Source organism: Glycine soja, chromosome 10 (assembly GCF_004193775.1).
Source record: "Glycine soja cultivar W05 chromosome 10, ASM419377v2, whole genome shotgun sequence".
Lineage (NCBI taxonomy): Eukaryota > Viridiplantae > Streptophyta > Magnoliopsida > Fabales > Fabaceae > Glycine > Glycine soja.
In genome coordinates, this window is record NC_041011.1 from 26,453,146 (window position 1) to 26,525,234 (window position 72,089).

The 72,089-nt window shown below is 33.5% G+C and overlaps 2 protein-coding genes across 5 annotated transcripts; one reads left to right on the forward strand and one right to left on the reverse strand.

The window, feature by feature from the left end:
* Nucleotides 1-2,546: 2,546 nt before the first annotated feature.
* On the reverse strand, nt 2,547-30,302 carry LOC114369875 (amino acid transporter AVT1C-like). 4 transcript variants are annotated; one of them, XM_028327145.1, is made up of 13 exons: nt 30,209-30,302; nt 29,508-29,730; nt 27,865-28,157; nt 17,265-17,479; nt 17,113-17,136; nt 16,296-16,476; nt 11,742-11,967; nt 10,228-10,363; nt 9,570-9,589; nt 8,754-8,899; nt 6,939-6,982; nt 6,598-6,660; nt 2,547-3,015 (listed from the first exon to the last, which is right to left on the reverse strand). In XM_028327145.1, exons 2-13 carry the CDS (start codon nt 29,684-29,686, stop codon nt 2,914-2,916), a joined length of 1,629 nt encoding a protein of 542 aa, XP_028182946.1. In that variant the 5' UTR covers nt 29,687-29,730; nt 30,209-30,302; the 3' UTR covers nt 2,547-2,913. The 4 variants fall into 4 exon arrangements, with proteins under 4 accessions (XP_028182946.1, XP_028182947.1, XP_028182945.1 ...); XM_028327146.1 differs by lacking the exon at nt 30,209-30,302 and adding an exon at nt 30,018-30,146; XM_028327144.1 differs by lacking the exon at nt 30,209-30,302 and adding an exon at nt 29,915-30,030.
* Nucleotides 30,303-63,175: 32,873 nt separating this feature from the next.
* Nucleotides 63,176-63,935, forward strand: LOC114371571 (heat shock protein 90-2-like). The gene is made up of 2 exons (XM_028328971.1): nt 63,176-63,196; nt 63,282-63,935. Exons 1-2 carry the CDS (start codon nt 63,176-63,178, stop codon nt 63,933-63,935), a joined length of 675 nt encoding a protein of 224 aa, XP_028184772.1.
* The last annotated feature ends 8,154 nt before the right edge of the window (nt 63,936-72,089 follow it).

Here is a 72,089-nt window from a genome sequence, read left to right on the forward strand (position 1 = left end):
TAGCCTCTTTGTCAAAAGATTCAACAAATTTATTAGAATGAGAGGAAATCAAAGAAGACAAAACTTCAAACTTAAAAGAAGAACTGAAGAGTCATCTCAAATCCCAAAATGCTTTGAGTGCAATCAACCCGAACATCTGAGGGCTGATTGTCCAATCTTTAAGAAAAAGATAGAAAAGTCTGAAAAGAAGACTATTGGTGATAAGAAGGCAAAGAAGGCCTATATCACATGGGATGACAACGACTTAGAATCGTTTGATGATTCTGAAAAAGAAATGGTTAATCTATTTCTAATGGGCAAAAATTATGAAAGCGACAAAGAGGTAACATCTTCTAACAAATCTATTTCTTTTGATGAGTTACAAGATGCATTTGCTGAATTACATAGTGAATCAATTAAACTAGCAAAACTTGTCTCTTCATCTAAGAAAACAATTTCATATTTAGAAAAAGAAATTTCAAAATTAAACAAAGAAATAGATATTCTTAAAACTGAAGTTTCAATCTCTAAATCTAGTGATAAAGTTCATGTTTCTACTATGACTAATGAAAAAGTAAATTCATATAAATGTTGTAGCAAATATGTAGAAGAAATTAAAAATTTGAATAACTCACTTGCAAAAATTTCTATTGGCAAGAATAACCTAGATGTTATATTAGGAAATCAAAGATGTATTTTTGATAAAGCAGGAATTGGATACAAACCAGAAAAACAACAAAAGTTTTACAAAAGTTTCTTTTCTTTCTCACAAAAATACAATTCTCCTTTCATTACATGTTTTTATTGTGGAAGAAAAGGGCATGACACATCCACATGTTATTTTAAGAAAAATTGCAACAATATCAAAATGATATGGGTCCCAAAAGGATCTTTAGTCAATACTAACACACAAGGACCCAATAAAGTTTGGGTACCTAAGTCACAAACTTGATTATGTAGGTATCTTTGAAGAAGAAATGGTACATAGATAGCGGTTGTTCAAAGCATATGATGAGAGATTCATCAAAATTCACACATATCTCTCCCAAGAAAAGTGGGCATGTTACTTATGGTGATAACAACAAAGGTAGAATTCTTGGAGTTGGAAAATAGGTACATATTCTTCAAACTCCATTGAAAATGTTCTACTTGTTGAAGGCCTTAAGCACAACTTGCTTAGTGTTAGTCAATTATGTGATAAGGGCTATCTAGTATCATTTGATTCTCAAAAATACCTTATTGAACATAAACATGATACAAATATAAAGCATATAGGGTATAGAGTTAACAATGTTTATATGATAGATTTAAGCCAAAAACTAGATAATAATTAATGTTTTCAAATGGTTTTTACATGGCCATCAAAGGTCTCTTTATATGTGACTTGGAACACGAATTTGCTCAGAGTTTTTCAGAACAAAAAGTCTTATCCTCTCAAAAAGAAAAATCATTTTATCCTCTTAAGAAATTCCTTGGCCAATACACTTGCAATCCAATAAGGAATTATTTGAGTGCTCAATTGTTCAATCTATCTCTTTCAAGAGAGATTTCTTCTTCTCTTCATTCTATTTCTCAAAAGGGATTAAGAGATCGAGGGTCTATTGTTGTAAAGAAATCTGAACACAAAGGAAGGGTTGTCCTTGTGTGGTTCAGAACTTGTAAAGGGATTTTGCAAGATAGTGGAACTCTCAAGCGGGTTGCTTGGGGACTGGACGTAGGCACAAGGGTGTGGCCGAACCAGTATAAATCTGAGTTTGCATTTTCTCTTCCCTTAAACTCCTTTATTGTTTATTGCTTATTGTTTCTATTTAGTAAGATTAATTTGCATGATTATTTAGGAGTTCATTTTTAAAAGGAATCTTGGGTTGTTGGGATAGAATCAAAATAGTTTTTTTTTTAAGAAAAGATTGTGATATCTTAATTCAACCCCCCTTCTTAAGATATCCGAGGCCACTTGTCCAACAATCTCCAAGAAACCCCAACAATTGATCATGTGTGAAGAATGCGGAGGAGGCCATCAAACATGAAAATGCACCAAGGTACTAACCGAGGATTATCACATAAACCATAGACCATTTGATTAAGAAACACAAGTCATTATCACTTATGTCAACCTCGTTGGTCTGGTGGATTTTCTTTTGGTGCTCCGGGTGTTGGTCAACAATTGATCATTTCATACTTTGTTTTGTAATTTGTTGATTGCATGAATGTTTTTGAACATATCTTGTGCCAAATATGCTTTCTTAATAGCTTTGTTCTAAATATGTTTTGGAAAAATTGATCATTTTAAAAATTCATTTTGGAACATATCTTGTGCATTGCTTTAAAAGTGATGTGAAAATGAAAAAATAAATAAATTTTCTTTCATTTCATTCCATTCCATTCTCTCCAAGTTGGAAAAAATTAAAAATATTAGCAATAAAAAATAAAATAAAATATATTTCATTAAATAGTTTTTTATTATATTGTTTTTGAAATAATTCATGCAATTTTAAATAATTCCATTCCCTTCCATTTATGCTAACTATAGAAATCCTGCTTAAATTTTATTATAAATTTAAATTCAATGACATGAATTCTTTTCCATGCATATCTACATTTTAGCTCTCCCATACATGCTATTTCCTGTCATTAAAGTGATGTTATTTCCATCTTGAAATAGCCATGTCTATATGTTCTACATAAAGGAAGAAAGAACAATGAAACAAAGCAAAACCATGGAAATAGACATGTGCTACACCCAACAAGGGTAGAAGCATTGGCTTCCAGCTAAGATCATGCATATTGTTCTTCAAGATGAGGGAGGAGATAACATAGTTTAAGCTACAATGGGAAATAAACTATCAAGAAAAAATTACTCAACATTTTGAATGAGAAATAAAAATTTGTAGAATAATAGGTTCACTAGACTTTGGTTGCTACATGTCTCAATGTCTAGGATTTAAACAATTCTTGAATGATCTCGGAGAGGGCTGAGTATGATCCCAAACAACTTGAAACAATGCCTACTACAATAATTGTAACACAAATTGATACCTGCAAAAATAAGAGGGGAGGGGGGGGGGGGGTTAAGTCACATTGGAGGTAAACATAAAATCATAATAGAGAACAAGCAAATAAAACTTGAAATTATTTGGTTCGGTAACAAAAACATTTTATAGTCTAACATTGCTACATAATCGAAGTGCATCATGTTTTTAAAGTTGTATTGATATTAGCACATGTTAAAATTCAAATTTTCATTTTTCGTTATTTATTTTCCCATTAAGTTTCATTGAATCAACTTTGTAAGTTTAAAAAACCTCAAGTAGCTTACTTAAATTTGATGAGACAATATTATGTTTCTATATTCAATAATATTATATGGTGGAGATGTTTTGACATTCATCTTCTTGGGTATCAAAGTAACAAAATATCACTCGCTGCTAAAATAAGAGATGAGAAAAATAGGAATTGACACATAATATTTTAAGGTGAAAAACCTTCAACAAATAAGGAAAAAACCACGGGAAAGACCAGAGAAATATTTTCACTAAATGGAAGAAAATTACAACCTCTCTCTAAATATAAGGAGAGAACAAATTGACACTCTGGATCTCTTATAATAAGAGAACACACACCTCACTAGTATTGCTAACTCTCTCAAATGGAATTACTACAATTGTAGTGGGATACAAAATGATGGAAGGGAGATACTATTTATAGCGAAGAATGAAACGTGGTCATTAAATGCATTGTCAAAAGTTTCTACTCCCCAACCAATTTACAGGCCTATGCACGTAGGGGTTAAAATTTGCATACTCACTTTGTTGACTTATGCCACAAAAGGTGGCTTTACTATTTGGTGCCTTCCCAATCTCCCACTTAAAGTTACTTTTGTGTGCTTTCAAAAAATGATCTCTCTATCTTGTCATTTCCTTGTTGCTTATGTTTCTAATAGGCCAAATGAGAATCAACACCATACAAACTTGTTTGCATTAATCGGCTTCATCATAGCATCTAGTAAGTTATCTTCGGTGTGGATATTTTGCATATCCATGCTTCATTCCTCTACTACTCCTCTGACAAAGTGATAACACATACGTGCTTTGTCCTGGAATGAAAGGCCGAAATTCTTGCAATGTGTAAGGTACTCTATTGTCACACATTAATCTTCTATTGCTTGTGCTCGAGTTCCTCCATTAACTTTGAATCCAAATAGCTTCCTTGCAAGCTTCGGTAATTGCCATGTACTTAGCTTCTATTGTAGACAAAGCTATAACAGTCTATAATTTGGACCACCAGCTCACTACCCCTTCTGCAAGTGTAAACACATAGCCAGTAGTAGATTTTCTCTAATCAAGATCACCTACAAAATCTGAATTGACATAGCCCATGACAATAAATTTGGATCCTTCAAAACATAATGCAACACCTGAGGTTCCATTGATGTATCTAAGGATCCTCTTCACAACACTCCAATGCTCTTTACCAAGATCTACCATGAACCTACTAATCGCTCTCATGGCTTGTGCAATGTTTGGTTTAGTACAAATCATGACGTACATAAAGCTTCCCATCAAGATCTCACCTTCAATATGGATTTTGCACTCGAGGTCATCCAATTTCCCAACGAACAATTGATTCTTCTTCAAACCCTTTACATGGAGTACCCCTTGAATTGTGCGTACGATACCATCATACATTTTTAATTTGATAGTTCCGACCCCAACAATTTCCAAGGCATGATCATTCCCCATGAACACAAATCCTTCCAAGATAGTTTCATAAGTGCAAAATCATTCTCAACATGGAGTCATGTGCCAAGTTGCACATGAAAATCCAATATCCAATAATCATGAGTTGTCTTCCGCCTCTAGAACCAATTGTTGTTTCACTACACAGGACTTTTGCATTATCTGATGTACTAGCAACACAATCTTAAGAGATTTATGCTTCAAAGTTCTTGCATTCACTCTTCTTATGCCGACAATCCTTCGTTAAGTGTCCTTTCATGCCACAATTATAGCATTTGAGATTTTTCCTTCTTCAAGACTTTGACCTACCATGATTTTGACTCCCAGTGGAGCCACGTTTTGTTGATCTACCTCTCGTCATTGTTAAAGCTTCTACTTGCTTGGAATTTTCCAGTCTATCTTTCTTATTTTTTCGCCTACATTCTTCTTCAAGAATAGCTTAAGCAACATCATTAAAGGTTAGACAAGTGACATTATTATTATTTGTTATGTTGATAATGAGTTTATCATATAAATCTGGTAGACTCTAAAGTAGAAGCTCTACCCGTTTGTTTTCTTCTATGTTAAAATTTGATGAGGGAAATTGGGAAAATAAAGTATTCAGGTTTTCATGTGGTATGTCACCCAAGTGGACTCACTCGTTCGAAGAGTGCAGAGTTTCCTCTTCAAGAATATTCTAGTCTGAAGTGACTTGATCTCATACAATTTGTGGAAAGTATCCCAAATATCCTTCACGTTTTCCATTGTTAAGTGCAAATTGGCGATTGCATTTTCATCCATCTCCTTCGACCTTTCATCAATGATATGCGTTGGTATGCCTTCAATTGCATCTGAGCAATTGTCCTTCCTTTTTATCTTCAATTTTCACTAGGAGAATTTACCCTCATTGAACTTCTCTATCTCATATGTTGCTGCCATAATTTCAAACAACTTTTGTCATGTACAGTATTACTGCCTACTAGAACAGTGATTATAGACCGTGAACTAGTACACCAGGTAAGTTCCCAAGAAAGAGAGGTGTGCTAGCAATGAACTTGCTTAAATACCGAGTTTTTCCTTAGCCAAAACTTTCCTAGACATGTACTTTCACACTACCACTCTATATATCTAGTAACCAGAATAATTCTTTTCTAATGTGGTAGATTAGACTAACCCTAACCGTAGAGCATACTAAGAATTTTCTTCGACACTATACAAGCATACCAGCGTGTATTGCAACGGAATAATATCAGCAACCTATTAGCTCTGATATCACTGTTGGGTACCAAAGTAACAAAATAATCACTCACAACTAAAATAAGAAATGAGAAAAATAAGAATTGACACACAATATTTTAACATGGAAAATCCTCAATAGATAAGGGGAAAACCACGGGTAAGACCCAATAAATATTTTCACTAAGTGAAAGAAAATTACAATCTCTCTCTAAATATAAAGAGAGAACAATTTCACTCTCTCTTATAATAGGAGAACAGACACCTCATTAGTACTCCTAACTCTCTCAAATGGAATTACTACAATTGTAGTGGGATACAAAATAATGGAAGGGGGAGGTGCTATGTATAATAAAGGATGAATCTTGGTCAATAATGCATAGTAGAAAATTTCTACATCCCAACCATTTCACAGATCTATGCACGTAGGGGTTAAAATTTTCATCCTCACTTTGTTAACTTATGGCACAAAAGGTGGCTTTACTATTCGGTGCCTTCACACATCTGGACAAACTAAATGTCTATCTTGTAACATTACATGTAGGATGTTTTGTTCTGTATTCTAGCCATTTGGCTGCTGAAAGCTAGTTTCATGAAATGAAAAAAAAAATCTTAAATTTCTATGAAGCTTGTATTTGATATTATTGTGAAGAGGTAATAATCATACCTGAAAGCGCGTGATTCTGCCACCCCTTATGCTTAAGAAACAAGCAGCGGGAAGAATCAAGGACTGCATCCAAGGTTGAACACATTCAAATGAAAACTTTGGCTACTAAGTCTTGGATAAAATGAAAAGGTTTAATATTTATGTACTCACATATTGTAAAATAGTTTTATCATGTCATTTAATTATAAATTATAATTTGAATTATTTTAAAATAATTATTTTAAAAATTAATAAATTTATCATATATGATCGAATTATGATTAAATGATGTAAACTTTTTATACAGTTAGTATATAATTTTTTTCTAAAAAAGAAAAAAAAATGAACTAAACAGCACTTACCACAAACATTGTGAGCAAAGATCCAGTTAATGACATCACCAAACCTACAACAAAAGTATGAGACTCATAATCCAACTATGCAATAGTAAAATGATTTGGCAAAGCTAATAGGTTAATGAAATTTGTAACTGGGGACTAGCAGGCCATAAAGAAAGGCGAGAGGATCCAGTGACGGATCAGAAATTTTTTTAGTGAAGGAAAAAAATAATTTATAATATATTCACAGACAAAAAAGTATTATTAGCTTTTATAAAATATATAATTTCATGAAAAAATTAAAATATTTTAGTTTATACAGATTTAATTAAAAGAATAAAGTGGATTAAATTGGTATCAATTTATTTTTTTCTTTTATATTTTTTTATTTTTTTAAAAAAATATTTTGTGGAGACAACATTTATTTTTTATGAAGAAAATACTAATTATTTAATATACTTAAGTAAAAAAAATAATGGCGGCAATTTCCCCCATGAATGACAACGTAGATATGTCTCTTGAGAGGATATAAGAATGAGAAGATGGAAGGAAATCTTGGTTTTTTTTTAAGTAAATACACGTTCTCTCTGGTGATTTTTTTTAATCTACATTACTTTCTAAGTTAATTTTCAATATATACTACCTGGGACTTTCTTTCTTTTTTTTTTTTAATTTAAAATATTATAAAATATAAATATTATATTAATAATTTTTTAATTGGTTTTAAAATTACTTATTTATTAAATTAAATTTTATAATTTTGTTTTTTTATTTTTTTAAAGAAAAAATATACAGATAAAAAAATAAAAAAAAATTGAATAAAATTAAAGTACAATTTTTTAGTTACTTTGTATGTAGTTTTGTAGTTAAATTTATATGCTGTTGATATTTTTTTGTTATGTTCGTTAATTAAGAAAAATAAGAAAATTAGTTAGTAGTATTAAAATAAACTAAAAAATACAGTAAAAAAATAATTGATACATCTATCTATATAAAATTTCAAAGAGTAGTAACTCCTATATTGAAAATAAAAGGGTCGGTAAGAATATGAACGAGATAAGTGGGGTCCTAATCCAAGGAGAAAGAAGACTGCAAAGTGTCGTCCCGTTTCAACTCGCATTCCTACTAGTAAGTAGGGAAAGTAGAAAAAAATGTAAAATTTACCGACAACATAATCATAACAGAAACAATTGTTCTAACATATATCCATTAAGTTTTTCTTTAACCAAGTGTTGTTCAAGTATTTTATTGATAATAGAATATAATGTTCTTTTATAAATAAATTAATAAAAAAAAGTATTCTCATTTTTAATTAAATCTAATGACATAAACAAACTAATTATATTTAGTAATATAATTATATTAAAAATAATTATATTATAAAAATTATATTTTAAATAAAAATATTCACCTAAAAAATATGTTAAGTAAATTAAATAATAAAACAAAATAATTATATTTAATAATATTATTTTCTTTAAGAAAATTTTAAAAAAATATAAAATTTAATTTAATAAATAAGCAATTTTAAAACCAGTTAAAAAATTATATAATATAATATTTTAAATTAAAAAAAAAGGAAAGAGAAAGTCTCAAATAGTGTATATTGAAAATTAAATTACATAATGTAGATTGAAAAAAAAAACAGGAGAAAAAATGTGTATTTACTAGAAAAAAAAAAACAGGAAACCTTGGTTCAATAAATTTATTTCAAATTAGTTCTTAGCATATTTCCTTCTTATATGCACTACTTCTTGAGTCAGTTGACAAATATTGTTAAGACACTTCTCTAAGCACTAAAAATTATAAAAATGAAATATCAGGAAGAAGAAAACTTACCGAAAAAGGGAACTGAGAGACCAACAAGCAGTGTAGAAACTACTAGAGCTGTTCTGATGAGCTTGGAATATATGAAAAAGTTGGGACTGTTGGCTGGTATCAACTCCTCTAGACACATTGCTACTGGAGATAGACTCAATGCATATGTGGGTGCTAGTTAAGAAAAACATCTATCTTTATCTTCACAATGTAGGTACAAAAAATAAAAACGGAAATAATTTAATTCTGTCTTAACTCATTTTCAAAATTAAAAGGGTATTGTTAGGATGTCCACATGATTTGAATGCTCTATTTGCATGATTGCCGTAACAGAGGAAACAAACAGAATCAGGTAAAATGTTAATTAAAATTACAATGAAATTTCAAGAAGTGCTCCAGTTCAAGCTAATTAATGCTCCTTTGTTTTTTAAAACATGTAAGTGTTTACTTTGTGGTTCTCTCATTGACTCTAATCACCCTATTAATGTAGAATCACTCAACGAATAAATGCCACAAATTTATTTCTTCAATTATTTTTAAATGAAAAGGAACACTATGCAAAATATCTTGGGCTTTTATATGGTCGTGATTTTTTGAACAATCAAAGTCTGAAATAATGTTAATGAAAAACATTCTTAATTTTGTACCTTTCCTTACTTACGTGGTGCAAAATGGAAGGATTTGGCTAGTGCCAACCAAACAAGTTTGTTGGCTCTTATATATATTTTCATTTATGACACAAATTATATTATTCTTGTGTCGCTTATTATTCTTGAGCGCATTATTTAGGTTAGCAATCAGAAATGCTTTAATTTCTACGACGCATATGAAGGATATTTGGTAAATGGATTAACCACCTGCAAAATCAAACCACATGATAATAAAATTAGCAATTTATATGACTGATTAAAAAATATCAATAATATGGTGATATATATAGATTAGGTTAACAACTCAAACTAGTTAAAAGAATAGTAATCAAGTTAGAAAAAGAATAAGACTAGTCTGGTTTTTTTTTGCTGTACAATACATTTCCTCTTCACTAGCTTTAAGGTAACATATGAAAATTAAAAGTAGCAATTTGGTAAGACACTGGGTAAACCCATTAAGGGCTGTTTGTTACAGTTAGTTTTTTTTTTTTTTTTTTTTTAAAGAACAGACCTTTTTAATACTTCTTGTAGTTTCTTACTAGCTTCTCATAAAATATCTGTTTCTTTTTAAAAAAATGATTTATACGATTGTAAACAAATGTGTGTGTGTATATATATATATATATCTAAAAAACAATTACTAGATTGTTTTATACCAGAATCACTTTTTTTAATATTAAACAAAAAGGCTTTCTTAAATATTTTGAATGAATAATTTATTTAAAATCCTAACCCAATTGTACCAATGGTGATCAATTATTCATAAATAAAGCATGTGGAAGAAGGTCACTATCTTAGTTCATTACAAAAAATGTGTACAATAGAATCTAGAATCAGCTTATTACCGTAGTCCACACAGCTATCTTGGTGGCCACCAAGTGTTGGGGCATGTTAAGAGTATACTGAGAGAGTGTTGCTTTTCCAAACGCTGTGTAACCCATAATAGCCACTGCACAATACATACTTGTACAAATAGCAAAACTACATGGAAAAGGAATTGCACATGGAATTAGATAAATATTAAATGCTGAAAAACATATTCTACAGAAATTAAATTATTAAAATTAATTTTTTTTTCAGGGGGTCGATGGGTTGTGTTAAAGTTTAGGGAGAGTTTAAGGTTGCTCCATTCCAAAGTCCTAACATACACCCTTCTTCAACGAGGACTTACAAATTATACATTCAAACTGACCTATTAGTGTTAGGATGGGCCTAAAAAAACTCAAATATGATTTTAAAGTTAAATGATTAAAAGACTATATAAGATGAAATTAGATATTTGTATTATAATTTTTATTTTAAATAATGAAATGTTGACCCATGAATAGATAATATTCATTGGTTTGCATCAATTAGGACTATATAAATATATTTTTCTATGAAGAAATTAATGAATGAAAAAAAATAAAAGATATGGCATTATTTCTCTTTTTATCTTCTTTATTGTCTAGTCTAGGTAAATTAGAATAACCCTAGTTTCAGCAATCTAACAATTAGTGTTCAAGAGTGGTTCTGTCTCACTAATCCAGGTTGGCATGAAAATTAGTTTTAATGAATTTAGATTTAAAAAACTACACCTATCATGTTCTAAAAATGAGATATAATCTTTTATTACACCAATTCAATATATATTTCTTTTGAAATTCATATTTTTTAATAACTATGTGATAATAATAAGATTTCTTATATGAAGGTAGGTGAAATATATCCCGGTTATATAATTTTATATGGATAGTCTTAGTAGTGTAAATCCAACATTTTTTACATGCTGGTATTTTTGTGATTTATGTGAACATTTTTACATAATTATACTTTTAATTGATATAAGAAATCATTTTACGTCGATTAAACGTTTAACAGATGTAAAATACTTTTTTTAGACCGATTTAAAAGTTTAACCAATGTGGAAAAAAAAGCTTTTAAAATCCCTCCATTCTATTATAACCCTGATATGATAGGCAATTCCCTATATAGAATATTTGATGAAAGCATAAGTGAATCTTCTCCTAATTCTGAAAAGTATTACGATGTAGAAAAATACCTATTACATCAGTTTTTTTAGAATCGATTTAAAATTTTTTGACATTTTACATTTTAAGTATTTACCTACAACCGATGTAAAGGTTCGTTTTAATTGATATAAAAGAAGATTTTTGTTATACTAGTGTCAAGATTTAATATTATTTAACTATTAAATCAGTTGTACGATTTTTTTAAAAAACCCATGACCTGTATATTATAATCTTTTAACTGTTTATGATAAGTTCTAATAATTAATATTTATTTTTCTCTACATTGAAAAAAAGACCCCCTTGCTACGATTGTCAATGGTTAATCTAGAAGATTTTGATATGTTTACCATACTAAGAGCACTCCAGGGAATTGATTCCGATTTGCCATGGCAGTATAGATGTTTGGAAACACAGCATGCCCTGCATAGCAGTAACCATAGAGACCTATTGCAACAGGAAAAGTTGCCAAATTGAATGTTTTTGTTGTTCCTTGGGTATGAATATCAGCATTGTCTAACAAACCAACCCAGAACAAGCAGAGAACCACTAGAATCGTTGCAATAACTCCGCAAGCTACAACAACAACAATGTTGAAAATGGTTATAATGGTCTTTCCAAACGAATGGTAACAAAGTAAAATAATCTGATTGCTGAGTCCCTATAAAACACAAGCAAATGTATGAATAATAAACCAAAAGTTGTTGGTACAAATAATTTCACACTTGGGTTCTTTAACCAAAGTCCAAGATTCCATCCGGGCTTGACATAATAAAGTGGCAGCTAGAAATATCACCATATTTCAAAATGAATCAATCCAATATGAGATGATTAGATGGATATTGAATAAGAAATCATATAAATATATGGATAATAGTACATTATAGAAAGAAGATAATAAACTATATATACAAATATAGGTATACAAATTAACATACCAATTTTGCATATAGTGTCTCAATTCCATCAAACCATTTGCAACGAGAGTTGTTACACCAAAAAAAAAAAAACTGCTAATTTTTAAGGACCAAACTGCTAAGATAGGAGTATGGTGAATAACGATTTGATTTTATGCCAAGTTTTGGCTCTTAATTAATTAGATAATAGGACTTGAAAGGACTGGAATCAATTGTGGGATCTAGGCATAAAGGATCCTATGATCTGGAAGGAAATTATTATTCTCACCAATTCTTTTCTATCCTCACATCCTATATCTTTTTTTAATTAAAATTCCTATTTTACCCCCTTTTCCCACACCCCTTTTACTCCTTCCATACACTTCTTCTTTCTCTTCTCAACCCCTATTTCAGATTCTTCCCCTCCAGATTCAGGAAAAAAGTTAATTAGTTACTATTGATTTTTATTGTAAATATATTTTGTATTTTTTCTTTAATCTAATTTTTTTATTACCATGTTATTTGTGTGAAGTATCCACCAACTTTGTCAATGACTAATCTCCATTGAGGATTTGATTGATCACCTTTAGTAGAGCTTTCCTCTCTCAATCATGTTTTTTTCGTTCACAAAATTCTAACCTAAAATCCTACTTAAGAGGACCGAGTCGAGTATTACTCGGACTGATGACTTATAATTAGTTAATCTAATTAAATATCAGCATGCTTAATCGCTAGTTTTCCCTTAGACTGCAAATTGGTAATTGTATCTCAATTCAAGGTACTGATACTCCCAAATTAGCTTATGGATTATGCAATTTTTAATTAGGTGAAATTATTTTATTGTTAATGTATCAATTAATATATTAGAGCATACTGTGAACTTATACAGCGTACCTGCTAACTATGTATAGTGTATAGCCCTCATTTACAAATACTTTGTAAGGCCACATACCGTGTACCAGTACCACCAAAGAGTATTGTGAACCTAGTAAATATGGGTTAAACTAGCTGACTTAATGAGAACTTTAAAGACATTACACTCCAATATATTGGTTTTTATGTTCCTTTACTCGTGGAAAATAATTAAATTAAGGTTTTTTTTTTTTGGTTTTGCATGGAGTTCCATACACTATCTATTGGAAAAATGATTTTTCAAAGTATCCAACTTTGCATTTTCGACATTATTTTTTCTCTGTGGCAGAGAGGTATAGTTATCTATTATCTTCTTGGCTGTCATGCTTTGCATATATGAACAATTCCTAGTTGTGCTTCTGTTTTTGAAGGGTAGCAATAAATGACAGTCACCACACTTCTTACAGACTAACTTTGGCTTCTACCAATGAAGCAATTTGACAATAAAATGTTTAGGAATGTCAGTATTTTGGTCTATTTAATTTTCAATGTGGCAAGTTCCAACAATTGGACAGGGTTTTCTTATTTTTATTTATTTATTATTATTTACTTAGGTATTGGTTAGAACATACTTGTATAATCACTATAACATGCACGTATCTTACAATATTATGTTTCTAATTGTTGATATTATGCATTTGTAGTACATCCAACTATACATGGGATGCTTTTCAGCTTGCTCTGGCATCTTTTAGACTATATTGTATACAAAACAATGTCTTACCTTCTATCAACCATAAGGGTGCTAGAAAGCTGGGGCCACAAATTATTGGTGTTCCCCCGAACATTGATGTTAGTCCATGTGTAGCAGACATGAAGGAAGAGGAAGGTTCATCAGAGACTATTTCTACTATAAAGATATATGATGATCATGTGAACATGAGATTTCTTATTTGTGGAGTTCCCTGCACATTGGTAGGCCTGGATAACATAGTTACTTAATTTTCATTAAGTTTGTTATTGCTAATAGTTTTTACAATGAGACCTACTTGTTATAAACTGATTCCATTTCTTTTAGTCTCTTTTCTTCAAAAGGATGCCTGTTTGTTAGGGTCATCAGAGGAAGGACTGAATGTTCTCCTATTTGCAAAAGTAAGTTTGTTGCATGTGCTTACTTTGATTTCTTGATTTATCTGCTATTGCTTTCTAGGTGCTAGATCATTCCTTTTTATTTTTTCCCAACAAAATTTCAATATGTGGCCCTTTAAACAATTTATAGTAATTACTATAGGCTAAGTTGTGATGAAATTCTACATGCTTTCCCTTTAGAAGTGTTGTATTGAATATAGTTTTATTTTCGTGTAAGTGATACTATCGTATTGAAGAAAATAGTTAAGTTGTATGACAATTTTTCATCTTGTTTAGACAAAGTAAACCTAAACCAAAACCAAGATTACCAAGTCTACATGCCAAAAGATACAATGGTATTTCCTAAATTCATTACTTTAGTCCCTTAGCTTGCAAAGCATCATTCCTTTTTGGTGCAAATGACAGTGGAAAAAGACTAAAATGAATGAATTTTTTCCAAGTTAGGAATTAAAATGAGGATATGTGAAGTGAAGGACTAAAATGATAGACATTTACAATCTAAGGGACTAGAATGGGGTTTATTACAGTTTAGTGACTGTAAGTGTTTTAAAGATTTTTTTATTACTCATGTATATTTCTCTTTTTCCATTCTTGATTTTTTTTGCAGATACACGGATGCAAACTTCACAACCGGACAAGGTATTTTGATGGTTCCGACTTTTGAGAGTTGGTGCTTGTGTTCTTCTGTTATCTTTTAGCATTTGGTGGAAAATATGCTAGTTTGACTGGGGGTTTATTATTAACTGTCAAACACATCCACATATATAATTATTTTAGGAGAATTAATGGTTTAGTTTGGAACAATTATGCGGTTTATTTCATTTTATTATTTTTATATGTTTTTTCTACCGAGACTCATTTCTTTGCATTTGGTGCTAGGATTCGGTAAATTCTAGAAACATGAATATCAATAAAATGTACTGTTTTTCTTAGCAAAAGAATAAGTTTTATGGTCATCTATCTCTTATTTTTTTTTAATTTGTATTTATTAATCTATTTCTATATTAAACCAGGCAACTTGAAGATTATTATTATTATTACTATTAAATTTGTTGAAAAAAATATCAATTAGTCTAAAGTCGATGTAGGAAGTGTCTTTACAACATCAATCTTAACCAAAATTAATGTTATAAAGGCGTGCTCAACATCGATTTTGGTCAAAACCGATGTGGTAAGCACATTCAACATCGATTTCACAAAAAATCAATGTTATATAACTTTCAACATCAATTTTTTAGAACTAATATAGAAAGCACTTTAGAATATACCGTTTTGATTACATTTCTACATCAATTTCAATCACAACCGTTATAGATAATAATTTTCAATATTAGATTTAGAATCGATGTTAAAACTTCTCTAAAACTAATGTGAAAGTCCTTTAATGTAATCATGTAATAATATTTCAAAGATAATATGATCTGTTAGAGCTTAAAATAAAATATAATTTAATTCAAATTTACACACAATAACATACTCATAATATGCTAACTTTTTGGAAAGGATATGGGTAAATATGCCTTTTAATTTTTGTATAATTCTATATGGAGACATAGGCATAGTAGATGGTGATTGGTTACTAAATATTGTCATTTATAACATGACAAATATGATGTAACCTTTTGAGCCAATCTGGAACTACTTTTTTTGTGATGTTTGGTTGGGTATTTCATATGCCCGTGTTTATAATATATAATTTATTTGTTGAAAAAAAAATACTCGTAAGGATAATAATTTAAATTTTGAAAAAAAAATAAATAAAATTTTAAAATATCAATTTCATTCTCAAAAAGTTTTGTGTGGAGAACGATATATATATATATAATTAAGACAATGGAAATTTAATAGTATTTAAACTTATCATATAAAAATAGATAGTCAAAGTAAAATTTGATTGTACGTAACATACATTAAGAAAAATATTCAAGGCTCTTAATAGATTCATGTATAGAAAATTGCTATATAACATTTACTTGCAAAAGAAAAGAAAAAGAAAAAAACTTGTACCTGAGATGTAACTGAGAATGCGTAGGTCACGTAGCCAAACAGTAGGGAGAAGAGCCACTGCGGTCAATATTGCAAACAAAATGTGTGCATTGAGTTCAACTCCACCCAAACTAATGTGCGCATTTGGAAATAATGTAGATAAGTTGTCGCTCTCCACAATTATGTACTCAATGCAGCAAGCCTGCATAAAAATATTTAGTAGGTGAAGTGATTCCCATAAAAATATTTAAATGGACAAGTGAAAAAAATGAAGTTGCTTGGTTGTGCGAAAATAGGCGGGGAGCAAAATAAAAAATATACCCAGAAATGTAGCTGAAAAGATGCAACCACACATTGTGAGTCAGTTTATTTATTTGTGGTTAAAAATCATCAGAAATTATAAATATATCGACAATTTTTTATGTTTAGCCACAGTTGTTTTTCCCTCTCTATTGGTTCTAATTTTTAGAAATAATGCATTAGTGACATTTTTTTTTTTGCATTTACCGTCCGATTTAAAACTACCACAAACCTATATTAATTGATATTCACACATTGCAATCGATTGTTGCAACAATCAATGAACAATGATTTTTCATTTTCATTTTTTCTTATTTTATTTCTCTTTTCTATTTCTTCCTTATTTATTTAAAATCAAATGCCTATATTTCCACTCTATTCTCATCTATTTCCAATTTCCCATTCACTTTATTTTTGTCTTCTCCATTTGCATATATCTTATTTCTCACCTATATTTTTCTTTCCTACTAATTACTAAACACATCATAAGTGAGACTTCAAAGGAATACTCAAAGAGTGAAGGCAAATATGTACTTACATATAATTCCATGTATAAGATTATCTGCATCCACAAAAAGAGAAAATTGAAAAACAATACCAGTTAGAGACTAATGCTTTGAAATTAACCGTTGAAGAAAGAAAAATTAAAGCATATTCAAACAAAATTAAGGATATTTGAGCAAGAATTACCGAGATGATGACACGTCCAGTAGTACCAAAAGCTGCTTGGCCAATGTCAGGGTATGTCTCAAGACCCGGTGCACTATCCAAGCAGTAACGCAAGAGCAACCCGGTATAAAAGGAAAAAACTGCATACAATAACAATATAGAAAGACCAATCCATCCACCTTCTTTAGCTGCATAAGGGGTTGAAAGGATTCCAATGCCACAAAGGGCATTTATGCCTACAAAAAGCCAAAACAATAATTAATAAATCATATATACACTCTAGCCAAAATATCGAGGTTGCAATTGTTATTGCAGTTACAATATCAAGGTTTTCGCAAGAACAATTGCAACAACACCTAGTACCTATCTTTAATTCCTAAGATAAAAAAAATATTTATTCACAATTTGTTATGATATCAAGGGTTTCTGAAACTTCAATTAACTATGTAACTCAAATTTAAGCCAATAGTGACAAGAAGCAATAGGAAATCTTCAATTGCCCAAAGAAAGTTGAACAAAATCTATACTAGTCATCAACATTCAGATACACATTGACTCCAAGGTTTAAAAAAATATTCACAACACAATTTTGATCACAACATTGAGGTTTTTGGGGTCTTTGCGACCACAACACAACTGCAGTTGCAGTAGCATTGGCTGCTTTTGTGAGTAATATTAAGAATTGAGACAAAACTGTGATTGCGACTGCCAACCGGAGTTCAAAACCTTCTGACTCATAATTGGACTTGTGTCCTCTTAGTGGGAACCGGATTAGCTCACTTCAAAATAATCACTTCATTGTCACATATATATTTGATTGGTTCTTGAGAATAAGATAAATGGCTACAGTAACTTAGAAAATATAAATATGATATGTTAAGTAGTACAGTATGATTTCTGTCTCTCTGATTTGTTGCATTTTCTAATAATGCACTCACAAACATAAACGTGTAGTTAAAATAGAACAAATAGAGGCTCAAGGTTACCTAAGTGTTTGTATGTGTAATGATGTTCAACTAATGAGGGAATGAATTCATGTACAATTTCTCTACAGGCATTGTTGAAAGTTGTAAATTCTATAAATGTTATTGTATTCTGGGGCTGATAAACTTGCATAATTTAAACCATTGGATAACTAAGATGGTCCCTTCAGTCAAAGGGAAGAATTATATTTGAGGTTTTGAGAGATGGACTAGCATCACAAGATGCAGGATACAGAAATGTTCCATGATTATATTCATATAACCATTGTTGATTGGAATATTAAACAGTGGTGTGTATTATTATTTCAAGTTACTAGGGACAATCAAATAATTTTTTTTCAATTGAATAATTTTTTTTTTCACGATACATGGAAATAAGATAACAAGCATGAATCAATTTTCTATAATGCTTTATTACCACATTTTACTTGAAGCTCGCAACATTCCCTCAAGCCTATATTCTGCTAATAAGTTCCTTACAAAAAGAGGGGACCACTAATAGTTAAGAATTATACCTTCCAAATACAAAATCTATTCACATGTCGATATTTTTTTTATTCTATGAGAATAAAATAAGAAGGAAAAAATGAAATAAATATTTTCATAAGATCAAACTAACTTATACAGAGACTAATTTATAGAAGTTTCTTTCATCTTTTAGAGAAGTTATATGAGAGACTAATTTGTATATTTGATAGGTAAAGCTTTGTTCCTAAATTAGAGGTCAGGAACTTCCTCCAGAACGAAAGGTGAGAAGATAGAAGTTCTGAAATTTCTCATTGCCTTCCCTTTATTCATTTCATATATTTATAGTGAGTGAATACGAAAATGATAATGATTAATCCTAACGGTCTTGCCAGCACACAGGGGACAAGCCATAACAGAATGGATCATGGGGGACAAGCACTAGCAAGGATAGGCACTAACGATACTCAGGGAAATCAAGCACTACACGGTAAATTCCTATACTGTCCTTTGCTGGTAATTGCTTAGTGAATGAACTCCTCCATCCTGAGGGCCTTTTCGTGATTCTTCTTGGCCTTGGATTGTTGCTATCATTCCCTACTCCATCGAGGAAAACCTTGTCCTCAAGGTGATAGATGTCTTGGAGTTCAGACCAGTTCTCCCAAGTCGAATCTTTTGGTTGCAAGCCAGACCATTGGACCAGGACGGATAGGCGAGGTGGCGTGTGGCTGTCCCACTTATGGTCGAGTATGGTCAAAGGTTCAACCACGGGGTTATTGTCCCATAAAGTTGGAGGGAGGGAATGTTCGGACGCTAATGGGCCTTGATGAAGCTTGAACTTGGAGCAGTGAAACACAAGGTGGATCTTGGCCATTGGTGGTAGGGCCAGTCGATAGGCTACTTTTTTTACTAAGTTCGTGATTTGGTAAGGGCCATAGTAGGGCTTGCCTAGCTTTTGAAACTTGTCAGCGATGGAAGTCTGGTGGTATGGTCGCAACTTGACATAGACCCAATCACCAATTTTGAAAGAGACTTCCCAACGATTAGAGTCGGCGTAGCTCTTCATTTGTGTCTGAGTGCGCTCAAGTTTCCGGTGGAGGGCTTCGAACATGTCCTATCGAGAGGAGAGAAGGAAGTCCACTGCTTCCACTATGGACGAACCCGGAAGGTAATCTGGAATTCCCGAAAGAGGCTTGTTGTAAGTAACCTCGTATGGGGACAAATTGGTGGAGGAATGGCACATGGTACTGTTCCACGATGCAGTTGAGCACCTCCGTCTAGCCGTCGCTCTAGGGTGATAGGCGGTGCTCATTCGCAACTTGGTCCCACTTAATCGGAAGAGCTCGCACCAGAACCTGCTTATGAAGATGGGATCCCGATTGGATATTAAACTCCGAGGAAAGCCGTGAAGCTTACAGACAAGGTTGATGAAAAGTTGCACCACCATGTGAGCCATGAAATGGGTAGAGAGTGTACCAAAGTGGGGGCCTTTAGAAAAGCGATCAACGATGGTCATAATCACCGTGGCTCCCTTGAAGTTTGGTAGACTTGTGATGAAGTCCAGGGCCAAATCTTCCCATGATTGTGACGGCGGTGGAACTGGTTGGAGGAGACCCGCCGGTTTTTGGTGAACGTATTTGGTCTGTAAGCAATCAGTGCATTGCCTGATGAATTGTTGGGTGTCATGTCGCATTCCTTCCCAGAAAAAGTTTTGTTTGATGCGACTGAGAGTTTTGGCCAAGACCATGTGACTGCCCAACGGGGATTTGTGATATTCTTCCAGGAGTAGAGGGATAAAAGAATTGTTGCAGTTAATCCAAATGTGTCCTTTGTGAAAGAGGAGGATGTCCCTGATATCAAACTCCGGGTGTTGCTGAGGCTCGTCACGAACGCAGGTCATGGTGGACTGAAATTCTTCCGAGGCAGATAATTCAGTCTTTAAATCTTTGAGAAATTTAAAGTGTGGCACTCAGAATGAAAAAAGCTTCCGCCATTGGGGTAGTCTCATGTAAGCACAAAAGAGTGTTGGCGACCATGTTATTATGGCCCGCCTTGTACTGAATTGTCTAATTATATCCGAGGAGCTTAGCAAGGTACACGTGCTGCTCTGGTGTTTGTACTAGTTGTGTCATGAGCTCGTGCAAACTTTTATGGTCAATGAGGATGACGAAGGCATGACCCAGAAGGTATTGACACCATCTTTTCACGGCGGTGGTGATGGCATGCAGCTCATGAATGTACGTTGAAGAACGGAGAAATTTGGAGCAAAATTGCTTACTGAAGAAAGCAATTGGGTGGCCCTGTTGCATCAACACAGCTCCCATTCCCGTCCCCGACGTGTCGGTCTTGACGATAAATGGAACGCTAAAATCTGGCAGGGATAGCACCGGTGTGGTGGTCATGGCCTGTTTCAAAGCATCAAATGCCATTTGAGCCTCGGGAGACCATTTGAATTGGTCCTTACGCAGTAAATGGGTCAACGGGTTTGCAATCTCTGCATAGTTCTTGACGAAGCACCGGTAAAACCCTGTCAGGTCCAAAAAACTGTGTAGAGATTTGGGGGAAGACGATACTGGCATTGCAACATGGCTTGAATTTTAGAGGGGTCAGGTTCGATGCCCTATAGAGAGACAAAATGGTCAAGATATTCGATGTGACGTTGGCCAAAAATGCATTTGGACGATTTCAGGTGAAAGCCCCCCTATTGCAGAGTTCATATGACACAATCGAGATGGCCGAGGTGACTGTAGATCGCGACTGTAGACCAAGATATCATCGAAGAAAATCAATACGAATTTACGTATGGATGGTCAGAACAGGGCGTTTGATGAGAATCCTGAAACTGGCCAAATACATGCTAAAGGCCCAAGTGGAGAAGGACGAAGGCCCAAGTGGAGAAGGACAAAGCCCCCGAGTGGAGAAGGATGAAGGCCCAAGTGGAGAAGGATGAAGGCCCAGAGGCAGAGACACTATCAAGACTATTAATTGTTGTTGAAGGCCTAGATTAATTTGAAGGCCTATAATTAATATGTTCTAATTTTTTATTTATAATTTTTTTTGGTCCAAACTGTTTTAAAGACCCATGTCTATTTTTATCTTTTTGTTCAGATACGCTATAAGTATTGGTTTTTGTTTTCAATAAAAAAGAACTTTTGGCATTTTCATAAAATTTGGTGAGAGCTTCTCTCTAGGTTCCTTGTTGAACCAATCTCAGACTTATCATGGTAATCCTTGTGGCGTCTACCCTAACTTATCTTCCTTCACTAGAAGTGGCGTCATCCAAAATCTCCGTAGCCTATCAAGCGATCCGCCACTAGTTAGGATCACATCATCTGGTATCAGAGCTTCGGCTCTTGATACAAGTTCTATCCTATCCAATTCTTTTTTTCTTTCTTTGTAATTTGTCCAGGTTCGTGTTTTGTCCTTGTTCTATTATTTGTTTTCTTGTTTGCGTCTTGTTGCGTTCTTGTTTGTGTCTTTGTTTCGTTCTTGTTCTTGTTCTTGTCACGTTTTTGTTCTTGTTCTTGTTCTTGTTTCTTGTTTCTTTCAGACTTTGTGTAAAAAAAAATCCGTTTGAGTTTTGTTTCAAGTTAAAAAAAAAGTTGCAGAAATTTTGAAAAAAAAAGAGAAGAAAAGAAAAAAAAAAGTGGGTGTTTGATCTTTGAACACGAAATTGAGGCAGTTAGAGGCATTTTTTTTTTGGCAAGTCTGTTATTCAAATCTTTTTTATTCTATTTGTTATCTTATCTATTATCTTATTTGTTATCTTCCTTGTTTATTCTATTTGTTATCCAAATCTGATCTGTTATCCAAATCAAATCAAATCAAAATTTGTTATCCAAATCAAATCTGTTATGCAAATCAAATCTAATCTGTTATCCAAATCAAATCCAATCTGTTATCCAAATCAAGTCTAATCTGTTATCCAAATCAAATCCAATCTGTTATCCAAATCAAGTCTAATTTGTTATCCAAATCAAATCTAAATCCAAATCAAATCTAATCTGTTAACCAAAATCAAATCTAATTTGTTATCCAAATTAAATCTACTACACAGTCTGTGATAATTAAACTATTTTTCCTGTTATATACCTTGTGTGTCTAATTTGATTCATCCAGGAACTTAAGAGGGAGTGAGTGGTAAAAGGCAAGAGTGAAAACATCACACAAAAGCCTATATTGAGAGCATCAAACATGAGTGAACTACCATCAAAGAGAGAAACACGTGAGTAGAGTGTGGTGAGGTCCTAGATTTTTTTTTTAAATTACTACAAAATTCTTTGTTCCTTAATCATGGCAGGAGCTGATGACAATGGTGGTGTATATCATCAACTGGACGGATCTCAGCGCTTATTACTGGACGCGATGACTACACAAATGCAACGTTTGTTGAACCGTAACAATGAAGAGCTCTACAGGCGAATAGAAGGACTAGAGCACCAAATGAATCCAAATGTTGGGAGACCTTATGGTGGCAACAGAAGGGTCAATGATGGATCGAACCGAATAGAGAGGCAAGACAGAATTGAGGGAGTAAAACTCAATGTATCCTCTTTTAAAGGTAGGAGTGACCCAGACGCCTACCTTGATTGGGAGATGAAGATTCAGCATGCATTCTCCTACAATGATTATCCTGAAGAGCAGAAGGTGAAGTTAGCAGCAGCTATATTCTCAGACTATGCCCTTGTTTGGTGGAAGAAAAATCAAAGAGAGATGAAGAGAGAAGAAGGGCGGGAGATAGATACATGGAATGAGATGAGAAGGGTTATGTGAAATAGGTATGTTCCAACTAGCTACAGTAGAACCATGCGACAGAAACTCCAAAGGTTATCCCAGGGAAGTTTGATTGTTGAGGACAAGGAGATGGAGATGACACTAGGGAGGGCCAACATTGAAGAGGACACCAAAGCAGTGCATAATGGCTTCACCAACAAGATTTCTTTCTAGCACCATGACCAGAAAATTATTCTTAAACCTCTATCCCTCAGAGAAGTGTGTGATGACCAAATCATAAGGAGAGAAAGAGAGAACAAGAGAGAGACAATAGTGAGGCACCACAGAGGAATAAAAAAAGGAAGAGTGATACACTTGAGAGATGGAGTGATACACAAGAGAGAGAGAGTGATAATTCTAATCAGTTAACTATTTATGTTTCTCCTAGTGTTCAACCCTTATTGCAGGAATTTAAAGATGTCTTTCCCAAGGAGATTCCTCATGGACTGCCACCTTCAAGAAGCATAGAACATCAAGTTGATCTCCTTCCAGAAGCTTCATTGCCTAACAGGCCAACTTACAACAGCAAGCCCCAAGAGACTCAGCATAAGGATGCACAAGCCAAAGTTGAGTATGTGAAAAGATTGTATGACCAAGTGAAGGTGCAAATTGCAAAGAAGAATGAAAGCTATGCCAAGCAAGCCAACAAGAAAAGGAAGGAAGTGGTACTTGAACCCGGTGATGATCCTGGACATTTGAGGGCAAATGTTTTCCAAGAAGGAGGGATTGATGAGAATCCTGAAATTGGCCAAATACAGGCTAAAGGCCCAAGTGGAAAAGGACGAAGGCTCAAGTGGAGAAGGACAAAGCTCCCGAGTGGAGAAAGATGAAGGCCCAAGTGGAAAAGGATGAAGGGCAAGTGGCAGAGACACTATCAAGACTATTAATTGTTACTGAAGGCCCATATTAATTTGAAGGCCCATAATAAATATGTTCTAATTTTTTTTGGCCCAAATTGTTTTAAAGGCCCATGTCTATTTTTATCTATTTGTTCATATACGCTATAAGTATTGGTTTTTGTTTTCAATAAAAAAGAACTTTTGGCATTTTCATAAAATTTGGTGAGAGCTTCTCTCTGGGTTCCTTGTTGAACCAATCTCAGACTTATCAAGGTAATCCTCGTGGCGTCTATCCTGACTTATCTTCCTTCACTGGAAGTGGCGTCATCCAAAATCTTCGTAGCCTGTATCAAGCGATCCGCTCCTAGTCAGTATCACATCAGCGTCCATTGTAGCTTGGAATGTGGAGGGTGCATTGCAGAGGCCGAAGGGCATAACAACGTACTCGTAGTGACCTTGATAAGTACGAAAAGTTGTCTTAAGGATATCATGCTCAGCCATGCGTTTGGTGGAAACCTTGTGCCAATTCCATCTTCGAAAACCAGGAGGAATGGCCGAGATTGTCCAGAAGTTCATCAATGGTTGGTAGAGGAAAGCGATCTATAATGGTTATGGTATTCAGAGCACGGTAATCTACGCAAAACCTCCATGTGCCATCCTTCTTCTTCACTAACAGTACCAGAGAAGAATAGGGATTGTGACTCGAGCGGATTAGCTGGCGCCGAAGCATATCGTCCACTTGCCGTTCAATTTCCTACTTCTGGTAATAAGGATAATGGTAGGGGCGGACATTGACGAGTTTCGAATTTGGTTCATGGTGAATGGTATGGTCTGTAGGACAAGATAAAGGTAGATGGGTTGGTGTCTAAAATAGGTGGGAGTATTTGGCAAGGAGGCAACATAGTGGTGGTGGAAAAATGGGGTTGCTGGAAGTAACTAGGTCGCTTACCTGAAGTTGGAGGTGGAATAGGGTCGCAACTTGCTGTGTGGACACGAGGCGCTTAACCTATCCATGAGTGATTCAGATGGGCCTGGTGTGATGCTGCCTTGGATAGTGATGGCATGTCTGTGGTATACAAAAATCATAGTGAGGTGTGAATAGTCTGTAGTGATTGGGCCAAAGAGTTTAAGCTAGGCCACACCCAGAACTAAATCTGCACCACCTAACGCTATGACGTATAAGTCTAGGTTAAATTCGTGGCCCTGAATCAAAATGGCAACGTCACGACACACCATGTCATAAGCTATCTCGGTGTCGTTGCCAACCATGACGGCCAATCAGGGAATAAGTTGGGTAGCAAGGTGAAGGAAGTGGGCTAGGAGGTTGTGCACAAAGTTGTGTGTACTCCCGCCGTCGACGAGGATGACAACCTCATGACCCCAGATGTTGCCCTTGACGCGCAATGTTGCTGATACAGGGTGGCCGGACAAGGCATGAAGGCTTAATTGAGCTGGTGGGTGGTCTATTGGGGTAGGAGAGGGCTGGGTTTCCTTCAGAGAAGCAAGAGGGTCTGAGTTCAAGGGCTCATCATCCTCGGAAGCAACGAGGAGGAAGAACATGGCACGACAATTGTGGTTTGGATCGTAACGCTCATCATAGTTGTAGCATAGGCCGCGCTCGCGGCGAGAGGCCATCTCCGCTTGGGTAAGGCGTTTGTAAGTGGTTCTTGGTGGGGCCGACAAAAGGGGAGGAAGGGCTGGTGAAGGAAGGGGGTTAACGGACAAGGACGAGAAAAGCGATGGCCATCGTTAATTTTATCCTTCTGAAGCTGGGCTAGAGCTACCGCCTGGACTAGGGACAAAGGTTGCAAGGCAAGCACCTCACAACATATGTTCGGTGAGAGGCCCGATATGAAACAGCTAAGGAGGAAAGGGGTAGAGAGACCCACGATGCGATTTGCCAGAGCTTCAAATTCTGCAAGGTATAAATTTACTGACCCGTGTTGTGATAAGTTGAACAAGGCTCCTCGAGGATCATCGTGCAGGGATGGAGTGAAACACAATTCCAAAGCTTGGAGGAAGGCAACTGATCATTGCGATACATCCACTGAAACCAACTTAGTGCAGCAAAAAGAAGCAACCCAAAGGCGCTCGTCCTCTGGAGTATGGTGATATTCAAAAAAATTGATTGATCTTGAATATCGAGGCAGGAGCATTGGTGTTGTCGAATCGAGGAACATCAAGATTCATGCGAGGAGGAGGTGGTCTGGGTGAATGGGTGGGAGAGGCGGTTTCCAGTGCTTGAAGGCGAGATACAATCTCATCGAGCCTAGAGTGTAGGGAAGTCTGGGTGGTTGTAAGAGTATTTTGGTTTTGGATAAGGAGGGTAACGACTTCTTCTAAGCGGGATAAGGTTTGGGAGTGGGTGTTGTTGGCCATGGGAGGGATCAACGAGAGCACCAATTGATAGATAAAGCTTTGTTCCTGAATTAGATGCCAGGAACTTCCTCTAGAACGAAAGGTGAGAAGATAGAAGTTCTAAAATTTCTTATTGCCTTCCCTTTATTCATTTCATATATTTATAGTGAGTGTATATGAAAATGATAATGATTAATCCTAAAGGTCTTGCCAGCACACAGGGGACAAGCCATAACAGATTGGATCATGGGGGACAAGCACTAGCAGGGATAGGCACTAATGATACTCAGGGAAATCAAGCACTACACGATAAATTCCTATATTGTCCTTTGATGTTAATTGCTTAGTGAATGAACTTCTCCCATCCTGAGGGCCTTTTCGTGATTCTTCTTGGCCTTGGATTGTTGCTATCAATATTACTCCCTGTCTTTTCATTATGATATGAAAAATAATATGAACACATTTTCTTCGCCACACTTTCCAGGTGAGCTGCATAAATTTACCTCATAAACTCATAAAAGTTTACTTCATATAAAAATAATAACAAAAATACCTATAAATTACATTCCAAATAAACATTTCAACAATATAAATTTCACAATAGTTAAATAATCAAGTCTAGTAATGCATCAATACTAGATAATAACTTGTGGAGGTGATATTAGTGGTAGAGCATTTTCATCAATGATTTCATGTTGTTAGAGAATAAGAGTTTCATGTTTTTAGAGGTGAGTGTTATTTGATTTAGAAACATCATGCAAAAAAGAGATATGTTGAATCCTAAACGTACAAGAAAAAACAAAATAGCATGATTTTGGTTTAATGTTTTTAACTTGTTGACTCGTTGACTTGGTCATAAACTATAGAGTCAATCAAATTTAAAAAAAAAAGTTTATACACAAGTCAACTCATAGAAGATAAGTAAACTCGTAAACTCGTAAGAGTTAACAAGTTAACTCGAGAGATTGATAATCATATTCTACTATGAGACAAAATTCATGTGGGTATCATTTCCTATGTAGTGAGTCTTACTCTCAATAAGTGGAATTCACATGAAATTCAACCAATAAAAAATAATGTATATGAAAGACTATTAAAGAATATGTTATTAGCATTTCTAGTTTAATATAGTTTCACTATTACTTTCTTTCATTTGTTTTTGTTTTATATTTTTTTATCCAAGAACCACAAATCAGTACTTACCATTAAGCACAGCTTGTCCAAAAGTGCATTGGCCAGGAATGTGAGGTTCATGAGAAACCTTGGAAATCTTAATGGAAGACTTCCTAGATATTTGGGGAGGAAGCAAGGTATGTCGCGGTTGCTCCTCTTCTGTGGGTTGCAAGAGTGGTTTTTTCTCTGGTTGTAATACTTCAAGAGTGTGCCTTCTTGTCAAAGATGAAGAAATAAAAGAACTGCTTAATCTTGACAGTGATGTGGTGCCCAGAAACCCAATATTTGGTGATGGCACACTACCATATAGATCAATGGATTGCCTGAAACATTATGAATTACATAAAAATACGTACTTAAGTTGATACATATCAGATTCATTTCTCCCCTCCTTTCCTTTTGTAATAAGCAAGATGCCAAAATGAGAAATGAAGAAACAAAAAATTCAATCAGCAAGAGTTATGAACAAAAAAAAAAAGGCAGATTCTGTTTTCACTTTTCATCATTTAAGAAAGTAAAATAATTAATAAACTGATTTGTTAAGAAGTTGTTTAAGTCTTGTCTCAAATTAGTACCCCAGAATAGCGTTTGGAACAATAGTTATAATTTAAGGGTAGAAAACTGAAGGCACCTATTCTAAAAGGCATAAAGTTTAAGGTGTGAGCCTGCACTTTTCCCTAAATTCAACAAGGATAATGATATTTGAACATTTTCGCACTACATGCACCCAATATATAGACATCCTTCATTTCTCTCCGGCAGTATCTTCTTATCACGTTGCATAACCTATTACATCTACATTTGTCTTTCTTCTATCTCTCAATGAATGTACCGTAGCAAGTGGGTGTTTACAAATCATTTTCTATTCGTCAATTGGTCAAAATAAATGTAAGTCCTTTTCTATGATTTATTTTACAAAATCATTTTCTATTCGTCAATTGGTCAAAATAAATGTAAGTCCTTTTCTATGATTTATTTAAATATGCTCACACTTTGTCTTGTATGAAAGAAATGGTGTGGGAATAGAGGAGATCGAGAAAGAAAAATAGGTGAGAAATAAAAAATAAGTATGTTTGATAAAGAGAAAAAAGCGGGACAAAGAAATAAAAAGTTATGAATTTGACACCATTTTATTTCTTTGCAAATTTGCACGAAAAAGAACAATAAATATATTTTTCAAATGACAATAATTGGTTATTCTAGTTGATTGCCCATTAGCACAAAAATTTTGGAACAATTTTAGGCATGATTATAAACTACTGAAAAGATGATTTTAAAGATGGTTTTATAAACAGTCAAAAACGCATAATCATCCATTGGCAAAAATTGATTTTAACAAATGACAAGTAATAATCAACTGCGAACATAGTAAATAATAGATTAACAATTGAGTTTTTCTTTTAATCTTTTTTAATTTCTTTCCATCACTTCTCTTTTTTATTTCTCTTGAATCAAACCCTCTTAATTTCACTTTATTTCACACTTGTTTTAATTCACTATCACTTTTTCCCCTGTTTCCATCTAACCCTAAATAGCCACTTTACCTTGAAAGTTGAAAGTAAAGGATCCCTTTCACGTTAAAAGTACAGACAAATTAAAAAAAGTCAAATGATGGCCACAAACACTCATGCCAGATCGAAAAACACAGGACACACACATCTGTAATTGCTGACCTGTAACTTTGAGGCCATGCGATGCTGTAATTGCTGGGTTTCCTCATTGACAGGTTTCCATTGGAATCATTCGAATAATCCGAATCGTTTCCATCGTTTTCGTCTTTCTGCATATCCTTCTCCACATCTTCATCGCTCTCAATTATGTACAAACCGCTCTCTGAAGCTGAGTTCTTCATCTTCTTTAAGGCTTTGGTTCCCTCAACCAATAACAAACCACTCTCTGTGATTCACAAGGAAAAAATCAATTCACTGCATAAAATTATCACAAAAACTGAACAACCCAGAATCACAAAAATCACAAATCACAAAACAAAACAAAGAGCAGAACAAAATCTCGCCCTTGCGAATGAGATCAGAGAAAATTTTCTGGCTTCAGATTTGTTATATACCTCAACAAAACTTACAATTCAAAATCTGGGTTTGTCCCCTTTGGATCAAAATGCCACTCCAAAATGAAAACTTAACGTGGGTAGGACCCAAATTTATTTATAAGTAAAAATTTCAAACCTTCCTTATGAAGATGTGTGATAATGTGACATGGATCCAAGTCAGAAATATACGAGGCTAGTTTTCTCAAGTGTTAATATATAACGTGCATGCTTATCTTCGCTATGTTTGTTTATTATGAATAAAAACAAACAGCGAACCAAATCACGCCAAAGGGTGTGTTCAGATCAATCAGAAACAATGAGCTACACCTTTTCAATGTGCCCTTCGTTTTTTCTCTTTGTCCAATGTTGGATTGGATCACTAACGTCTCTGCCTAATTAATATATACAACGAAGGTTTTCCTCTTGAACGCGAACGTTAATTCACAAAAGCTTGCGTACTTTACTTGTTTTCTTATTTTTTATGTCCAAATCCGGTGGAACATAAGAATAAAATAATAAATCTTGAACCGTACATGCTCTTTTTTTAAGAAAAATTATTGGATAGGAGTCACTCCAGTAAAAAATGGTGATTTATTTTTATCGAAAACTTGGAACTTATATAAAATAATTATTTTCTTTTTAATATGATTTTTTTTATATATAAGAATTAATTAAATTCTAAATCACTTAATTATTAATTAAGAAACATAATATATTATTATCTGTATGAACCGTTGGTTGCATTTTCTAATATTAGATGGTCATATACTGCATGTGACAATCACGTGCACTGATTAGTGGCCATCACATATGTGACGTTTTATTTACAAGAACAGAATGGTTCGTGTGTGCCAAGTTTGATTTTGAGACAGTGATGTCCCTCGCAAAGTTTTATATTTACGAAGTCACGTGTACATCAGTACTAGTACATGTCGTGGAGTGGACCACCACAAGTGATCTAATGATTGGTATAAAAATTTGGGATTTGTGCAGACTGCAGAGTACTATTTTCATGATCTTGGCACAATTTCTACAATTATTCCTTACGGTAAAAGAACAATAATTAATGCAGTCAAAAGGAATAATAATTAGTTAGATATTTGAAATTCTTCATTTTATGCATTATAACATTTGGTTGGGGGGCATATTCATGGGTATATTGTTTTGAAATGGGGGAAATTGATTTTAATCTATAATAATACATATGAAAATGTTTTTTTAAAAACAACGTTGACACATTATATTTTTAAGAGTTTTTAACAATAAATCAATTTGATTTTTTTAAATAATTTATTTTAAATTATATAATAATGTAAACATATTAATCAGCTGCAATCGGATTTTTTATAATCATAATAATGAAGATGGTTAACAATCATTTATAATAATTATACATATTATACATTTTTATTGCATAGGTGTACTACTAAAAAAAGTTTTTTCTACGATGCACATTCTACGACGGTCATTAGAAAACCATTTCAATAAATAAGGCACTGACATTTTCCTAAATTTGAATTGCTATACGAAGATGATGTCACACTAATCCATCTTCGAATGAAAAGTGCGACAACGAGTATTGCAAGACTGTCTTAGAATCCATTAAGTCTAAACAAATTAAGACGTGTTTGGTTCACACCATCTTTGAAGGAAAGAAGACAACGACGGTCTTAATATAAAACCCGTCTTTAATTTTGAACATATTTTAATTAATTAATTTGTGACCTAGCATCTGGCGTGTTTGGTTCACTATAGTTTTCATCAAATTCCCTCCTTCTGTTGCGTGCTCATACCCATGAATGTTAACATTCCCGCACTCATAACCCACCATACCCTCAATGTACCATGTGTCGTGCTTCACCCAAGCTCTCGCCATGACCTCACTAGACCTCACGCCGTGGCCGTCACCCTAGGTTGCGTCGTACGTAGTGGTTGTAGCTCAGGTCGCTAGTTGTACTCAGGTATGAGAACACTTGTCCTGCTTTATTTTTCAGGTAAGGTACAATGATTTTGTACACTTCACCGTATATTTATGTTCGTTTTGTAGCTTCCTAAGCAGTTGGGGACCTGCATATTTGACATTCTATTGAAGCATTGAAGCAAAAGTAACTAAAAATTATGGACAGTGCGATCATGTCTGGTAAGACAATAATGAAATTTAATTTGGCTATAGCCAATATTTGTTGGGTGTTGTTGATTGTTGGTAGTTTCAATCTGTGTTTTATTATTATTTTTAAATATATCTACATTATATGTTCACGACAAGTTTATCACTATACTAATTTTGTTTGCAAAATGAGAAGGGAAAGGTTAGTAACATATTGTTCATATAGATCCAGGGCATGTGGATAAAACCACCCTTGTGATGTCTAACACTACTTGATAATGTTAGCTAATGACACATATATCCATTGGACCAAAGCCTAAAGGGTAGAACACACACTCAAATGCGTTGATTATAGGCTATTTTTGGTTCTCGATGAAGGTATCTCGTGACTGAAACATTTTGGTGGCTACCATGTATCATAATGAAACATTTGCTAATGCCTGATCATAGTAAGATGAACATCTCTTTAGGATAACTAGGACCCACAATGGCAGTAATTTTAATTTAAGACTTTATCTGATATTTTCAAAGTTGTGCATTTTAATTTCAGGAATGTATTTCATGTTTTCTAATTCTAGACATTATTATGACAATGCTCACAAATTTAAGACTTTAGGAGGATTTGCTCTATTGATTGTATTTGTCCCTCTCAAATCCATAACCTCATTTATTACATGTTACACTTTTCTGTCCTTGTCTTTTAATTGTAAAATTTGTTATACAAATAAGTATTTCTCTATTTGTCCCTCTCAAATCCATAACCTCAGCTGTATATAGTTGTGAAGGATGAATCTCTTGTGTGAGATATAATTCTACTTTCATTTATTTTGACATTATGATGTAGCAGTATCATGTAAAAGGTAGATTAATCTGTGTCAAACTGTCAATTAGTTAACTGGTTTTATAAAAATATGTTGTGTTTATATAGTAGGGAGCTTGAATGAGATTATGCATTTGAGAGGTGTTCACCAGTTGTAGCTAATGCCTATAATTTATTGATTCCTATAAGTTAACATACAATGATGGCAATTGGTGTTTATTTATTATCTTTGTTTTACTTGAATATTAGTTTATTTTCATATAAGTTTTATATGAAATTAATAAGTGAACTTAGTGATGATTCAATGGAATGAGGGGAAGAATGTCATATGTGAATGACTAACATTTTGAGATCTATAAGGAATGCAATTTTCTGTTATGCTTTTGTCCAATTTTAATAAATGCCCATGAAAAGGCCTTTGTGCTTATTTAATGTGAAAATTCCTAATATTTTTTTAGAGGCATTTGGGGAAGGTTTCCTTGAAGACAAACACTCTTGAAGGGAGTCAAAAGTGCAAAGTTTTTGCTTTGGGTGTGGCTGGAGGCTTCTTGGCTCTGTTCTTTGCTTTTGTGATAGCTATATATATCGGAGCATTATCACTGGCCATATTTGCTATTTCCACTCTTACTTTATGGGCTGGTGTGGCTATTATCATTATTGCAGGTAAGAATCTATTTGGACTCATAATTCTCCAGTATCTGCTTGCCACATTTTGTGTTTCAGATTTTTGCTATGTCTTATTTATTATTATTTATTGTTGAAAGGGAGAGGGGCAGGTGCAAAATGTAGTGTTCTGCTTTTAATTATGTAATTTGAGAATACTAACATGAACTTTTGGAATAATAGCCATAATTATGTTTCGATTTTGAGCGTGGTTGCAAGAGATGGAAGGTGGAAACCAATGTTAGTGTGTATAGTAAAAAGGGAGCTTATCCAGTTTATCACATTCATCATTATATTTCTTCTTTGCGGCTTTAGTTTCTGTATCTGACTTTAGAACATTATTTCTAAACACTTCCATTTCCTTCTTCAAAAGCTGTAAATGCTGAAAATAGTGAAATATTGATTAATGCATTATCAAAGATATTACAAATCCCCTAAAAATAAGTCCCCATACTTGATATCAATAGTGCTTGGGAAATGCAATCAGGTATTTAATTCAGGAAATCTAGCAAAGAGAAGCTTTCATATGGTACCTTAAAGTGCTCTTCAATATTGTCATCCTTCTTGTCTACAGATTGTTGTGATTGATCCCGCTTTTTCATATTAGAAGACAACTCCTCACAGTTCTACTTCAATTGTTTGATCTCGCATATCAATTGCTTTTCTTTATTTAGAGGCAAAGTTTCATGCTCGATCATGTGTTCCATGCTTCTTATATGCCAATAAGTCATATATCTAGACAAGTAAACACAACAAAATAGGCAGAAGATTCAAATCCTTATAAATATCTACAGGATCAAATTTGAAGGCATACCTTGCCATCTATATCCCCAACATAAATTGCATTGTTTAATCTGTTCATTATGGATTGGACTAAATCTATTTCCCACCGTTTGGATTTGAGCAAGTCACGAGCAGCTCTATGGGCTGCTATTGTAGCCCTAAGCTATTGGTCGAAATCCTTACAAGTGGCCTGGACATAGTAGAATTGAAAATAATTACGAAGATTAGTCTCAAACTTTCGTTTTACAAAGAAACATCTTTTGTTGCCTTCAAAATAATATTACCTTTATAGTCTGCCTTTCGATTCGAATAGCATCTTGAATTTTAGTCTTCTCCTCTACTTGGTGAAGAGCGTTTTTATGTTTTCATCATCATCATATTTGGGAACCCTGATCAAATAGTAGAATGGGTTTTTCACTACCTTTGTACCCACATTCTGTCCATCCAAAGCATCTGAGGCAAGTCTTGAATCTTCATCTCCTTGATTACTACCTTCACTTTCAACAGAAAGCCCACCTTTAACTGAAAGTTCAGCTTCGCTATTAATTGCGATTGTTTTCTTGTGATTTACATCAACGGAAGGTTGAGCTTCACTCTCCACTGCATTGTTTTTCATCTCAGACATAACACAAGCCTCTCTTTCACTCTGCAGGGCACCACTTGAAGTTTCAGCTTTACTATTCACTACATCTTTTTTCGTCTGACACACATCAACAGAAGGTTCACTTTCAGTCTCAGCTACACCATTTGGAGGTTTAGCTTCACTTTCAACTACATCATGTGAAGGTTTAAATTCAGTCTCCACTGCACCACTTGAAGTTTTTGCTTCACTCTCCATTGCACCACTTGCTGTTTCAGCTTCACGGTTCAGTGCACCATTTGAAAGAGAAGCTTTACTCTCCACTGCATCTTGTGAAGGCTCAGCTTTAGTCTCCACTGCACCTTGTGAAGGTTTAGCTTCACCCTCCATTGCATCATTTGAAGGTTCAACTTCACTATGTACTGCACCTTGTGAAGGTTCAGCTTCACTCTCTACTGCTCCATTTGAAGGTTCAGCTTCTCTCTCCACTGACCCATTTGAAGGTTTAGCTTGATTTTCCACTACACCATTAAAAGGTCAGTTTTATCATATTTAAGCTCACAAATTCTCTCCAATGCAAATAAATGTTGAGAACCACCATGATAATGATTTTATCATATTTAAGCTTGCAAATTCTCGCAAATTACAACAAACTTGCAAGGTGCAACCAACAAGTACAATTATAGTTCAAAAAGCAATAGTATGTACTCAATTAAGTTTCCCTACCTGAATAGCGATACACCTTGTAGCACTCTTGTCATCATGATAGACAAACCATTCACAGGGTGTTGAATGTGTAGAGTTCAGATCATCTGCAACACCCTGCTTTACTTCCTCCTTTGCTGCAACCATTGTTGTCACTGAATCAGTAGTTGCCGTCAAAGATGCCACCTCTATGTTTAGCATGTTAACACTGTCAACGCTTTCATTGCTTCCTTCAACTGAACCTTCACCAATCATAACATTTGAGGATTTGAATGGAAATATGCTCCTAGTCTGAGAATGCAGAAAAGTGGCAGCAGAGGCAGGAATATTATAAGCACTAAATTTCTGATGATGATTGATTCAGACAAACAACAATGGTTGCATCATTTCCTAACAATTTATTAACCTAATTCCCAGATAAAAAGGTTTGTGATCAATGTTCTATTGGAAATCAAATTGCATTAAAAATGTTAAACATTTGAGACATGCAGGAAAAGGATAAAAAATATGTTATCTGAATTGGCCAAGTAATTAACCCAAGTAGCTTATTTGACTGGTTGTGCATGCGAATTAGTATGAACTGGCCTTAATTCGATTGGATTAAGTAGCTATTAGTGTTCATGATTGAACCGGTTGTAATAGATATTTAATATAAATGCCATAGTTGAGAACATGGAGCTTGAGACCAGTCGATTACATACTCGACAAAATTAACAAAAATCACTACAATATATATACTAATTTCAGTGTGTATGTGTGATTCTATCGATTCATCCAATAGCTCATTGGATGAACCAGCAACTCAATATTTCAATACTTCTAAAGAGTAGATGACTATTCAAGCTTAATAACACAAGACAAGGGTCTGTCCCTTTTATAATTCTGTTTTTTTTTTTACAAATTCATGCCACCCAACGCTTATAAAATCTACTATCGTTAAGGTATGCATCATTCAATTCTGTTGCTTTTGTGTTAAATCACTGACTAAGTTAAACATGAGCATTATTAAAAGAGTATTGTTAGAGATGACTACCACTGCTGCTCTGCACCTGGGGAGCAATCACAAGGCCCAAACATGCTAAGCTCTAGAGATACACGCACGCACTTACCATTACCTTGAGTGCTCATCTCATCCTGATACCCTAACAGTACTAGTTAGCATTTACCAACTAAAAATTATATCTGTCAAATCCGTTTGACGTTGCATCGAATTTCCTTGTTTATTTCATTACTCATTGCCATAAGGATATGGTCAACTACAAGAGTTTACAACCTGCTTATCCTTAGTCAGAATGTTGGGTTATGTTTTGGCTACTAAATAGGAAATAGCAAGGCAATTTAGAATCCTTAGAGATACTTGTAGCAAAAACCAGCCTAAGCCATTATATGAGGAACACCTTCAACCTTATAACTAGTAATTCAACTATGAATGGATCTACTATTGGTTTAGCAATCAATATACACCATAAATTGCAATATCTATAGTTTTCACCCTCAAGTGAAGCAAGTAAAGGAAACTAAGCATATTTAAACAACATAGAAAACAAAAAGATGCAACAAATGCTTTTTTATTACGATTGAAAGTATTTCAACCGTCTAACTTCAAAAAAAAATTGGAAAGGATTGTACCAAAAAGCATAAGGAAGGAAGGGGGCGGTTCCATTCCAGCAGTAGAAAAACTAAATTTCACAACAAAGAATGTGTATTAAAAGGTTGAAGCCAAGAATACCCACACTATAGTGTCATCACCGCTTGGACACAATATTGGTGCACTGGGTACATCATAAGATCATATCATGCTGTTATGATTCTATTATTCTGCTGATTTCCTTTTAGGTAATAGCATCTATTTCAAATACTTGTAGATAATAGCATTTGTTTCAGTTTTGTGATAATAGCTATTTCACTTTGTTAGTTAATTCCTACATAGAATCTGTTTTTGTTCTGTTAGCTTAATACCTATAAGTATCCAAGCATTCTGGATGTAACTTTTGAGTTGAATAATACACCTTCTATTACTTTCTATAACCTATGATATAGCCAATGCACCAATACACAATACAGGTTAAGATACCATATAAAAGAAAAAAGTAGAGTCCATGACATGAACCAAAAATAGAAAAGATCACGCAAGAAGAACAAAGTCATAAATTTTCATCCAAAAATTAACTTCTTGACTCAAATACATGTAAAGTCAACACAATATACCACACAGTATTGCAAACACAAGTCAGTGTCCCAACAGAGATTTTACAAGGTTCCTTCCTTTAGAGAAAGATAATATGAATCCCTTATAGCATGCCTAATATTATTCCTTTATACTTTCTTATAACAAATTTCTATTAAGCATTTAAATGATGACAATAAAGTAGGTTAATAATTCAGTTCCTGAGAATTACCACACAATAAACCCCTATAGCATGCTTAATATTCTTCCTTTATATTTATGTTACATCATTGCATTGCACTACACACACTTCATTTCTATTGATAATGTGTTTGAATATTTGAGAATGTGTTTTTTGGTTGTAGGTACTAGCTTGACACAAAAACATAGGAAGTCAACTTTTGTCCCACCTACTTAGGACTTCAATTTAGACTACTATGTTTGGTTTGCCACTACTCTGATCCCACGCGTAGCTGTTGTTATTGACCGTATTTTTGAGGTATGTATTTATTTGTCTCACACCAATGATAATTACATGGTTCTTTATAATGATTATTTTGTATTATATAATCAATTATGTGCATTGAGAGTGAACCTTAGTTTCTCGTTTGAGATTGTATACAAAGATTAATATGGAAAGTTTGCATTAATCGAGGTATTCAATCTTGAATTGTCCGTTTGGACAGTTTGGGAAGACTCATTTTTTTTATAGTAGATTAATACGTATAGGTTAATTGTGTTTTCTTAAATTTGTCAACATTTCGGTATAGTTCATTTCACTTTGTTCTCCGAGTGCATACTTTAATATGGTGAATGATGACATGCCACCACTTTCGTCTCGTGTACTTGGGGACTTAGGTGAAATGCTGCCAAAATTTCGACAAATTTAGAAAAGACAATTAACTTGTAGTATTGAATCTACTATAAAAAAAGTCTTCCCGATAGGACCACACTTTTAATAAAAAAAAAAAGTGAGGTTTACATGCATGTTAGATAACTTGATAAAGTGTTACAGCAAATGAAAAACATGGATCGAAGTTGGATGAAAGCTTCGCGTAGAACTCTTCCTCGGTGAGTCCCATTTCCTCCCTTTTCTTCTTGCGGTAGTTAGGGTTTAGCATTTTGAACGCTTCGATGGCTTCCTCACAATAATTATTTTTGGTCCTTGAATTCTTGATATATGATAGGAAACAAAGATAAATGATTTACTTAATTACTTTGCTGAGGCAGATAACTTGATTTGGCTTCAGAGAATAAATATAATTCATGAACTTGCAAAGCTCTTGAAATTCATTCATGACTAGGAGAAGCAAAATATGGTGTTGAATATCACTGCATCTCATATATGTACTACTTGACAAGGTTAGCACATTATTGTGGCAATAATCCACTTCCCAGCTTCTAAAAATTTTAAACATTGATGTTAGAGAAAGTGACTTATTTAAAATATTATTTTTAATGACTTATTTTATATGAATTATTACCTTATTCTATATTTTTCCACAATCATGATCAACATGTTGTGTGTATATATTTATTGTAATACTAAAATAATAAATTAAATAAAATTGTAAGGTTAATGCCCAGTGATAATTTCTTTTGATGTAACATTAAATTAATTATTATAAAAACTCTTTTGATTGAAAATAATGTAGCTTGATTTACTCTTTCTCTCTCTCTCTCTCTCAATATATATATATATATATATATATATATATATATATATATATATATGTTTTGTGTCATGCAAATATGATTATTGTGTGATGTGTGTATGAGTTATGAGATGTTAAATTGTGGGAATAATATTTGGTTGCAAATAAGTGTGTGTGTTTAACACTTATGTGACAATGATTACATTGTGAGTTGTGAATTGTACAATAACCCGACCAGTGTTGATATTGAAAAGAAGTGTTGATGCGCAGTGTTAAAGAGAAATTGTAGGTTTCCTATTTAGGAACCAGTGTTAAATTGTAGCGCAATGTGTTAAACGTGTCTGAAAACACGAGTGTGAGGTCGTGAGTATTGTATAATTCATGAACAGTGTCTATGAATGAAATATCTGATGAATTGTGGAATAACATGCTGCTTTGAGATTATAGTATTGTTATTGAGATTATACCATTGTGATTGAGATCAAGTGTATGTGATAAACTGAGTATGCACGTGATTGAGATGTTGTGTGCATTGAATTATAAACTATGAATTGTACAATCACACGACTATAAGTCCCTTTAAGGGCGACAAGTTAATGTTAAGTCCTTTTTAGGGCGACGAGTTAATGTTAAGTCCCTTTAAGGGCGACGAGTTAATGCTAAGACCTTTAAAGGGCGACGAGTTAAAACTATTTTGAGAATAATTGAGGAGTCGTGTGTTTTGTACAGTTCATAGATAGAGTCTGTGTGCTAAATGATTTTAGGGGTTGGACCTGAATCAGGAGGGAGAGGCCCTGACGGACTCTTCGGAGTGTAGGCCTTGGGGGTCACCGGGTTTGAGTGCTCCTTTAAGCCTATGCTGATCCCATATGGTTGGAGCATTCTCGCAAAACATCGTGACCCTGGCTGGTCTCCCTATGATCTTACTTAGTGAGAGTGACCTGACAAACCCATTATGTGGTGTGTCTTGTTATGTACTCCTAAGCGCCCTAGGGTGGTTTTTCACTGACATAGTACCATATTGCATATAGGATTGAGTCTTAGCATAACTGTTGCATACGCTTGCTAATTATTTATTATGAAATTGATGTGTTATTATATCTTGATCGGAGTGTGGGATTTTGTGTAATGTGATTGATGATTGAAAAGTGAATGTTGAATGACAAAGTGGTAAAATTACGTGAGCTATGTTTAAGCAAGTGGTATCTCATTTATATAATATGTATATTTAATTGTCTTGTTTCTCTATTAGCTAGGAATGTGATAACTCACTCCCTGTGTGTTATTGTGTTTGGATCCTGTGATGATCTTGAACTTGTGTTCGGGGGAGCAGATGAATAGGTGGATGACTATGAAGAACCTCATGCTAGAGGACACGGGAACACAACGCTCTGATAGGATGTGACATTAGGATGTAGACTCTATATTAATTGTATGAAGCTTAGACGATCTTGTTTGAGTCGAGAGTACTTTATTATTTATTTGGACAAGTTTTAATATGATGTAGAAGAAAATGAATGTAATCCTTTTTCCCCTTTGAAAGACTTGTGTCAATTTTTTTTAAAAAATACTTTTAATTAATATTTGAATTTTATTCCTTTATTAGTATATATGTGAGGGGTAGAGGGTGTCACAGCCTCCAGTAGCTCATCCACATCTATCAGCCAACAACAGGTGGCTGAAATCATAGGAAGCCTTAAGGAAGAGTGGAGGAATGAATTTGAAGAAGAAAACAAACAAAGTCTAGAGATATTGAAACAAGAGTTGAAGGACGCCATCATAATTGAGATGTCGCAAAAGGGATCGCAGTTCTCAGTACCTATTGAGGTAGATATACATGTGTTAGGTGCACGAGTGAGCACAAAGGGGAGCAATGCTGAAACTGGTGTGAACCCATTTGGGGAAGAACATGTTGCTCATGTCATATCGACTATGGGGTTGTATGTCCAACATCAACATTCTACACAGTTGGTGGCCTTGGGAAAAATATATGAGGGAGGCTCTACCATACTCGGTGTGGCTTATGTAGATGATGACGTAAGGGTCAGTGTTGAAAAAGTTATTGACGGTGACGCTGAAGTCCCGTTGCCAACATCCTAAATTCAGTACGTCAGGCAGACCCTTGACACATTCATTACATGGGCAACACAACTTGTAAAACTAGTATCATATGAGGTATTTTAGCTTTGTTCTATTCCAGATTAATAAATTTGTACATATATATAAATTACTTATTGACATTAGTTTAATTATTTTTTTTTTGCATCATATAGGATTCAAGCATTACTCAAAATAAAGTGACGCAAGCTGTTCAACGGGTGAATGATGTTGCTGGAGATGACCCCTTGCATGAGTTGATTAAGAGCCTGGTTGACATTTCTAACAAGCCTATTTAGTTAATGTGGGATGTTAGTAAATTTGGGATTCCAAATGTAGATGCACCCTTGTTCATAACATATGTTGATGTCACTGAAATAATATCAGGCGACAAATGTTTGAACATAGCTATACTACAGTTGTGGACCATGTAAGTAAAATTCATGCCATTGACTATTTAATTGCAAATTGGTTCTTTATATACATGATGTTAATTTATTTTTTGAAATGTCCCCATTTAGGTATATGGATGAGTGGAGTAATAGCTTGGGTCATGGATCGGTGTATGAATTTCTTAAGCCTCAGTCAATACAAAATGCAAAGGATAGACGTGGACAATGTCAAGATTACATAGAAAAATGGCTTAAGGAATCGCACCGAGAGGTCTACCTAGAAGCTTATTTGAACCAGTAAGTAAAGTATATTTATGGTATCCTTATAAAGAATGTTTGTGTCAGTCATACGTAACTATTGTGTCAATTGCAGGGCCCATTAGCAGGTGGTTGTTTTGTGTCCTACAAACAATGTTGTGGTGTGGTTTTGCTCGTTGCGTAAAAAGCCTGATGTTCATATAAAAGCTGCAATTAACAAGTTAAGTAATAAATTTTAAATCATTCAATGTATTTTAAACATGGATACATAAATATTGTTCCCCACATTTATATCATATTAATTTTTCAATGCAATGCATTTAAGACATTAAAGACGACTTCTGACGGAAGAATTGAACAAACTACACCCTAGTGGATTGAAGTGAAGGTTAGTCATACAATTAAACAATGTTTGCAAATGATAATGTTATTAAACATCTTAATTGTAACATTGAATTATTTTTCCCATTGAATGTAGAGTCATATTCAAAGCGGAGGCTATGAGTGTGACTATTATGTCATGTATTGGATGTGGAACATAATCAACAGGGAGTTGAAGAATGATTGGATGATGGTAAATTTTCTATCCCCAAAAGATTGACAGGAAATCTTGATGTTTTATTCCTTTATTAAATGAAATTCTCTAATTCCTTGTTTTTTTATAATGTGTAGTGGTTTGGTGATGGCATGCCACTAGACATCGAGACCATGACAACATTACGGAAAAAATGGGCTGCATTTTTTTTAGGACTTAGAAGCATCCAATGTAGAAAGCTTTAGAAGAGATGCAAACAACCACTTTGGTATTTTTCATGTATTTTTTTTAAGTGTTATAAACAATTTTGCTGCTGTAATGACTATTATCTGCGAATAAAAATAGATATTTGTTCATTTTATTTTGGTATGCACCAAAACATTGAGCCAATGGCTTGTACTTGGAATCAGTGTTTTCGTGGGTAGGATATGTGTTTTTTGTGGAAGCAAACTTCCAAATTTTGCAGGTGTTGGGAAACATGCAGATTTCATCATGGGTCTAATATGAGGTGTGGATTCATCATGGGCAAGTTTATTCTTCTAAAGTGAAACTCATACTAAAAAGGTACCTCATAATCTTTTTTGCTTGTGTTTCGAGTTTTTCATTATTGGTGCCTAAATGTGTTTCTTCATTGGTACACGAGTCTGCAATGTGTACAGAGGCACTGGTCATGTCTTTTCTCACACCATTACCAATACAAAAAGAAAGTGAAGCTCTTCCACTTTGTGCTACTACACCACTTGACACCGTAACAACCGCACTGTGATTGGAATCATTAAAAACTTTGGAAGGTAACAATTCTAATTGACATGAAACTTGTGATCGTTGTTTCTTAATTCCCATGATTTGCATGATTTTCCTGCTTACTTTTTTTTTATAGATTAACTACCTACGTTAATCTTCATTGTGTGCTACGAAACAGATTCCATACTCCATAGTTTGTTTGATGATTTCTTCCCCTTTGCAGTCCTCTGTTTGATTGTCAATTCCTCTTTATTACATAATTGATTCCTAGCTTGTGTTAGGCAATTAATAACCTACGAACAAGTTAAAACTTGGTTGAACCTTTACGACATGGATCATGATTGGATAGAGTTATTGCTAAGTTGTTGTTGCCTTTAAGCAAAATGCTGAAATCCTATATCAGAATGGCTTAAGTACCGTATTACATGAACAAGAGTTGCTGCGTTGACACCTGATACATTATATTGTTTTGACTTTTGATCATGATAAAAATTGATTTGCTGAGTCTCTTTTTTTGAGGTGTAGGTTCTGAAGTCGTGCAAGCAACAACTGTAGATTAGCAAAATGCCAGAGAAGACCCTGCTAAACAGAGTTCAACTACATCAGTTATTTGGCATTCAAATTATTATCTCCCTTTTGATAACAAGTATTTTCCATTTTTTTGTTGTAAGTAATAGAGTGCCATAACTCACTGCTTTTTGGCTCTGAAAATATGAATTTTTAAGGTCACTATTCACTCAAGCTCTTCAAAGTTTTAGAAACTGAATTTGGAAATTGGAATAGCCACATAGAAGTAGAACACATTTTTGTCAATGTTGTACATGAGAGAAATTTGCTTAGTGATAGTTTTGAATAAATTTGGTTAATTGAAGTCTTTTTTTGCAGCCAATAACCACTTTTGAGCTCTTAAAATATTTATTCTAGGGATGGTGACAATGGGGCTACACACGCAATGTGGAAGGCCTTTTGAGGCAAAAATTTATGAACAACTGGACAAGGTTATATTTCTTTTATTCGTTCCCTCTTACTGCAGTTTCATAGTTTTAAAGAAATCTTTTGAATAATGTAGTACTACTTTAAAAGTCATTAGGTTACAATTTTGGTTTGTACTCACTTTGTTTGGTTCAGCTTACTTTATAGAAATAATCACTTTTTTTTGTTCCTGATTAAATATTGTACCAAGCATGCTACTAGTTAAATATTGTATTTTATCTATATCTTTGTTTATCTCCTTTGTTTTTGTAATTATATACCTTATCTAGGTGAAAAACATATTTATATGCATCTTTATGGCTTGGCTGAAAAGTTCATTATCTAGGATGTTTCAAGGGCTCTCCATGAATATCAATTTATTCAAGAGAAGCCATCTGTTAGAAATGAGACATATGAGAGAGTTGCTCCCTCTATCCACTATAGTTCTCTTGATGGTGTTCCAGATTCTAGGACTTTATTATCTAATGGAATATTTTTCCTCAATGGGAATGAATCTGCATCTGAATGTACGGAATTTGAGGTCATATACCTGGTCTAAATCTTTTGTCACAGCAAGGTAGGCAGAATCATCTTTTTCCATCTGCTTCAGGAGAGAATGACGGTGATCCTCAAGGTAATTATTAGATATTTTGCTTAATTTTTCTGCTTATTTCGATTTGCTATCTTAGATCTGCTTGCTTAAGATTGTGCAGCTTGGTAATTGATGTGCTCGAATTAGAATTTGTTTTGTGACATTTTGCTCATGCTGATCTGCTCAGCTTCTAAACATAAAACCTTTGTCTGAACTTCTTTGTTCAGGGTTAAAATTTAGACTTTTTACAAATTGTGCCTTTTCTTTACAATTGTAGCAAGGTAACAACATATTTGTGTAGTGAATTGAGAGACATCAACGAATTGGCATTTACTTGTGTTACTTTTATAACTAATAAAAAAATCACTGCACTTGATATAAAAAATTAATGTCCGTGAGGGTAACCAAAGTTGTGAAAAACTATCTCCCTTCACCAATATAAAATTTGCAACCTAGTTATGGTTGGTTGAAATATGTTTCTGATTGTGCATTATTGCATCTTGTGATAAATGACTCATTTTATTTTCTGCATGGTCTTGCTTTCTCTTGGAATGTATTGTTATTGAACCATGTGACCTGCTCATTCACCACTTGGGAAATTTTCTTGTCATTTGTGTTCTCTCTGCTCCACCGATCAATCAAATACCCGGATTGAGCCTGTAATTGTGCTTAGTTTTTCATGTGAAGATATTTATTGTCACGTTAATTACAACTATTTTTTCTAAAAGACCATTAATTAAAGCTATTAAACTATACCAATATTTTCAAAATGTAAAATTAATTCTTTTTATTGCATTTAGTAACTATATGTGGTTTACTGAATTTTCTCTCAACTGTGATGAATATAAATGCTTTGTATTTAGGTTTAGAGGTTCTTGATTACCTTTGCTGATGTTCTTGGAATATGGCCATTTACCTTGGATGAACTTATAAAACCTTTTCATGATCGTGTAAGTATACTTTTCTCCACTTGTATGTTTGTGCCAGGTCTTGTTTGTCCTAAAATTATTCGTTGAACTTATGATTTCTCGTAGAGATAGAAAAGAGAAGCTTATGCTGAACATCATGTGTATCAACTCAACTACACCATGGACTCAATATTTATCTAATCAATATATTAAATACGAAGATTCAGTTTTGCTGATTACCATATTTACTTTATGCACTAAACCTAGATATTACAATGAGCCTTGACATACTAACATGTTTCTAACAGTTCTTTGTGATGATGGATCTATATTTGCTCTCTTAATAATGCAGGACCCAAGGTTGTTAGGTGAGATTCATATTGCACTGCTAACATCAAATTATAAAAGTTATTGAAGATGTTGCAAGAACACCCTCTACTGGGTGAAGATGTAACCAACACAGTGTTACAAACTCTGGTGGGGGGCATCCACAGGTTGAAGGGGTGAGTAATTTTTTTCATTCCTCGAGTTTTTAAATATATTATTTGTTTTGTTCTTTCCTTCTCAACCCAAATAAACTTGTTTGGGATCTATTGTCAGGCCTATCCGTGGGGTTTTGATATAAGAAATTGGCTGCGCCATTTAAATCCGTGAACATGGCCAGAGACCTTGCGACAATTTGCTTTGTCAGGAGGATTTGGGCCCCAATTGAAGAAACATAATATTGAGCAGGTGCATCCTTGCAATAATAATGAGGTATTTTTTTTTTTTCCATTCCACCATTCATCACTAATGGTTTCAATAAAAAATCTATTGTCAACCATTTATTTATGATAGACCAAAGGGGACTGTTAAGGGTCATGACAGAGGCCGTTGAAGGTTTATGTTACAAAAAATGAAAGGCAGGCTTGATCTATTAGCAGCTCCATAAGCATAGGCAGTCATATTTTTCTCAATGATTATAAATTGCGTTTTTCCTGTATGGGCTAATCTATAAATCAAGTTTTAATTATTGTAATCCATTTACTTGAAATGTACTCGTTGATTATATATTAGTGTTTTATTTCACTATATATTCGTGTTTTCCTCAATAATATAGTTAATATCCAAACAACATGATATTCTTATATATTTCTTAATTTGTTTACATCCATGGATGAGAAAGCCAATGATTTTCTTAACGTTGTTTATATGGTTAGCACTGTCGGTATGCATCCCTACATAAATTTACTTCGAGGTAGTAAATATAGACTTTTAATATTAAACTTGCTTCTAGACTAATGGGGAATATTTTTATATTGGTTAGTGTATTTATCTGGGATATGCCGTATTTATTTGTTTAGTTTTATATTGTTTAGTTTTATTTATCTACCTTGTTTAGTTTTATTTATCTACCATGTTCATCTCTAATGTGCACATTTTAAAGGAAGTTGACCATTGTTTAAACACAAAGTAAATGTGAAATAAGAAATAATCTTGAGGAAATGTGGAAACCAGAAAAAAAAAACATTAAGCTTTAGAAGATGGTGCTGACGTAAGCACCATCTTAGAAAGCACACGCATTCGAAGATGGAGTTGACGTCAGCAATGTCCTAGAAAGTATGTTATCGAAGACGGTACTCATATCAACATCATTTACGAAAATAGGGTTTTTCTACAACGGTGTTTCCAAAATCGTCGTCGAAAGTGTTTAACTTTTAATGACGTTAGTTTCAAAGACGATCATGCAGCACCGTTGTATGGTCTTTTCAATGGTCATAGAATACTAACTTTGTAGTAATGGTGTTATTATTATTATTTTAATTGTTTATAAATGTATGCAAGTAATAAAAAAACTAATTACAATAATGAATATGAAATTCCTATAAATATTTTATACATAATTTTAAATAAACTTAAATGTAATTTTTGTTTCTTATTTTATTCAATATACAATTTTAGTTATTTCATTTTAAAATAAAAATATTTAGTTATTCTATTTAAAAAAAAATCGCTCTTATTACGCTATTCTAAACTAGGCTATAAGCCAATGTGATCATTTTCATACGCTTTTTACTCGGGAAACTCATAATTTGGAAAAAAAAATCCATTTATATTAGGATTGAGATTTTTTTATTCAATGTAAATTAGTACACAATATTTCCTTATTTATTACACGTGTTGTAAATTATATCCATTATGACATATATTAAAAAAAAAGTTAATTATTAAGATTATTTTAAACTAAAGTAAATAGAAAATTTTAAATGAATAAATGTAATTAATAGATTTGTATAATACAGGAAATTGATTGTAATTATAATTAAATTGTAATTAATCAGTTAATTTACAAATATTTAGTAATTAAATAGGTTTAGTGAAAGAGTTACAAAAGAGCAAGAGATACATAAAATACATAACAACACACCCAATCAGGCCTCAATAAAAATATGTGAAAATAATAAATATATACTGTGAATACCTAATTTTATCGGATACATTTATTTTATTTTCTTATAAAATTTGTTTTTAAAAATTTGTTTTTAAAAAGAAAAAAGGAGAAAAAAATTAGAAAATATGTGACGGTTCCGAGATCTCATTAGAAACATCTACAAGAAAATAGGAGTAAGAGTCACTCAACTGAAAAAAATAAAAAATAAAACAGTTATTAAAAGATAATAGTCATCAAAGCCACAAGCCTAAAAACAAAAAGATCATGGGATAGTGGAATTGATTACTTGAAGATTAAATTGTTCCTGGGTTATAAAAGAAACCCACTTGCACTCAGTGGAAATTAAGGGGAAAAAAAGGACTCAGAATCCATCGTTGTTGCCATCAAGGAGTCAAAAGCTCTACTCTGTGGTTGATCATCATACAACAATTTTGAGAAAGATATAGATTCATGTACCATAAAAGTAAAGTGGTTTTTATTTTTTCACTGCAATTTCTCTTTTCTTGTCTTCTCATTTATTTCACGTATCCGAATATGTTTTGCTGTTAAATTTGATTTTTCTTTTCGTTCTACGTTACTATGCTTAGCCAATAACAAATGTAGCTTTCATTTTAAATATTGTTGAATGTTGCGGTTCTTTTTTATTTTTCTTTCATGTTATTACTTTTCTTTCCTTATTGAGTATATGCATAGATGACCTTGTACATTTTCCTTTTATGTATGGTTAGCATGTTAAGATATTAAAAAGGCTTGTTTTGGCTTCAAGATTTTTTCTTTAATAAAAGGGCATTAAATAGTCATTGTTTTATTTCCAGGTTTTGATCATCATAGTTACTAATTTCATCTTTTTTATTTTACTGTCCTTTAATTTTATCGCATGTACATGGTATCTTGGATTCAAATAAAAATAATCCTTTGAACTCATCCAATGATTTATAACATTAATTGAGTAATAATTTTATCTTTAATGTTATGCAAATCATAAAATTAAGTTTATAGAATAATTATTTATTATCTAAAATTTTTGTGCATAGAGTTATTTTTAATATATTTTATTTGCCTATGCAACAATTAATAGCATTAATGAATAGCAATTTTATCCTTAATAAATAGCATTTGTTAGCTTGAATCCTTGAGCAAGTGTCTAAAATGTTAAATGTGTAATTAAAAGTTAGTAATCAAAATAAAAAATATCTTCTTTTGGAGTAAAATAAATATTTATAAAATTATATAATTTTGTACCCTTAATTATATATAGGTATCATTTTTAAGAAGCCTTGTAGAGTAGTAATACCTTTCCTATACATGTTCCTAACCTATCTTTGGTTTCAAAGGTTATTTTTGAAAGGATTTTTCAATGTTTTTCCTCAAACTAAAATGTTAGTTTGTGACGACTCCATTTGTTAATTATTTTGGTGCCATCTGTCACAATCCCAATTGTGACATATATAATTGAGGTAATTAAATGTATCAATAATTAAATAATTTGATTTGTAAATTGAGTAAAAAAAAAGTTGATATCGATGGAAAAAATTTCAAAATTTAAAAACAAATAGAAATATCTTTTATTTGCATCATAAATTAACAAAAAATTTAATGTTAATTTGATTGATTTATATCTTAAAATAGATAATTCTAATTTTTAAGGAAAAATTCACAATTCTATTAAGTGTGGTAAAATACCAGTTTAAGACGGATATCCCCCAACTCATTATAGTTTAGTAAGTAAAACAATATTTTAAATATAAACATAAAAATATTCAATTTGAAATACTCAATTATTTCTTTTATTAAATATTTAATTAATTTAAATCAATTAGGAGTAATATATATTATTATTTGGATTAATTAATAACATTAATATATTTTGATTCAAAATTACAATATATTCAAATTAAAATAAAATATAAATAATTTATTGGGTGAACATAAATATAATTATTATTTTTATTATTTCTATATTTTTAAGATGTAATAATTAATTGGATCTTAAACTAACTATTTATACAATAATAATTAATAACTTAAAAATTATTATATTTATAAATTTTTGATATCTAGCAAAGAAATATTCCTATTTAAAAATAATAAAAAAAAATAATTTTGTATTTGTTTTGTTCTATGACCAATTCCTATTCCCTATTTTCCTTGAGGTTCACACACCATGCCTCTCATCTCTGTGTGGCTATGTGAGTTTGATACTTCAAGTGTCGATCTCAAGTCGTGAGTTTGTACATAATAGCCTCTACAATTGTGTCTCTCATTGTGATTGCACCTCTGTGACTTCAAGTATAATTATAAGCTAATTAGTTTCACTATATTCTTTTTTAACAGGTCTTGGAGAGTACTATCACCACATGATGTCCAAGTACAGTTCAGACTCTGATCAAACCATATATGGAGAGAGATTTATTAAAGCATTTGATAATTCTTTAGTATGGATAGTCTGTGGTTGGTCAATTTAGATAGAAATGATGTGTGCCTAAAGTGAATCTTTTTAATTCATGCTAGTTATAAACTTGAATATTATTGTGCTGCATCTATAACTTTATTCCAATTTAGCTAACACAGTGGTATTTTATCCATAACATCACTATTTTATAACTGGTCTGTTGTTCTATATCTGATTCTTGAGTTATTAACTAGCAATTGCCAATTGTTATAATTGGATGGAAACAGTCATGTAATATATGCAGAGGAAGAAGCAGCTGGAACTCGCCTTCTAATACATGGAAGGACTTGCTTGCTTCAGGTGAAATGAGTTCATTTTAACCTTAACTATTTCTTTTGTGGCTGAGGTAAGTTTCTAAACCTCTTCTGAGATATTTGGTTGCAGATGAGGTAAGCTTCTAAGATATTTGGTTGCAGATGATAGTCATGTTGATGCTGACACACCGTATGCTGAAGTTGAGGTCATGAAAATGTGCATGCCTCTTCTTTCGCTTGCATCTGGGATTATTCATTTCAAAATGTCTGAAGGTCAAGCAATGCAGGTATGTAGCATTGTATTCCACATTGGAAGTACAGGTGTTCATATTGAAAGAGATAATAAAATAGTATCACTGTTTGTAGGCTGGTGAACTTATAGCAAGGCTTCATCTGGATGATCCTTCAGCTGTAAGAAAGGCAGAACCCTTCACTGGGAGCTTCCCAGTTCTGGGACCTCCTACTGCAATTTCTGGTAAAGTTCATCATAAATGCGTTGCAAGCTTAAATGTTGCACGGATGATTCTTTCTGGGTATGACCACAATATTGATGAAGTGAGTAAATTCTTCACCTTGATTCATTAACATTGATGAGGGTGGAAGAGAGAGCCATGCCCATATAATTGTTCAATTCCTATTTGATGAGTATCTTTCTGTTGAAGAATTATTTAGCGATAATATTCAGGTTATTATGATTATTCAACTGCTTGTACTAATATTATGTGGGTAAATCTGTTATGACCTTTTATGATTTCTACCCTCCAAAGTAGTTTTTTTCTGGGTGATGTTAAAACTTACAAGAATCTTTGAAACATTGTTTTTCTGCATTACTATTTCTGGTTTTTACAACATTCTGATAGATCATTATATATTTTTTCTTTCTCTAAAACAAATGATTTCTTTATTGTCTTGGGGTGGTGTATATAAAAACTGATCAACACATTTTAGTTTTCTTTTTTTGCCTGTTCATTCCAATGTACAAATGATTGGTTTATGATGCAACAAAATCTAAATCGGGAACTAAATAGCTCTTTTAATATAAAAGATGTTTTCTTTATCTTTTACTTTTCTACAAGATTCATGTCCCTTTCCCTTGATGTCTAGGCTGATGTGATTGTTGATATATTGAAGATCTATTGAAGATTGTTGATATAGTGTTCTCTCATCAGGTATGAAATTTTATAACATGTTCTGTTGGGTGTTTTGCTTCCTGGATATCTTGTTGACATTATACTGCAATTAGATTAACTGCATTTTGTGATTTTCAGGGAATCAAGAGTAAAAATAAGCTGATCTTGCAACTGATGGATAAATTGGTATAACCCAAATTACACTTTATGTTTATTTTTCCCATATAGTTTATTTTAGTTTATTTCCTAATATAATTATACTTTCTGCATGAATGGTATAACCCAAATTTTGTGAGCAGGGGAACTAGAACAACGACGGTCGTTACGAGACCCATCTTTATAGCTTTCTTCAACAACGACGGTCGTTCCATGACATGTCTTTATAGCTTCCTTCAACAACGACGGGTGTACATGACCCCGACGTTGAAATTTTAAAAAGCGACAACGGGTGCAACTTCCACCCCGTCTTTATAGCTTTCTGAAACAACGATGGGCCCCTTTGATACCCGACGTTGAAATGGATCCGAACAACGACGGTGCTCCGGTAAGTGCGTCGTTGACTTATGTTATATAACGACTATTGTTAATTGCGCACTGACGTTGTCTTCTGACATTACAAAGACGGTGGTGGGGTTGACCGATGTCGTTGTTGTCGACTTACAACGACATCTGTAAAAAAGACGGTGGGGGCCCCGACGTAGATAGCTTACTTTGACCGATGTAGAATCTGCTTTTTGTAGTTGTGCAAATTTGTAAATATTGGTAATATTTTAAAAACGGTTTTTGAAAACCGCCTTGGAATGCTTCAAAAGAAAGACGGTTTTCGGAAAACCCATCTTAAATGCTTACTATTTTTAATTAATATAATTTACGGCTTTCTCTTTCTCTCTTTATTGGCCAGTGTACCACTCTATCTCTCTCATTCTCGCATTCGTTGTCACCTCAGCTGCTTCATCATGGCGCTGCGGGAGATGATGGAGCCCAAAAGCCCACCATCTCCTTCAAGAAACTCAACCACACCTGCCACTGTTGGGACGAGAAGATGAACCTCAGAAGACTCAAAACTGCATGAGGTCTCCCAAGAACCGCCATAGACACGTTAGGGTCCGCAATCAGATACGCTAGTGCCCTCGCGTACTCCGCCTGGGTGCCGCCGCCGCCACTGACTCCAGCAATCAGTCCATGACGGCGCAGCCTCTTGCCCGACGATCGTGGCCCTGCGGGCGGAGTTCGCTGCGGCGATGTCCGCGAGAAGTGCCATGATACGAATCTCGAAGCCGGAGCGGACCTCGTGGTTCGCCGAGGATAGCACCGAGCGCAGCGACTACCAGAGGACTGCGGCAGCGACGCCGGTGCGCTTCGCGTGGTGGAAAATCCGATCGAAGGAGTCCACCGCCTTGCGCGCGGCGCGCTCTGAACCCTCATGTATAGGTTTCGTGCCTCCTCCGCTGGGATATAATTTTCTCATGTGCAATACAGAGACAAAGAAGCTCCAAAATTAACTGAAAGTGGTTTCCAGTTTTTGGTATGTGTCAAAGTATTTATAAGCCAATTGTATTTAATGTATAGTGCATTCTCCTAAATATAAAGATTGTTCCTTGTGAATTATAGCTGATGGATACAAATGCACAGCTTTGGTACATTATTAGAGAATATATCTCTAATTCTGAGGTAGCTCTAACTTTTTTTTAATAATTTTTTTTTTCATTTGTTTTCTAGTGCTCTTCATCATCCAATTTGATGCAGGATAGAGGTGTTGATGCAGCTGACCTTATCTCATTCATGCTGGAATCAATTTTGATGGCATAGGATGGCTTATTCTTCTCCTCCTATTTCATTCTTTCCTTCTAATAAAATTTACTCTTTAAAAAAAGGTAAACTTTGAAAACTGATTTAGATGTTCCTTTAAAATGTATCTGTTTATGCATGTGTGTCTGTATTTGTATATGGTTTAGATAACCTTTTGGGTTATATTCCATAGTTTGCAACTTGTGTCAAAGAAAGCCTCTAGTCTTTCCTCATTTTTTTCATGCCATTTGTGTTTTGGAACTACTTAATAGTTATATATATCAGAAGTTGTTCTTCCTGGACAATATTTTTGGAATATCCTTAATATTTATGAAACTATTTTTAAATGAATCCACTAATTAGCTATTAAATTTTGAGCTACCTATTTCAACAAAATATTATTGCTTAGTATCAGTACGTGTGGTGTACACAGGGTAGAGTATCAACTTCAAATTCTTATTGTTGGGGCTATGACAAAAGAAAGCTTGTATAGTGCTTTTGAAAATGTCATTGTAGCATAGCAGGTAAGTATTAGCAAATAGAAATTTTAGTGTGTAATATCTGCTTTTATAATATCATAATTGGTTTTTGCAGATAGATGGTAATGATTTATTTCTTCCTATGCTTTTGCTAGGAATAAGGGGCCTAGTACTAAACTGAATTTTAGAAGGAATAGGAAGATAACAAACCGATCCACATGTCAATATATGTTTCCTATTGGCGTAATCTTAATTACTACTATAAATACTACTCCTTGTTAGGTTTTAAATTTCAAGTAAAGCAAGCATATCTATCTATTTAATTAGCTTTATTTGATTTGGGGTGCACTATTTAATTAATTTTTGTTGGCATTCACTATCTATTATTGTTCTTCTTGCATGTAAATGTATTTTAAAATTAAAATATGCTATCTTGAATTGAAATTTAAATTCCATTCTCACTTTCCAGGCACTTAAAAACTGAAATATGCCCTTCTTGGAGCAAACATTCATTTGATTGATATCTTTATTTTGGTGCAACAGCTTGTCAAGTTTCTCCTGAAGCAAGCAAGTGTTGACAAGAGAACATGTGAACTTTTTGGAAATTGAGATCTAATGAATATTGCCCATAACGTGGCTCGTGGTTTGAAGGTATGCATACAAATATTATGATTAGTATACCATATCCCTGTTACAGAGCAACTACATTTATATATTTTCTCATTGTAATCACTTATTGTTCACTAAATTTCTTCAAGCAGGTTCACATTGCCTTTTTACATTTTCGCTGCACTTGTTGTTCCTTCGATTATCTTCATAGGAAAATCTTTGGTGTGAGTGTCCTTCTAATTTGCAAACTAATATTTTTCCATAACTACTCTTTTTACTGATTTGATTTCCTGTGCTATGTTTTGTGATTAATCAAAGGAAAATTAATGTGCTTTCTTTGACCGATAATTTATATTTGTGACAGGATACATATACTGATATACTCGTGCTGATTTTTACTTTGATTGAATTTGTCCCTATGCTGTTATGTCACAAAAATTTGGCCTGTTATGTTATCGACCTATACTTTATTTTTTATTTTATTTTCATGAAAAAGAAAAGACTATCTATTTGGTCATTGAACTTTTGCATTGAGTGATCAAATAAATGAAGATCCAACAACTAGTACACTGCAGTGTGACTTTTGTGTGGCAGTATCAGTTGTGCTAGTTATAACACTCTTTTTCACGTCTCGTTACCTATTGTTTTATCTGGCTTTGAGTGCATGCTAGCTAATAATGTTATTTGTGGGATACGCTGACTCATATTGACAGTTGGCAGTTGGGACAGTGGAGATGTTGGTGTAGTGGTGAAACGGTTTTACCATCTACTCAAACCCCCAAGGATCACCTTTATTTGGGACTAATGAAAATGCTTGAACATCATAAGTAATTTTGATAGTGTTCTTATGAGGTGTTTTTGTATCATATGATAACACAGGTCTTGTGTAGTTAAGATTGAGTCATATTTCATAAAACATAGCTACCAGAGCTGTAAACAGCAACGCAGTGATCAATGTTTGTCTGCTTGCTTCGTTTGCAACACTCGACGTAAGATCTATGAATCAGAAAAAGAGCATTGAAGCTCTACAGGATGAGAAGGAGTCTCTTACCAAATCCAACAAGTCCATTAGAAAGACATCGTGGGACTGGAAACAGTAGCCTTATGTTGAAGCCTCCGCTGATTCTGTAGTGGTTCCTCTGGCTAGGCTCAAAGCAATCTTTGGCGAAGCCCCGCCTCCTCCACGTGCCACACTCGGTAATTCACTTACATATCTTCCCCTGATGTAGACTTTAGCCATTGAATGAGACAATGAAATTTGATTTTGTTGATGTAGAAAATGGTTTTGTGGATTGAAAAAGAAGAGATGAATTATGCAGCATTGTACAAGTTATTTTGATTTTTCACTATTGGTTTGCATAATAGATTCCTATAATTTTTCCTGTTATACATGGTATTGTGTTATTTATGCTTTAACTATTGGGTTGGGATTTATGCATTTGGTAACTTGGGGGGACCGCGGACCACACTACATGAAGTATGTAACAAATTGTAGTGGCTAGTGCCTACATTTGATTCAACAGAATATAAAGATAGGTGAGTCCATCAACTAATTTGTACTTTCAATTGAATTCAATTATATCTCGGACAATTATAATTTTGCTTTAATATTATTTTTTATACAATGCTTTAGTAGTATTTCGACTGATATATACAGTGGAGAGTTACCTATTAAATACCTAGACATTGGTGTCCATATTGTCCTCCTCAATTCCGTCTTTTCTGCTGTTTCTAAGGAACTGTGTTTTGATGTATATACTACATAGTGATGTACTAGGTACTGAACATGGACCTTTGCATCTGATTTCTCTAAATTTCTTTACTTTTTTTATTTTTTATTTCTCTCATTTTTTGTCACTAACTTCTTTATTTTTTCTCTCTCCTTTTTTTATTTATTGCTGAGGCAACACAACAAGAGCATCTACTTAGGTTAGTATAACGTTGAACTGTATGAACTGCATGATATCATTGTACAATGCATATCATGTTTCTACTCTTTTAAAATTGTTTATTTTTTAGGTGTTTTAAATAAATAAGGGTATACTATTTTCTTTAGTTACTAAACGTTTTAGTAGTTCCTTTTTTACTTCCCGAAATTTTTTTGACTAATTTTAGTCTTTTAATTTTTTGTGGTCCTTACTTTTAGTCTCTATTTAAACACTAAAAGTAAGAATGAAAAAAGTTGAGATAGTTAACTAGTAAAAAAAAATTAAATAGTTAACTAGTAAAAAAAATTTAGGGACTAAAAGAAATAGTAATTTTATGATATAATTGTAAAATTTTTATAAAATTATGTAGTTAATGTAATTTTTCAAAGTTAACAATAATTTTTTTTTAAAAATCAAACAATCATAATTTATTTAAGAAATTTTTAAGTGTTGGTTAAATTAAAGACTCTATTTACCCAAAAAAATTATTAACAAGACTCTAACAAAATATTTCATTTTTTTTTACTAAGAGTTGGTTAAATCCAATGGTTTTAACGTTAATCAAACAATTGGATCATAACACCAAGTATAAACTAATTTACTTTTGTAAGATCCAATCAATTTTTATTTTTGTTTATATTAGTTGAAATCATTTAGAAATTTCTTCAATTCTCGTGTGTGTGAAACAACTCCATAGTCTTCTACTGTTAACAATCTATATTTTGTGTACTTCACTAAGAGTACCAAACCCACTGATTAAGTATGCCTTTTTCCTTTCAATTTTACGAAAATAATGCTAGCCCTATTTATATTTTTTACTGTTTTCAGCACCCCAGCTATTACGCTGATTCTCCTAAACTTTCTTATATACTTGAGTACCATCACGTCTAGTTCAATTATTTATATATGCATAACTTTTTTTTACAAACTCATAGACTTCATTAGAACTATTGTATTTGAGTTTCAAATAATATATGTTGTGTAGTTTAGCTCTTGTGTATTTACTGAAACTTTTCGTATGCTTGATATTAATATAATATGTTGTTTAGTATTGACTCGATCTCTTTAACTTAGTGGAACCATTGTATATCTGTAGGCCTGAGTTTGACATTTTATTTAGAAGCCCAAACTGATAACCTTTATTTGGAAATATTTTAGATAATTGAGATGGACATAAGGGGATTGATAGAACACTAGTAGAAGGAAATTGGATGTTTAATTTTTTGGATTAATTATTTGAGTGAAATCAAACTAAAAATAACGAATTTTATGCTGCTAGTTTTAATTTTCTATCTCTGATTTACATGGTTCTAAGGGCATTGCCATCTTAACGTACAAGACCTTTTTCTTGGTGTGTGTATTTAAATATGGTGCAAAATTAATTTTGGTCCCTATTTGACTCATTTGAGTTTTAATCCTTATTATTGCCTGACCTGAAAAAATCCTTGTAATTCTTTTCCTTGGATATTGGTCCTTATAGTTTCATACTGCTACGCGATTTTGGTCTCTCAAGGACCATTGCCTTGATAAATTTAGCAAGCAATCTTTCTGGGAAAATTGAGTGAAAACATGGAAACCGAAACAAAAATATTATACAAGGATCAAAACCAAAATTAGTGGAATTTGTAATGAAAAAAATCTACTTCAAATCTTAAAATGTTTCCTAATTATGGATTTGTTGAAGGAGAAAATCACACTATGAATGCTGTTTTGCAGATTTGGAGAGAGGAGATGCAAAAGGTTTATATGTTCTTCTATTTTTGCCCACTTGCTATTCTGGACCTATAAAAGAGATGCTGAGATGATGTCTTTCTCTGTGATAATATTTTTTTCCCTATTATATAGGGATTGCAGCTACAATTCAATATGGTACCAAGGCAATTTCTAGTTTCTTTAGCTACGACAGTGTTAGAGTTGGTGATATAGTTGTAAAGAACCAGGCAAATAATACTGAACTACTAATCATCAATGTTTATTTCAATAGAGGGTGTCAGAGGACTTCTTTCATAATATGTTGATTAGTAATTGGTATAGTGCCTTTGATACCCATAAAAAATTTATTGAAGCAACTAGGGAGCCTCGTGTTACATTTTTGGCAGCCAAGTTTGATGGTATACTGGGACTTGGATTTCAAGAGATATCAGTTGGAAATGTTGTTCCAGTGTGGTATTTGTTATAATTTAAATTTTGATTCCTTGTTTTGTTAGAAGTTTATTGTATGTATTGAAGCAGCCTATTGCAAATGCAAGGTAAGTCCTACTTATTGCAACTACGAAGGAAGCCCATACATAGCACACTAGATTTGCTTATTGTTATAATAATGCATAAATCATCTGTACTGAAATACCCACATTCCTTTCCAAGGTTTGGCACTGTATTAGTTTGAACATCTCTAGAAACAGGAAGTACTTTTTATGCGTAACATTTTCTCAGATGGAGAAGCACAATAAATCCAAAAACAGTTTATGCTAAACGATTTAATCATGATAGTAAAATTTTAGAAGTCAGAACATAAATAGTTATGTCTATAACAGAGAATCTAATGATGAATGAAATAGTAACGCAAAATGTTCACAATTAAAACATTAGCAAATTGTTTCTTATAATATTTATGATTGCACAATTAATGAAAGCACAATTAATGCAGTAAATGAAGATTACTTATATTTATGACTACATATGTATTTGTGCTTTAATTTTATATTTGCTTTGAACCAGAGGGTGGTTTCCTTGTATTGTCACAATGTTTATATTCTGCAATTATATAAATTTGCTTGTTATACTCTGGGCTGACACAAGTCTGCTCTTGATCGATGCATAGGAAACACCGCAGGTGAGTTTGTTGACTTATAGAATAATTTCCTTAAAAGTCAAACCTGTTTCATTGATTGATAGTATCTCTCTCTCTCTCTATATATATACACACACACACACACTGATAGTGCATACAAATTTAACTCAGTTTATATAAAAAAATGATAAAAAAAAGGAACCTTGGAAATGAGCCTTGGGTTTAAGCCCAAGCGAGCAAGGCAGGTTAAGGCGTTGCCGACATTGCCACCTCCTTCACCCTGTGAAAAGCCACCATCAATCAATGTGAAGAGCACAAGTACACAAATGAATTCATGAAATGTGAAAGAAGAATAAGAAGATACATTCAAGGTGGTGCTTCTGATTTTGTCATCCGGCTTAGGGTAAGCCGCAACCGTGGCCAAGAAATCCATGGTCACCACAAAGTAGGCAGAAGATCAACATAGGAAACCATTACAAAATTTCATCAACAGCAAACTCACCTGGCCATACAGTCCCCAACTGAATGTAACAAGCGCCCCAGCATCTACAAAAAGAATTTTAAAATTCTTAAGAAGCATATTCATCAGTTACACATATTGAACACCATGCAGTGCACTAATATCTACAGGAGATGAAGTTCTAGTTCTGATGAAGTGCGCGTACCTAGCTACTCAGTGGCACCATCTAGTGCACCATCCTGTGCAGTAATACAGCACACAGACACACACACACACACAGACATGCAAGTTTTGATGAAGTGCGTGTACCTAGCTACTCGGTGGCACCCATTGAAGAAGTTGTCATCTGATGTGCAGTGGCAAAGAGTGTCGACACTTCATTCGTTCAATTAATTGCTGTAGTGGGAAGGTTCGTGGTACAACATTTGCACTAAATTGTTGCTGTGGGAATCAAATGCAGGTGCAATGCACTTCAACGGGGTTATCACAATATATTACTAAAATTTAATCAAAATGAGTACGTAATACTAAAAACAGAACACCACGATGTTTGGGCGCATCACCATTATACCAATTGTGAATGGTCACTGTATTACTAAAATTTAATCAAAATGAGTACGTAATACTAAAAACAGAACACCACGATGTTTGGGCGCATCACCATTATACCAATTGTGAATGGTCACTGTATTACTACCATGACTGAAAATTTCATAGCTGGTGACTAAAATAACAAAACAATTGTCTCAAATACAGGAAAAAACAATACTCCTAAGCCATGATTAGACCTTTTTACACGCAGTCTTTAAAAAATATGTTGCCCATTTCTTTCGAATTGTTGTTATGTTGTCGATGTCCAACGGTGTCTCATCAGCAAACCACTACAAGTATTAATATTTAAAAGTTAGTACTGCAAATAACAAAATTCAGTTCCAATTGCAGTCAACAATGCTAGAAACTCAAGTTTATGCATACCATGGACCAGTCACTCTTTATCTTGCTGGTTATGATATTCCACATTCAATGCATTACGTAATATCCACATTCATAACATCCTAGTTGAACGTGAGTCTACATATGGAAAAAATTTGAATATCCTATACATTACATAATTACATGACATAACTAGACAACAATAACGCATGGTAGATATTACTAACCTTAACTTCAATCCACTTAGGTGCAGCTGCCTTAGTTTCAGGAGACAATGTCGTCTTTAATTTCGTCATTACATTGATTTTAAAAAAGCACATCAATGCATATAGAACAAGAACATGTTCAATGATGACCATTAAAGAAGGCTTGTAAAAAGTTATATGTTATGAGATAACCTATTAATTGTGGCTTTGATATGCATATCAGGTTTCCTACGCAACGAACACAACCAAACAACAACATGTTGCCTAGGACACAAAAGTAGTAGCTGCCAATGTGCCCTGCATGTCATGCACATTACATACGTATACACCAAAACATCATTTCAAGTATTATTGTTAAACATGACTTACTGATGGAAGTAAGGTCCAATGTAGATCTCTCGGTCAGATTCCTTAATCCATTTTTCAAGATATTATTGGCATTCGCTGCGTCTATCCTTTGAAACCACCAGCGACTGTGGCTCAAGAATACTTGAAATGGCTTATGGCTTATGGACATGGTCTTTTTTACCCTTAACAATCTTAGAAGTAAATATAGACCATGTTTTTACGCCATAGCCTTATACTATTGTGATTTACATATTAGCAAAAAGAAACAGTAAAGTCTGAAGGACAAATAGTTAAGAAAATTGTCCATTAGTTGCAAATATCCTTCCCTCCTCAAGTGCAAGCTTCTTGTGTAGCCGCTCTTGGTGCTCAGAAAATCCCAAAAACAAATTCCTCTTATTACTAGCTATTTTGAATTCTTTAGTTCCTGAATGTACAACCTTCAATTTGTTGCTCGTTCCCCTCTTTGTTTTATGCAAAAAAGAAAATCAATATCAAACAAAACATGGAGAGAATTGTCATCGTTATTATTACTCGAACCAGAAGGAATAACATCTAAACAAGTCATTTTGATCTTAGAATGTGAAAACTCTGGATATTTATGGAGAACATGGGGTATGGAGGCACGTAAGCATGTCAATACCACACGTCATTTTCTCCAAGTCAAGGGCTTGATTAATTGCTCTAGGAAAAAAACATACATCTGGTATATTGTTTGGTTTGCAGCTGTTTGGAGCATTTGGCAATTCAAATAGCTTTACTATAATGTCATTAGATTTCCCCTTGTACTTGGTCTGTGCATTTGTTTGGTGAAATCTGGATCAGCAGGGACTTTGCTTTTTCTCAGACTAAAAAAGAAAATTTGTCTATTTTGTGGTGCGCTCTGAGATCTTTGTTCTGACTTTATATGTGGATCATAATTCATAAATGAGAGTCATATGGGTGTTAAAAAAATGTGACCTATGACTAAAGGCTTTGCCTTAAATCCTTATAACCAAATTTAAAGCCCTTCAAGCTAAATCCATACAACTGATTTATACATGTGCAACCTCTTGGAGGGGCCTATGCATCTTTAGAGTAGCAATCAACGGTCAAATATGAGGTTCTAAGGTGGCTGCTGCATGATGCAATTGCCATTTGATTGCATGCAGAACTTGTGCTCATTTTTGGTAATTGGTATTGAATGGTTTTATTGGTTGGACCGTTGAACAACATGGGGCTGGAGATGTTATCAACCATGTTTGGTGGACTTGCAGCTGGTAGCCTGGCTGTTCCTAACAGATCAAATGGTTAGCATAGTTTTGTAATTATCTAAATAGATTTTATACTACGTTGTTGTCTTTTGTCCAACTAGTTTTTATACTGCCCTCCCTGACTAGTGTGACTTCATTGTTTTAATCAGAGCCACCGGAGCAATTGTATGCCACCCAACTTTCTCAGCTGCAAGAGATGAGGTTCTTTGACACGCAAGAGAACATAAGGGCTCTTATTGCTACATCAGGGAACATTCATGCAGCAGTTCAACTTGAAGGTCATCTTGAAGAACTTGGTTCAACTCTGCATATCTTGTTGCTTAGAAGGTCATTGTTACAACCAAACACAATGATGATGAATAGTATGTTTGGGAGTCTCAAGCTGGAGGTTCTTTCACTGTCACCAGGGATAACACTGGTGAGGTTCTTGGCAGGGGTACTAAGATCACTCTCTACCTCAAGGAAGATCAGCTTGAGTACCTTGAGGAGCGCCGCTTGAAGGATTTGATCAAGAAGCATTCTGAGTTCATTAGCTACCCAATTTTTCTTTGGATTGAGAAAACTACCGAGAAGGAGATCTCTGATGATGAGGATGAGGAAGAGAAGAAGGATGAGGAGGGTAAGTTGGAGGATGATGATGAAGAGAAGGAGAAGGAAGAAAAAAAGAAAAAGAAGATTAAGGAAGTGTCACATGAATGCTCCTTGGTGAACAAGCACAAGCCCATTTGGATGAGAAAGCCTGAGGAGATCACAAAGGAGGAGTATTCTACTTTCTACAAGACTCTCACCAATGACTGGGAAGAGCATTTGGCTGTCAAGCACTTCTCAGGTGAGGGACAATTGGAGTTTAAGGCTATCCTCTTTGTTCCTAAGAGGGCACCTTTTGACCTCTTTGACACAAGGAAGAAGCCTAACAATATTAAGCTTTATGTCCGTCGTGTCTTTATGATGGACAATTGTGAGGAGTTGATTCCTGAGTATTTGGGCTTTGCCAAGTGCTTTGCCAAGGGTACCTAGCAGTTAGCCAGATCTTTGGCTTCGTAATTCAAGTTGGTTAGCATGTATTAGGTCACCACAGTTCTGCACCTTGCAAATGCTAGAATGTATATACAACAGTACTGCTTGTACTATTTTTAATGTTATATATATATATATATGTATATATATATATATATATATATATATATATATATATATGTATATATATATATATGTATATGTATGTATGCTTTTGCTGATAAATAAAAAGCAATGCACATGCTTCTCAATCACACCCAAAATACAATACTCAATGCAGAAACTGACACACCAAATGCATAACAGAGAGACATGCATAACTGTAGAAAAGTGACCAAACACAGCTGTCCTATAAATTACTAAACACATGTGATACTGAGCAAACTTGTCCCATTTTCACACTTGTTTGTCTACATTTTGGTTAACTGCTAAGGCTGCAACTTGGATTTCACACACAAAAAAGCCATGCCCAGAAACCAAAACTAGTTCAACAAAAAAGCTAACCTTGGTCTCTTTCAAGTTTCAAGAACAGCACCACCAAGGCCAATAATAGGTTGATCCCTAACTACTAAGTTTTCTTCTTTGATTCGAGTTGATTTAATTCAACATAAAAATAAAAATAAAGGTTGAAAAAGAAGTATGAAAAAAGAAATTTCATATCAAACAAACTCAAATTGTCCAACAAGATGTTGGGAAAATAGTGAAACAAAGTAGATTTCAAACCATAAGGAAAATTATTAACAGGTAAGTTTTAAGAATTGGAATTATTGTCATACAAAATTGGCAATTTCTGAAGCTATGGATTTTAATTCTACTGCCCTAATGCCAAGACATGGTCAACGACAACTACATACACTCAAATGTCATACATACCTATTACTTCCTTCACCCTAAACTTTCTTCACTAATAACAAAAACAATTGGTCAGAAGGGAAACTACATACACTCAAATGTCATACATACACTCAAATGTCATACATACCTATTACCATTCTCTCCCCTGAACAAGTGACATTCCATATTCCACCTTTGCTCTGTCACTTGCCTAACCCATCACTAAAATTGGAGTAAGGAATTATTTTTTTCTTTTTTTGTCTATTCTCCCTTAAAGATTAAAAAATCATTCTTAACTCTTTTTTTTTTTAATTTTAAATTCAAATCCTTTCGAAGAAATTACTCTTATTATCTTCATAATTTTAATTTTTATCTTTGAATCTATATTTTATAAATCTTACTTTAATTAATCCTTTACATCTTTTCTTACTTTGATTTTACCTTTTATATATTAGCTAAACTAAAAAAAAAACCTATGTAATGCACAAGATTCTTGCTAATTAACATATCCAAATCTTCTATACGGACAAGGTTTATGTATAAGGTGATGCTTTGGTACCATGAAGAAATAGATGTGTCAATTTCAGCAGCTAATGAAAATACTTCAAAAAGAATTTTAAAAAACGCCTAATTTCCTTCTGATTCTCTCCCCTACAATGAGTCTCATACAATGCAATACAGAACAGTCAAAACCAGCCATAGAAAAAGTAGAATCCAATCCAACAATACAACCATAGTGTAATGTGTTACTCGTGACTCAACAAATTGAAAATTGTTCCAAGTCAAGTCATTTCCAAATACTACTATTTCTAATTATAATAATAATAACAGTAATAAAAATCCTACCCCTGCTCCCTAACACTAAACCCATCTAAAATAGTAAAATACGTAAATCCTTCATAAGCAGCTACCTAAAACCATCACAAAACACAACACACATATGAACATGACCAAGGTTTTAAAAAACGGTCCACGACCACAATTTTGGCCGCAATGTTAAGGTTTCTGGGGGTGTCCCAGACCACAATTGTAGCCACCACATTTATCTATAGTTTCCCATAATATCAAGAAATGCACGACCTTAACCGCAATTTATTTCAGAAGATGTGTCAGGTACTGACCTGGTTAGTGGAGGTATACCAACCATAAGGCCAAGATACAAGTTGAAAAATATATCTGCCTTAGAAACTATAGTTGATTGAATCTGGGAATGTTAGTATCTTTTGAGCTGAACAATGAAACCATGCATATTTACTAATTCACAGAGGACTGGGTTGTTTGTTTTAACATATCGATTTTTACGCCCATTATATTTAAAAAGTCAGAGTGTGGATGCACTAACTCGTAGGTTTAAGGGGGAAAATAAATATAAATGACAAAGGCTAATCAAGTAAACAAACAGTGAAACAACTAGAGAACAAGTGTTACTATTAAGCAAAGTTTTCCATTTTCCCCTTTAAATGCAAAGGTAACCCCAAATTTTATGCTCACCGATAGCTTAATTAACAACAACATTAAATAGACTATGAAGAAGCTAAACAATAATATATAGTACTTTTAAGGTGGGGGTGGGGGAAATAGAATATTGACATGCATGCATTTAATTTCCTACTAGGATAAAGTAACAAGCTAATTGAAGAATCTATATTCTGTATAGTTATGATTACCATGTAGAAAAGCATCCCTCCCTCCCTCTTGGCTCTCAATAAAATCTGATCATATATCTTCCTCAGTGCTAAAATCCTCTTAATTAAAATTTCCCCTTTTAGTTATAGACAATAAACAGCCAAACTTGGCACTTTTGCTGCAGTTGATCTAGAGAATGACTTTTGTTCTCAACAATTTATTTACCGCTAGATATGAAACATGTTGATTACCATGTCGTTTGTTTCTCTTATAAAAAACAGTGAAACAAAAAAAGTTGCCTTATTTTTGTTGAAGTTTCAACCACTTTTTCTAATTGTTCTTTTATCCAATGATTTTCAGTATGCAATACCAACTTACCAATCAACAAGTGAAACTAAGATACACCAACTTACCAACCAACAACAACCCATAAGAAAATTTTTTATTTTTAATAATTTCTAAACGCACAATCAAAATTAATAAACAAAAAGTACCTTGTGCCAGCAATAGATTCAGAAGGTGGTTCAGTCCTTATGGTCTTCAATTTAACCTTCTTGAGTAACTCTTCTAATTGATCTAAGTTCCTCTGAAAAATGTAACAAAATTAATTCAAACCCAGAGATAACTTTGTTCACTGCAGTTTCAAATTTCTGATTTATTACTCTTCTAATCATATCCCCAATCATATAACAATATTTAATTGTTTGTTGTTAAGCACATTACTATTTATTTTCTTTAAATTTATGAAGCTACAAAGTATAAGATTTTTATGATGATATGTTAAAAATAAATTCTGAGTCACTATATGAAAACAAAAAGAATGGTATCAATTGAATAATAACTACAATTAATGACTCTAATTTGTTAGGACTAAGCTCAGGCATATTTCTTTCTTCATGTAGGTGTTCAAGCTGGAACCAGATATTATTACAAATTTGGGGATAGTTCTATTCCAGCCATGAGCCAAGAGCATTTCTTTTAGACTTTTCCAAAACCTAGTCCAAATAATTATCCAACTCGAATAGCAGTTCTTGGACTCTTAGTTTCAGTTGAAGCTTAACCATAAGTCTCATACTATTCATCAAACCAAAAAAGTACACAACGCAAATAAAAAATACATTATTGAACAGTGTCATTCATGTATCAAGAAATAGTTCAGATGGGGCAAGACGAAAATTGTATCCAACCACTTGTGCATTTTTATAATTATAATAATAACCCTTAATCAGTGTGAAGAAGAAAACTAGTACAGTAACGTAGATTCCTTTTGTCATTTGAATCCAACAGGTTATGCATATCTAATAATGGAGGAAAATAATCCAAACCACAAATGCATATCTAATAAATCCAACAAGTTACGCTCGAAGTGCACCAATCCAGATACGAAAAAGGCGAAACCAAAACAACCAAGAACATAAACTTCCTTAGTACTCTGACTTAAGTAAACCCTTTGGCCTTCAAATCCTTTTCACATATTCAATGATGACATTGTCAGGGCAACTCAACAAGTCGATAATCACATTTTAAAAGTCTTACTTAAGTAAACCCTTAATACTATAACACCTTCAACCATTACCAAACAAGAACTCAAAAACATCGACATCCTTACCTTCACACTAGCAAGGTGGCGACACCACTCCAAAGGGCACGACTTCGGCTACGTGGCGGTGGTGGGAACAATAGCTAGGGAGTCGACTTCAGCTTCCTTTTGCAGAGGTCAGGGAAACACAATGTGAGGGTGGGCACGACGGAGTCGACAGTGGGATGAGTTCAGGCAACAGTGCGCTATAGGTTTTTGGAGGACACGAGAGTGTTCAATCACCGCGAAATAGGAGTATATAAAGTACAAAATTAATGACGGTGTATGAGTAACACCGTCTTTGTATCTGACTATTTCTACGATGGTGTCTATAAATGCACCGTCTTAGATAAGTTCCACCAAAGCTACAAAGGCGGGGTTCAAAGGAAACGTCATTGTATACGAAATGCACCACATAAAAAACTTATATATTTACGTAAATGCCACCGTGTGCACTACTACGTCGGGTTATATAAGACCGACGTAGAATGTGCATCGTAAAATAGGATTTTTTTAGTAGTGTTGCCATTGTGATATAAACAAAAACGGTTTTTTATAACTGACTTAAATAGTGTGTCGTAAAAAATGGTATTTTTAGTAGTGAAAGATGAATGATTATTATAGTGGCCATGAAATGTGACCCATCAGCCAAGAATTCCAAACACTATTACACTCAACTGTATCAAAACAAATTATTTTCAACACTAAGATTGAATTGTGCCTCAAATTTCAACAGTAGGGAAGCTTTATGTTACCTAAGCTCTGATAGAAACATACCTCACAAATATACTAATTTTCTGCAAAAAGCACAGGTATAGCATTGGTAGGATTTCATTTATTTGAGAAAAAAAATTGAATTAAAAGGCATGCCATTTATATACGACATTGAAGTATCTCCTTTCCAAGATAATTTAAATGTGTCTTTTCCAGATTATATGAGTCATACGTACGTGCATATCAACAAATTACACTTATTTTGTAGACATACTTTTACATTCTCTAAGTTTCAGAATTAAAGGTTTCTCTTTTCCCTCTCCTTTTTCTTCTTCTTGCTTCTTCTACCTTTCTTCTATCTTCTTAATTTTTGTTGTTTCTATCCCTTCAATGGAGGGCTAAATTCGAGTTCAACTCAAGGATTTCAAGAGTGATGATAAATTTGAGTATCCCTTTCTTAATTTTTGAATTTCTACATGTTCTCTTCACTTTTCTAATTTCAGTTTCTGAATCTAATTTAAGATTATGATCAGATTTTCAAAATTAAGTTAGTGATATGAACCTCTCAAGGTCCAGCTATTTCAAAACATCATTTGCAATAGAGAAAGGCTCATTGACATGGTCAAGTTCCTCTTTGTTCACTTTACCTATTTTTAAGACGATTTGTAAGTAGATTGATATCATTAGGATTAGGATTGATTAATCCAAATGAGGTGATTGATTGGTTGCCAATGTCAATGCTATTTTGTGCCTAAATTCATGATAATTAGGGAATATGATTATGTTTTCAGTTTTCATCAATGAATGTAAGATGATGATATTATGAATTCATATTAGTTTTTCATGATCATAGATTTGTATTTCATTGTTGGAACTGTCATAAGTTTTCCTTCAGATTTGGATCCTCGGGTTGATAATTTTATGAATCTGTTTCTTATTTTCAGCTTGATTGTATTTTTTTCTCTGTTTGAATTTTGCAAATCAACAAAAATCCCCCTTGTATGCTTTATAAATTGTCTTTGAGAAATGAGCTAGGTGGTTATGCCCTATATTGCAAATCTAATTGGGGATCCCAGTGATTTTCATAGCAACCCGGGAATTACTATCAATGACAACTGGTCTTGCCTTCATTATATGAATTGACAAGAGGTACCTCAACCATATAAAAAGACACATGTACAGACCCTAACTAACAGGTGCATTGCTCCAACTCAAAAAATTTACCATATATCCATGTCAAAAGATAGAACCCCTTGTCATATAACTACTATAATATATACTGCAGCCCCTTCAAACATAGAGCTAGATTATATCCTATCATTCTCGTTCATCTAAGATTCTTTATCTAATTATTTTAATTTCCCCTCTGTTTTGTTTACCAGGTTTCCATGGCTGCAAAGAAATCCAGGTCCATTTAAATAGGTGTATACTTAAAGTTAGCATATATAATTGTGCTCATTCCTTTCATAGTCCACTCTAAACATTATAGCATCACTTCTTGTAGTCTTCATACTGAGTTGACATTTTGGTATACACAAAGTATTTCCTCTTTTCTTCTAATATCCATCCTACAATCCTTTCAAACATTCCATTGGATTCATGGAACATTCAATAAAAAAGGAAAAATTCTTCATCTATATATAATTAACTCACATTCAAATTTAGGAAATTCCTGTTTAAAAACAGTATTGTTCCTATATAACCAAATAGACAAAACAGATGCAAACCAAACAATCGGCCAAACCATGTTAGATTTCTTTCCCAATAATCCCTAATTATGCTGTAGAAAAAGCTCTTTAGTCTCCACTAACATCACACTTTGGACCCCAAGCCAACCACAGCAGTAGTTCCAAATGTCATTTTAAAACCTACAAGACGACATCATGTGTCAGTGTTTCTTTCTCCAAATTAAATGATAGAATGAGCATTTGAAATTTATATTGTTTTGGGTAATAGTCATTGTTTTCACTTGGTTTTTATTTAATTTGAGACTTGTTATTTTTCTAATGAATCTTTTATCATGAATAGTACTCCAAAGAGAAGGCAATTTATATTTCATTTTAAAATTTTAATTTCTCTTTTTGATCACATAGACCTTAATAGTTTCTGTATTTAATGTATATTGTCATATAGTTATATATCTGCATAATTAATTTCTATTTTGATTTTCATCAATGTAATTTCAACCAAATATATTTTACATATTCTTTTTGCATTACAGCCCATTAAGAATAAAAAGAAAGCTAGTAAATCGAGAAAGGAACACATACACTTACTTGTTTGGGCTACAGAATGGCGTCTCGTCCCTAAAACTCGAGAAAATGGAAAGATTGATAGGGTAAAAATTTATTTTCTGCATACTTTCATCTAGTTTGTAGTTTCTTACGTTTTTATGTTTTTTCTTTACTCTGACACACTTTTAGTGGTGCTTTAGTTATAGAAAGAATTTTCATATGTTTAACGTTTGTACTTTTTCACATGCAAAGTCAACACGAACACACATTATATATCAAAAGTGTAGAGAATATCAAAAGTTGATGAGAGTAAAATAAAGAAATAGAATAGGATATGAAGTGTAAAGAATGGTAAATAGTGATGGAATAGGTTATGAATTAAGGAAGTGAAATAAAGAGTTGGAAACCTCTAGTTCAGTTTACTGTGTTTTTCTTCATCATCTTCGTTTGGTTGTAGTGTTATTAATATTTCCTAGCAATGTTGACAAATTGATGTTTTGCAGCTCTATATTCATAAGGAATCTGAGATTAAATGTCGTTCTCTGAAAGAGGTTAAGAGATATGAGTCTCAGTGGAAAAAAGAACTAATGACAAACAAGGGAAAGAATGAATAAAATGTGTGGCACTGAAAAGCAAATCAAAGAAAGTATGGACATCTTTTTTTTGAAAAAAAAAAAACAAAGAAGCATAGCACTTTTAATTTCATTTCAGCATGTTGTTTCCTGTTTTACTAAATGCAGTAGAAAATGCTTGCTAATGAGGTAACAAAACCCAGAATGCTACACACACAAACCTTCAATTGATTTAATTGTTTCGGTTACTTTAATTGTTTTGAGGTTGAATTTTTGTTGGTTAGTTTTTGCATGATCTATATAATTAGAATATACTCATTATGATAATAAATGTTCTTGTAGATATAGCTTTTCAATACACAGACACATAACACATTACACTCTTGTTATTTTTTTAATGAACCAATATATTCATGGAATAAATCTTTGGAAATATAGCCTATACCTACACTTTGTAGCAAATGTAGGAATAAACTTATATAGATATGCCAACAAGCATTTTGTGTCACTATAGCCTATACTTTTTTATAAAAGCTTCAATACTATTTCAATTTAAAATAATCATAAATACTTATAATAAATTTAATTAAGAAAG

Excerpts from the sequence above, each read along its gene's own strand:
- LOC114369875 (XM_028327145.1), bottom strand. The coding sequence starts at position 29,686 with ATGAAGAACTCAGCTTCAGAGAGCGGTTTGTACATAATTGAGAGCGAT. Across the intron at positions 17,480-27,864 it reads TGGACAAGCTGTGCTTAATG|GCATAAATGCCCTTTGTGGC; the intron begins GTAAGTACTGAT and ends GGCTTTTTGTAG. Across the intron at positions 9,590-10,227 it reads AGATAGCTGTGTGGACTACG|GTGGTTAATCCATTTACCAA; the intron begins GTAATAAGCTGA and ends TTGATTTTGCAG.
- LOC114371571 (XM_028328971.1), top strand. The coding sequence starts at position 63,176 with ATGCAGCAGTTCAACTTGAAG. Across the intron at positions 63,197-63,281 it reads TGCAGCAGTTCAACTTGAAG|TATGTTTGGGAGTCTCAAGC; the intron begins GTCATCTTGAAG and ends GATGATGAATAG.